General features: G+C 35.9%; 5 protein-coding genes and 2 long non-coding RNA genes across 7 annotated transcripts; all 7 read left to right on the top strand.

Annotated features, from left to right (window-relative positions):
- Positions 1-18003: 18003 nt before the first annotated feature.
- LOC133528704 (uncharacterized) lies at positions 18004-18889 on the top strand. The gene is made up of 2 exons (XR_009801040.1): positions 18004-18281; positions 18533-18889. It is a non-coding gene; the product is annotated as an uncharacterized LOC133528704 (long non-coding RNA).
- A 2120-nt stretch (positions 18890-21009) lies between these two features.
- On the top strand, positions 21010-22432 carry LOC133528703 (zinc carboxypeptidase A 1-like). Its single transcript, XM_061866174.1, has 2 exons — positions 21010-21352; positions 21509-22432. The coding sequence occupies exons 1-2, from the start codon at positions 21311-21313 to the stop codon at positions 21866-21868; spliced, it is 402 nt and encodes a 133-aa protein (XP_061722158.1). The 5' UTR covers positions 21010-21310; the 3' UTR covers positions 21869-22432.
- LOC133528502 (carboxypeptidase O-like) lies at positions 22014-25136 on the top strand. Its single transcript, XM_061865890.1, has 6 exons — positions 22014-22046; positions 22162-22237; positions 22426-22628; positions 23827-23911; positions 24260-24314; positions 24902-25136. The coding sequence occupies exons 1-6, from the start codon at positions 22014-22016 to the stop codon at positions 25116-25118; spliced, it is 669 nt and encodes a 222-aa protein (XP_061721874.1). The 3' UTR covers positions 25119-25136.
- A 763-nt stretch (positions 25137-25899) lies between these two features.
- Positions 25900-41545, top strand: LOC133528500 (uncharacterized). The gene is made up of 17 exons (XM_061865888.1): positions 25900-26247; positions 26822-27034; positions 28486-28681; positions 29112-29143; positions 30012-30055; positions 30822-31033; positions 31118-31202; positions 31588-31642; positions 31922-32165; positions 33241-33518; positions 34689-34901; positions 35276-35471; positions 35594-35669; positions 35911-36122; positions 36199-36283; positions 39640-39694; positions 41249-41545. The coding sequence occupies exons 1-17, from the start codon at positions 25970-25972 to the stop codon at positions 41502-41504; spliced, it is 2730 nt and encodes a 909-aa protein (XP_061721872.1). The 5' UTR covers positions 25900-25969; the 3' UTR covers positions 41505-41545.
- Positions 41546-41638: 93 nt separating this feature from the next.
- On the top strand, positions 41639-47915 carry LOC133528702 (zinc carboxypeptidase-like). Its single transcript, XM_061866173.1, has 8 exons — positions 41639-42701; positions 43149-43370; positions 43857-44055; positions 44986-45061; positions 46193-46395; positions 46926-47010; positions 47096-47150; positions 47574-47915. The coding sequence occupies exons 1-8, from the start codon at positions 42427-42429 to the stop codon at positions 47869-47871; spliced, it is 1413 nt and encodes a 470-aa protein (XP_061722157.1). The 5' UTR covers positions 41639-42426; the 3' UTR covers positions 47872-47915.
- A 1402-nt stretch (positions 47916-49317) lies between these two features.
- On the top strand, positions 49318-50093 carry LOC133528499 (zinc carboxypeptidase A 1-like). Its single transcript, XM_061865887.1, has 2 exons — positions 49318-49601; positions 49871-50093. Exons 1-2 carry the CDS (start codon positions 49318-49320, stop codon positions 50091-50093), a joined length of 507 nt encoding a protein of 168 aa, XP_061721871.1.
- Positions 50094-50783: 690 nt separating this feature from the next.
- Positions 50784-54219, top strand: LOC133528701 (uncharacterized). Its single transcript, XR_009801039.1, has 3 exons — positions 50784-51232; positions 51800-52577; positions 53980-54219. It is a non-coding gene; the product is annotated as an uncharacterized LOC133528701 (long non-coding RNA).
- Positions 54220-62515: the final 8296 nt, after the last annotated feature.

Raw genomic sequence — 62515 nt, 5'->3', positions numbered from 1 at the left:
GATGTCTAAATAATAGTAATATTGTAATCATATTTAAAAACATACACACCACATTGACACTTATAAAAATAAGAAAATATTGAAATTATCTATAGGTACTTAAGTTAACTTAAGCGAAAACTTATATGTGGACAGTGTGGTTGTTAACTTTTAACTTACGTTAACTATGCTTAGGAGCAGATCTGCTCCATATATATTCAATCTGAATTTGGTTGAATTTGGCGCATCTTAAACATGAAGATGTCATGGTTGCTGAATAAATGGCAATTTTTTTACAGGCGCATACGAAAGGTTAAGATTTTCCTCACGAACTTTAGGCATGTGAACAGATAAAACCTAGCCTCACATTTGCCTCAACATTTCTAGCTAAAATATATCATAACGGGTCATAATGTCTGTCTGTTCCTCAAAACGAAAAAATCGGAATCACCCAGTTTACTGTGGAAAGACACCCTACTGTTTTTATGTTCACGGGTTAAAAAAAAAACTAATGTTTGTCTCATTAACAAGGCCGCACCTCGTTTGGTAAAAAAAAACGCTTTGACAGTTTCGTGAATTGACACTGCTGATAGGAACTTTCATCGCGTGACCACTGTGCGGGAAAGTTTAAAATGTGTTTATGTTTTAGGTCCTTTATATCATACTAAATGTATCGTTCGGATTCAGACCACCAGCATTACTGTTGCAGTATTGCAGCGCGACAATACTGTTGACTAGAATGCTACCGCAAAAGTCAAAACAGATTTTGCTGTCCGGATATTTTTACATTTGCGGCAACTATGCAGTTAGCAGTATTGTCGCGCTGCAATACTGGAGCAGTTAATAGGGAATAGCTTTTCGAATCTAACGAAATAACGGTAATTTTTCTATGAAATTCCATTTCGGGAGGAAACGGTTTCCACTAACGAAATCTTAACAAATCACTTTGATTTTGATGTCGACCGCTTCAGCATATAGTCTAGATTTATAGGTTTCATTTTTGAAAAAAAATGTTACGCGAATAAAAAAAAGAACAACATATTAACCTAGTTTTGCGTTGTATCAATAACATATCAAAAATCATGGAGAATGGAAAATATTTCGAAGTGGAAAAATATTTTCTCTTATTGAATGGACGATCACGTACTCCCTCTTAATGCTGGGTGTCCTCTGTATCTGAACGGTACTCTTATTGTGTATTTTTATATAGTATGTATCTGGACGTAAAGCAATTACTTAAAACCTTAATGTTTAGGTCATACTGAGCAACTTTTACTATCGGAAAAACCGTAAATCGCGAAAAAAATTTGGCTGTTTAATTTTCATACATTTTGGTCGGATGTTGAAATTTCCTATGAGGAGGGACCAACTCCGAAATCGCGAAAAAAAAATGACTCTCACGCAGTGGCTTATGTGAGTGAATAACTCGCGGCGCGGCGCGGGTGAATTCAATCCTTTGATACCTATGGAAGTATCCTACGTGGGCGATCTCGTTGTGAACGCGAATGCCGTTGGGCCGCTGCGCCTCGCCGCGTCGCATCGCGAGTTATTCGCTCACGTAAGCCACTGCGTGAGAATCAATTTTTTTTCGTGATTTCGGGGTTGGTCCCTTAGTAAAAGTTGCTCAGTATGACTTAAACGTTAACGAGTTTACACGTTCAGATACATACCTACCCGGAGAATTAAGAAAACCGGCACGTTATATATGAGAGTCTAGAGGCCGCCTTTTTATCGACAAGATCTGGCAAGACGTGGCTAAGAATGACATGCGTGCCAATGGTCTCAATAATGAGGATAGGATATGTACGCTAATATAATACGGAAGCAAAAAATAAAGAATGTACGCATTAGGGATAATATTTGCGTTCTCTCTCTCTCTCTCTATTTCTAGTGATAGTGGGAATACTATCCCGGCTAATATAATGAATACGTAACTCTCAAGCTCACAATCGAACATAGCGGTCGAGTTGCCCTAATATATCTGAACACGCACTCTAAGGCCTCGATAATAGAGGCGTGTTCAGATATTTGTGGCCACCTTGGCCGCTCCGATATATCTGATGACGACAGTACACTGATCTTAGAATGATATTTGAATGTTTTAGTTTTAGTTTGTCTCGTTTGAGCTAATACATGTACGGACAAGTACGAGCGAAATGCACGATGACCGAATGATATTGTTTAGATGTCATTCTGATGTCCGTGTACGTTCAAAATTGCCCGTTTGTCAGTCTATTCTGTCTAGTACTTTTTTACGCTTAAACCATTTACTGATTTAGATGAAATTTGGCATGAAATGAGTTTGTGTCGCAGTAACACACAACTATAATAGTGCTAATCACGGAAATCATAACTCCACACCGAAGAAGTTGCAAGCAGAGTAATTCATCTTTTTTCTTTTTTACAGTACAGTTGTAGTACGTTATTTTTTTTTTTCAAGATAATCGCAAGAAGCGCTGGCTGGACGTCGTGACAGTGGACCTGGAAGAAGAAGAAGAACAATCTCACAGCTGAGGATGCCAAAGACCGGGCAAAGTGGAGAAGAAAAGATACATAAGTAGGAAAGCAGACCCTGGTGCTAGGCCGGGAAAACGCTAGGTGGAAGAAGAAGAAGAAGATTCGTAAAGGAGGTTAATGTTAATTAGACATTACACTATAGAGTACCTTGATAGTTTGCCCGATGAATAGTCTTAATACCCTCTTACTTCTTCTTAGTCTTACTTCTTCTTCTTCTTACTTCTTAGTCTTAATAGCTATAGCCGATTCCAGTTTTCTATCAATCTATATTTATTTGTACTTATACTCTACACCTCAACATTGTAAATACCAAATAAAACGACAAAGTAACAACAGCCAAGTATCAAGTTCCCAACACCGAACAATAACTTAGTAGAAGACACCCTTCACATGAAGCTCAAGTTTTCGTTGAATCGTCGAGTTCTCAACTCGGCACAAGGCCTGGGGTGGATTCTAAAAGGTTCCATGCCCATTGCCTATCAAAAACCAGTATAAATATAACGTTTATATGTTTAAAAAATATGCGCAAACAAATATCATACTTATAATGGTTGGCTTAAGGCAATGTGTTCACTAAGCGATAGGTATAACATCTCTACAAGTCCCCTTATGCTTGAATTAACGGTGGCATGCAGTAATGAGAAAGTGGTTAAATAATTAATTTACTGACCAGAAGTTCTGGCAGTTGCTTTTAAGTGGCGGCGTTGGTACGTGACTTTACGTTGTAGCTACAATTTCGTTAAATATTAAAACGTTTAGGAATTACATTTTCAGATATTATCCTTTGTTCCAAGTTTTGTGACGAAGACTGAATGTCAATATTTCTAAATCGTTGTTTTCATTTCAAAATGTCGTGTTCGTCTCGATATTTATATTCTAATTTTACTTTTGCTTTTTACTTATTTTCAGCCAACAGAAAGATATTGTGGTATTTTTTACAGCACTTGGCGGCGGTTGAAATTGTATTCTTAACCAATCACCGCCTATATGTACATAGTCAGCAACAGAGATAACTGACTGCTAGTCCCCTGTATAGAAATTTGTTTGCAGGGGGGTCAACTATCTCTGCAGTACATCGATTTTAAGAACATTTTTCATTAAACTTCGGTCACGCAGCCCACAGTAGCAAAAACGCAAAAATTCTTGTAGCGGTTGCATTTATAACCAAATATTAAATAATACTGGCTATTTAAAATAATATTATTAAACTTAAACTTTATTGCACATAAAAAAGAGTACAACAGGCGGACAATATCTTGGCTATAGTCGCATAAAGCTGGCCCCAGTAAACAAAGATGTCACCCAAGTTACTGTTTCTTTATAATATATATTAATAATCTCGTCGAAAATTAATTATATAACAAAAAGGCACTTGATGCTTTTATCTTATTTTCCTCAAACAATGTTGACTGAGTTTCGAAGTTTCCTTAAGTGGCAATTAATTACATTTCAGAGTTGTAACATAAATTTCGCTCGGAATCCAACAACGCAAAATATGGCTGCTTTTGTTCCGGGGTGCAATGTTAACGGAAAGTTGCGAATTTTCGAGTTATGAAGTATAAAATGTTGTCTCATGAAATGTTAAGTGAGGCGAACGAAAGGGAGGCTGCGCTATGATCATTAGATAATTAACACGGATTTAGCTTAAGAGATAAATGTTTACATGCCTTATGCGAACATTATATTTATTATCATTAACGGGTGCGATTACATTATTTTACCTTTTATCCGACGTTTCAGCTATATAGGTTACACTAGCTGTGGTCACGACAGACTGACGTCCCATCAAAATGTCATTCATTCTTTTAAAATTATGGCTTCAGTCCAGTGGGGCTTTTTCGCCAGTATTAGGGCCTACGCTAGCTGACGCGGGTGCACGGAGCGGACGAGCGGGTTAACGAAAAATAGTATGAGCAACGCTAACTGAAGCGGACGCGTGCGGCGGATTTCACCTACAAACAGCACCCGCGTGCGTGCGCACGCGGCGGGCGTCCGCGTCAGCTAGCGCAGGCCCTCAAGGTATTACGAGCTTTAAACATGCCTAAAATTGTACGGTTAGTACAAGATAGTGTAAGGTGATTTAATTAGCTCTTGTAAAGTGATAGCTGGACTTTACAAGGAGCACGTGGACTACCAGCCGTTGACTCCAAGATGGTGGTTAAACGCATTTCAAGATTAATTCCCCATTCACTGCATACTACCACATTAGTTTACTGTATAATAAGCTATCGATATTACACTTTAAATAATATTAATGAGCAAAAAACAAAGGAATTAATCGCGAGGTTAACTATAAAGATAGCGCTCGAACTGGAAGTCCCAGAAAAATGTCAATAGAGATATTGGTAAGTACACTAAACTACCCGTTTATTAGTTAAATGTTCGGGCTAGACAAATAAATTGATCGACCACAGCTAGTGCAACCTGGCTGAAATGTCGGATAAAAGGTAATATTTAGACCCGCGTTAGACCTGTTAATGTCACAAAATAAGTACGTGTACAAAACGCGAGAGTTTAATGTGTTTATGCGAACATTTTTTGTAGGTGAGATGTGAAGTCCTGGAATTTTGTCAATACGTTTTTAGCTTATTAGGGAAAGTTCACGTTTTTCCTATAGTAGACGCAAATCAAACAGAAGACCGGGGTCGTAAAACTTCACATTCACACTCGCGTAGTCGTAAGTAGACTGAGAAAGTAATATGACTCCAGAGGGCCTACTGCGAACCACGTTCGACGTGTTGCCTCTCTGTCGCACTTGTAAATTCGTGTGACAGGGAGGCAACACGTCGAACGTGGTTCGCGGTAGGACCTCAGTTGTCAGTTTGATTTGCGTCTACTATAGTGTTTCACGGTGAGCCATAAGTTAGCTATAGAAAATAAATGTCGTCAGATGACAGCCAAAACTCACTAATTACGACCATATTTTACCGACCGTAGTATTATCAAAACAAGGTTGTTTTTTGTTTATTTTTTTGTAATTTAATTAGTAAGTTTTGGTTGTCGCTTGACGATATGCAATTTTTTTCAACGATACGACTAATACTTGATATTTAGCTTCTACTTAAAAATCAAGATTTGTAAAACTAAGATTGAAGCTAAGTTTGCATGAATATGTCGTGATCTGGCAACCATTTTACAATTTCTGAATATTTATTTATTGTGACAACCTTTGTATTTGATCATGAATAAAATATTTAAATTTATAAACTTAGTCATATTATCGCGTAAAGTCTTATCAAGAATATTGCCTTTCACAAAATACCTAAACTAAAAGACAGAAATTCATCTCTTCCCGAATTTAAGGTCCAAATCCAAACAAACTCAAAACCTTTAAGAACTCCAATAAGATATCCGTACGAAACATCGTAACAGTAAATTCGACGGATTAAAATATTACATTATCATATTTCGGCAGTCTAGCGGCCATTTTGGATTTTAATAATAACCGGAAGTAGTTTATGGGTTCATTTGTGGCTATCTAGGGTTCCGGCAGTTAAATAATATGAAATATTGGTATTGTCACCTGGCGTTGTTTAGATAAGGATCTCACACACCCTTATTTTAGTTGGGTTTTGATTAACTTTGCTTGAATACATTATGTATTTTTTATTATACGAGGATATTACTCGTGTAATGTAATGGGTTTTGTGAGGATACTTCCCGTAGGAATAGGTGACGAGTGAAAGTATAAAATATTATATATATACTTTTACTCGTCACTATAAGATATATTATTGTATATAGTAAGTATACGAGATGTTTGGTACCTAGGTAAAGTTTTAAGGGGTGATTATTATTAGCCATATACATCTAAAGAGGACCACTGATTACCAGTTCGCCGAACGATATCGGCCTGTCGCAGTTATTCGCGATTGTCAGCTTTTGCGAATAGCTGACAGGCCGATATCGTCCGGCGAACTGGTAATCAGTGGGCCCCTTAAGACAATATTTGATAAGTTTTTTCGGATATAGGTAATCTTTTTACTTAATTAATCCGAATTTTAGAAATCATCAGGGGTTTTTAAATACAATTGCAGTGGTTAGCAATTAAACTTATTTTCACAGTCGCACACTTTTCTGCGGGAGGGAAGAAGATTCTGCTTCATAAAATATCGTTAAATGACAATGACATACTTGGGCTACTCCAGATGCTGGTTTATTAAATATCTACCAACTACTGAATACGATAAAACGATAATGTTCCCCTGCCATCTGTTACCCTTAAAAGCTCCTAAAACGCTAAATTTTCTTGTATTTAACTTTAACTTTAAACACCTTGCAATAAAGTATTCTCTGCAACAACGCAACGTAATATGATAAGATATTTTAATAGATATTTGCGAATACAATTTTCCTTTTCCAGAATTAAACGGGACTGGTAACTATCACCACACTTGGAGAGTGTTATATGTTCCCCTCAATTTTAGACTGTATTTTCAAGGCATAAGATATATTTTTGCGCTGGCACGATAGAATACGAATCTAGTTACGATGACAATACGCATGTATATGAAGACCGCCATTATTTGGATGTCCCTTCACACATGGCCAAGGCGTTAGCCAACAACGTTACGCACGCATCTATTAAGTACCTTATCTCTTTGAGTTAAAGTATAATATTACTTGAATAGACGCTTAATCGTTAATAATGTGTTTACATGACAGCTAACACAGAGGCAAATGGAGGTAATTTAGTAATGGTCTGATCTTACCATTTACTTATGCCTATAATCTGATAATATTATCACTTTAGTGTTATGAGCTAATTTTCCTCGTAGCAAACAATGTTGTAAAAGTCAAAAATTGGATGTCGCTATCTATAGTGAAAAATGTGTATTTTACTTTATCAAGAGAAAAGTGGACCATCGCGCGCGACCGCAGCTTCATTTTTCAATTAAAACGTACCTACGGCCTGATTCTAATTTTAATATCCTACATCGAAAATTAGATCTAGATACGTTATAGATTGGATGTGTTTGTGTCAAAAGTGACGTTTCTTCAAAACACAAATAAATGCCACTTTTGACACTGACAGATCTGATTCATATCCTATTATGTAGATCTAATTCTTGGCGTATATTGAAATAAGAATCAAGCTGGTAGTCCCTATTTTCTATACCGAGAGAGAAAAATGAGGACTACGTATGTATGGAGAAGCGGTCGTCCACTATCCTCTTTATAATGTAAATTTGACTGCCAGTATACATGTTGGGCCTGTTATTGCCACTTGGTTGACGACGGTGGAGAAAAGCCTGAGACCACTAAACCGCACTAAACCATGCAAAATGAATGAAAAGGACAGGGAGCGCCAAGTAAATGGGATAAGGTCTGGGTAGAAGAAGACTGTCAGTAATTGTTGGAATGAAAATGGACAATTATCTAGAGAAAAAAAAAACAATATAATTTACATCACGTATAAAAGAAACCCGCTATAAAATGGCGACAAGGGTTACTCTTGTCCTGCAATAACCCCTGTAATTCCCACATAATATTAAATCACATTTTCAACCGGGTCTAAAGCAAATTTATTTTATTAACTTTATTTACCGACGTTTCGACACAGGTTTCTATCTTAGGATGTGTCCAGGGGTTATTGTGAGTGTTGTGTGTCGGACTATTGACGATAATTTAACTGTGTAGTGGGTGGCTTGAAAATGTGATGTGTACCCCAAGCTTTTTAAGCAAGCATAGACTTTTCGTCGGGTAGCTGCACAAATTTCTATTTTGACATTTGGCTGGGACATCAGTTAGCCTCAATTATGACCAGTGAAACCTGTGTCGAAACGTCGGTAAATAAAGTAAATAAAATAAATTCGCTATAGGCCCGGTTTATAAATATGATTTAATGTGTGTTCAAAACGCGAAAATTGTAAATGTTATATTGCCATATAATGTTTATGAATGGAAGGTGTACTACGTATTTTTAAAAAGAAGGAAGAATAGCGTTGCGGTCCTAGCGTAATAACGGTATTTTTGTATGAAATTCCATCGCGGGACACGTTTTCCACTAAGTGACTAAATCTTAACAAATCACTTTGACATTGATGTCGATCGCTTCAGCATAATATATTTTGGGCTTATTTATAGGTTTCTTTATTTTATTTTTTAAGTTTTGCAATTAAAAAAAAGGGAAACCCATACCTAGTTTTTCATTATGTCAATAACATACTAAAAAATCATGGAGAATGGAAAATATTTAGAAGTGGTAAAACGTTTTATGTTGTATGGACGATCACGTGGGACTTCTCTCTTAATTATGGCGCTAGTTAACATAATCAGTTTCAGATCCAGTCGATCGGAACGATGATTAATCAATGGATAATGATGCAGTATTTTGTAGACAGGCTAATGTAACGTGGGCTGTCACACTAAACCGCCAGTTTTAGTGAGACGCCAACAAAATTGTATTACAGTGACTAAGCAGCGACGGTATTTGTATTAGGGTCATTCTTAATTCTTCTTGAACTTTAGTCGTAAGGCTTGGGGCTCATTTAGACGGCATTTGAACTCGTATTATGTAACTAAAAGGACATGCGAGTAGAGTATGAATTGGACTATTGAGGCTGCATCCAATTTAGTCGACCGATCAAACACCGCAATGTAATAAAACTCGTAGATGTGCGAGTTCTCGCTCCGTCTAAATGAGACCTTACTCATACTCTCCTCTGTTTTTCTTAGCTATATAGAAGAAAAAAAAAGCGATGATAACTCTGCTTGTGTATCTTGGAAACTTTCTTCAAACAAAAACATCACTTTTGACACTGACATATCCTATACGTACCTATCTAGAGACCAAATATTTGACGTATCTTAAAGTTCAAATCGGGCCGATATTCGTAGGTTTATCTACTTTTAATTCATACGTAAAACGATGCACAATTACCTAAGCTACTTTCACTTCAAGCCCCTAAAAACACCCGATGTCCTGATTTGAAATTTGTTTAGTTTATTATTTTCTAAAGTTGCACATAAAGGGAAATAATAAGCGACAAATCGTTTGTAAATAGTCTATTTTGTGTATTGGTAGACTCCGGCACCACCCAAAACGTCACATTTTTTGTAAGGGCGCGTACACTGACGTATCGGCTTATCCATCATCTCTGAGTGATATATGCCTTTGTTTTAGTTGATTACCCGTGTGGACACGCCCTTAGCTGAATAATGAGTGTTAATTAATTTGTGACTAGACTTAATTGATGTTTGTTGGGGCTTTCACTTTGTAATTTTTAAACGTGACGAAGCTTTTTCAAAGTTAAATGAAATATATTGGGAACAATTTATGTGCCTCAATATGTCAATGTATCACCCATATCATGGATATGACACTTTATATGTCACTTTTTTGCACTGAGTATAAATTTAAAAGTAGTGCTTTAAAAAAATCGTCTTTTTTTCGTAAAATACAAACTTTAAGGCATATTTATTTCTCGATTGCGTCCTGTTGGAGCCAAATGTCAACTTTATCATTTCGAGATTTAATTTGTGCGTTTTTTAAGTATATGCCTAATATAATGTTGACAATCATTCAGGTGGCCTTTTTGATGGTAAAGAGACATCGGCTTAACATATGACCGTTTTAAACGTATACAAGACTCGCTAAGTTGATTGTTGTCGTTGAGAAATTACATCAAAAATTACACATAGAAGGTTGTTTGGCATCGTTAAAGAGAGCAACAGAAAATATCATCTCAAGAACTAAATCCAGCGTCTGTAGGTATAATCGTTAGATTTACCTATAGCTTATACTTTGCCTATTGTTAACTAAAACCGCGCGAAAGACCTGCAAAAAAAGGGCACGGTCACTTTTACCGGTTATTGATTTACAACTCCTATGGTAATTGAAATAAGATTCAAAATGAACAAATGGACAAATAATTTGCGATTTCTTGTGTGGTCCCTATACGGTTACTGAGTGCCGGCGAGTGTAACGCTACCGAATCAGCCTAAAATGTGTCCTCGATATGTGGAACAAAGGCGCGTTATCGGAGAGCGCACCTACACTGGTTTTTTGAGCGTGTTGGACTAGCCCGCGCTGAGGTGCCAATTAGAATTATACGACCTTTTTTTGCAGGTAGTGGCACGCGCGGTTTTAGTTAACAATAGACAAAAGATTAGCCGCTCGGGGCCAGCTTCAAATCGAACACTTATACATGTACTTACCCAAATGTCATTTAGACGACACGCAAACTAGCATGCGAATGTAGTTACATTGATGCGGACTATTGAGGTTACATCCAATTCAGCCGACCGATCCAATACCTTAACGTAATGAAACTCGCATGCGAATTCTCACACCGTATAAATAAGCCCTTACTGTCTATTTCAAGCAACAAATAATCTGAAACTTTCTATATTACTTAAGAATTCAAGAAGGTACCTTTTTATTTAAACTTTGTAATCTCCTGTCTCATTGTCAACTGACAGCTCCATGACTGCGCCAGAGCCAACACCTCCAGTTTTTAAAAGAAACTGACGCTGTAAGGAGTTCATGGATCCCAAGGGACAAAAACATCGAAAACTTTAGTCATTTAACAGGCAATCCCAAGAAATTAAAAAGCCATCCGCTATCTTTGGACAGATTTTTATCCGTTTTAGTCTGGAAGGGGATGACAATGACAATCTCGTTATAAAGTTTGTTGTGTACTGTTTAAGGTGTGCAAAGGAGATAATATATCCTTTAGTACAGAATCATCAGAGAAGTTATTTTTTAAATCATTGATGGCCTAGCGGTAAGGCGTGCGACTTTTAAACCGATGGTCGTGGGTTCAAATCCCGGCTCGCACTAATGAGTTTCTTCAAACTTATGCGTGAAACATTTTTTAACATTTTTCTATAGCTTTTCTGTTAAAAAAAAACATAGTGAGGAAACTGGACTAGTCTCAATAAGGCCTAGTTTTCCTTCTAAGGGATTCGTAATAACTAATGACTATGCCAATTCGTAGGATTAGGTTACTGAGCGGACCCCAGTGTATGATAATGTCAGTTAGTATCGGGGATTCGGTTAAATTTATTCCAATTTCATTTTTACCCCGACTATCAACACATCAAAGTATTTTTTTATATTTATTTACTTGAACAAATTTTAGCACTAAATTATTTGCATTCTCAATTATTTCTTATATATATATATTGCCTTTAATTTGAGCGAAATTTCCTGAAACTCTCAAAGCGAGTACAGTCAATTTCACTAAAGTATCTGCATTAAGACTGTATGTAAATATAAACATATAGCCGAGTTCAGGGGTGCAAAATGCTCGATAGTTATGATGACAGCCAGGTCACTTTGTTTTAAAACAGCTGAGACACTTTGACAGAGTAACCTATTGTTTCAGCTCGTTCAATTTTTTTGTATATACCTAATATGGATTAAATTATGCTAGTTGAATAGAGAGTACAGTCATCAGGAGGTTAACATATTATATTCAATGTTTCTAATCATTAATAATCTTCATCCCATTTGGCGGCAAAAGCCTGATTGTTCCCATTAGCCTCACTGATAAGGGATGTTGACTGTATTTGAAATAAATTATTTCACACCATGCATGAAATAAAGCACAAGAAAATATAAGAAAAACGTAGACAATATATATTTTTAGACCCAATTACTATTTTATAAATCGCATAGAACTATAAAGAGTAGGTAACTTAACCGTGACGTCATTTTCTAGTATTTCATATAAATTTCATAGTGTAAAATCGTTTTGATAGTTCGAAAAAAGAAACTGATTTGACTAGTAGTCAAATTTGATCCACACTTACAAATCAATATACATACTAGCTGGGCAAGTTAATAAAAGCTTGTAAAAACACAAACAAACAATATCATAGATGTAAATTACTAGTAGTTTCCAGAGGCAAGCTATATAAGTTATTTTATTAAAATGAACTTTCTTCAATAGTAAGCTGTGCTTAGTTGGCGAACGTATCGCGATGTTAAACGTTACAAGGAAAGTTTGGAGGAGGTTCGAAACTACTGCTTATTTAACGATACTGCTATGAAAACGCTGTGAACATTATTATTACTTTACAGTGCTGGAGCGCAAAGGAAGGCAAAATTTTGTTTACACTGTATAAACTACGTTGAAAATTATTGTACGTGTATACTTAAAGTGTTTACTGCTTTTCTTATTTTTTAGGTTTTCGCACACCAAAACATCACAGACGTATACACAGTGCTGCCTCAACATGATCCTTTATAAGTATATTCTTTGTCGGAAACTCCATAACTACACTTATCGGCATCGGAACAGAGGGCCTACCGCGAATGCCGAAGTTCGCAAATTGCGGGCATATTTATCTTTTATTCCAATTATAGCATAATTAGAGTGACAGAGATGCCCGCAATTTGCGAACTTCGGTGTTCGCGGTAGGCCTTCAGCATCACCACCCCTCGGCTAAGCGGTGCAGTAACAACTGCATGGCTTCCAATTCCAACTTGTTATCACTGCGCTTGAGTCTCGCCGTCAGCCCGGGGACAGCGCGCTTACCGCCCGTGGTTACCTCCTAGGGACCGGCTGTCACACAGGAGTTGCTAAGCGCACTATACCCAGCCGCAAGAGCCGCAAGTTCGATGTCAACCAGCCGTAGCCATGCCTACAATTCCAACTAGTTTTCACCACACTTGCGTCTCGCCGTCAACGCGGGGACAGCGCGCTTACCACCCGTGGTTTCCTCCAAGGAGCCGGCTGTCACACAGGAGCTGCTAAGCGCGCTATGCCCAGCCGCAAGAGCCGCAAGTTCGATGTCAATCAGCCGTAGCCATGCCTACAATTCTAACTAGTTATCACTGCGCTTGCATCTCGCCGTCAGCGCGGGGACAGTACGCTACTCGCCTGTGGTTTCCCCCTAGGCGCCGCTGTCACACAGCTCCTGGAGCTCTTAAGAGCGTCATGCCTAGCCGCAAACTCGATGTCAACCAGCCATAGCCATGCCTACCTCTCCGAGCCGTTAAGTCGCTTCTGTTACGTGCTTACGTATGGTTGACTACTACTTAACGGTGAGCAGATAAGCTAGGGTGACGTTGGTCTGGTGCCGAATCTTTTTGTGTGGTCAACCTTTAGGCAGCTGTACAACCGGAAGCGGAAAAGCGACTTCCATAAACTGAAATAGATGTCATATACTAATAAAGAAAAATTGACCACCGGTGGCTGAGGTATCCTTCCCAAATTCTCTAAATGAATAACAATACACTGAAAGAAATGTTTGCATAACTGTAACAAAATTTTGGTTACTGTTTACACAAAAATTGGGACTTGCGAACTATGTGTTATATGTTACAAAACCGTGTTTGGCTATCAGTGTTCAGGTACTGGGTATACACTACAAAATAAGTTTGTAAATTTATGCAAAGTTTATTTTCTTATAACCGTAGTTTAGTTATTTAGTAAAGTTACAAAACCAGTTCGGCTATCTATTTTTTTCAGTGTATTTAAATATTACAGTTTTTTTTAAATAGCCTGAGAAATACATGAGTTAAAATAGTATTATTTTATAAATATTATTGGCTATTGCCAATAACTGACCAAAAATGTTTAATATTGTACAGTTGAAAAGCTCTGCTCACTGAAGAAAAACTTACTTCAAAAGAAACTAACATTGATATTGTTTTGTTCTTCTTTTTTTGTTTCTTAATATGTTAATGTCTTAGATATAAATAACATATATGTAAAACTGTAAACGTTTTGGTGTTACACTGTAAGTTTATATTGAAATAAATGAAATGAAATATACCGTTTCAACTCAACACTATAACAATCGATTCCACATGACTGTCAACCATACGTTAACGTTGACGAAACACCAATCCGAGCTAAGTGCCCCGCCTTGTATCCCAATTCCTTGGATTTATTATCCTACAATAAATTTCCCGGGCCCTTTTCGGGGCCATTAAATATCCCGAAAATCATCTTACCACACCGCGAAATATAGTCATTTGTCGGGTTTTATTTTCATTTTATTGTTTCGAAATAAGAGAATGAGGTTAGGTAATGGACCGTGTCGATTCAGTTTTACGAGTGGCCAGGAAACTCAACTAAATGCCCTTGAGCACTAAAGTTTTGAGTGCTAAGGTATGTCGTCATTTAGACACGCGCTCGCGAATTTGTAGTTGTGGTACGTCGTCGCAAGTTACGTGGTATTTTTAGAGCATTTCTTAAAATAAAATGCCACTTTCATTAATTTTGTATTTTTCATAAATTGTTTATTTTTTCTACTCAGAATCACGAGCTCTGTCCCAAAAAAATATCCCAGAGTTGTTTCTCTTGTGTTACCATTTCCCCATATACTTTGTAGGGCGGTAACAAAAAGGAAAGTTTGAAAAACGTATGAACATTTTTCCTATGAGGATGAAAAGGGTTCGCGATCCTGGCTAGAAATAACACAAGTAGCAAAAAAAGAAACGCTCTATAAATAGTTAATTTAATTCTCATTGACATAGAACATTTATAAGGATTAAATCCTAATCCTTAAAAAATAAAGCCAGTCATATTAGTCTGACCAGGCAGGGTTCTATACCTTTATAACTTGTTATGTTTATCGTCAGTTTCTTCGTGTACCCTATTTTCAATTTTTTTAGTCAGAAATCGTACAATTAACATAATTATTATCATTTTTTTCAAGAGATGGACACTATGTTACTCACGTTTATTTAGTCACTATACGCGCCATGTTTCGAAGAACTTGGTTTTCAATTTCACGTTTTGAGACCGGAGTCCGTGGACTACGCGCTATGGAAAAAACGTAAATTTATAGTCGGTGTTAGTTTGTCTCACATAAGTTTAAACACTTATACATACCTACTTAATAATGCATAATTAGAAATGACTATACAAATTAACCGTAAACCGTATCGGACGGTTACACTTTACGGTTCAATTTGTAATGATTAATGGTCAATTCTAATTATCGTTCGGCCAACAGTGGTATATAGTATATAGTGTAACAAATATTACTAGATCGAGAAAAACAGAAGTTTACAGTCACTCTTAAAGAGCTTGCCATCTATATCATCTGGTAATTAATTAATAGACTAAAAAAACGTTCGCGATGTCGCCAGCTAGACCAACTTCGCACATTATTCAAAACTTATTCCTTTGCCATTGAAGTTGGCGCCCGTTTTCATTAAATAATAACTTTTAATTAGCTGGATTTTGTACTCTTTTAAGAATATGAGATAACAAATGCAGAATACTGATGCTAACAGCTTTTAAAGTAGTTTTGTAATTAAGTTTATTAAATATCTACTTTTTCTTTCTTAGCCACTTTTCCAGTAATGAGCTAAGTGGAAGACAGTGTTATGTACTGTCGTCTTATCTTTACTTTGGTCTCTCGTTAAAATTTTAATAAGTCTACAGCACGTTATATCCTTTTCAATAGACATTTAAATGTGGTTTTGTACTATTTGGCGTTGAAACTTTAGGTCCATGGGGTCCCAGCGCGCACAAGTTTTTTGAAGAAATTGCGAAACGTCTGGTTGACGTAACTGGTGACCGAAGAGCTGGCGGCTTCCTCGCACAACGTATCAGTATTGCGATACAACGAGGAAATGCCGCCAGCATCCTTGGTACAATGCCTCAAGGGCCTATTTAAGATATAAGCTAGTTATAGTAATCATCTGTATAGGTATATCCATTATGTATATTGTTATTGTAAATAAATAAAAAAATAACTTATGTAGTTTGGCATTCAACACCATTCAAAAGTAGACTTTTAGACACAATTGTAACTTCAAGTCTGTATCAATCAGTTTATTTCCTATGTCATTTAAATACCAACCCAAATGTTTGCCTTAATTTTGCACTAAATCACTATTATTTTATACTACGTCGATGGCAAAAAAGCATACGGCCCACCTGATGGTAAGCAGTCTTCGTAGCCTATGTATGCCTGCAACTCCAGAGAAGATACATGCGCGTTGCAGCTAAGTAGTGTTATTTGGCTGCGGTTTTCTGTAAGGTGGAGTTACTTCTCCAGTTGGGCTCTGCTCTAGATCTGGAAGGACTTCTGCTGTGCTGTGCCCTACAACAGAAAGCAAGATTAGAGATGACATTCACAGTGCTCACATCTCTCTTTTGGACGTAGTTTAAGAACAATACCCGGGCAACGAGATCAATTTACTCGTATATCAAGCCCCCAGTCATACCCATAAGGTTCAAAAACCACCTTCCAAAATCCCTTTTCTCAAGCATAAAACATACCCAAAATGAACAATAGGCTTGTCCCACACAATCGCAGTGTGGTCACCGAGTCCTGAGTCCCTAATAGTCAGTGGATTTACGGTCACCCTATAAATCTGAAAGGGATTGTTAGCCCTAGCGTAAAAAGCTTATGTGGATGGACAGACGTTATTTTATTATTCATTAATGGTAATTTTATGAAATTCGTAAAAAGAAAAATGAATATTATATTTTATAGCTGCGGTAAAAATGGTCTAAGGCGGTTTTTATTTCGTAAAAAGATCCATGTAACTCCTCCGGAGTTGCAGGCGTACATAGGCTAAGGAGACTGTTTACCATCAGGCGTGTCGTACGATTGTTTGTCACCGACGTAGTATAAAAAACCGGCCAAGTGCGAGTCGGAGTCGCACACGAAGGGTTACGTACCATTATTGTATTGCCTCTCTGTCGCACTTGTTAATTCGTACGTAAGTGTGTCAGGGAGGCAACACGTCGAACGTGGTTCGCGGTAGGCCCTCTGTTATTGGTCTTTTTACTTATTGCAGAACGGATGGCAAAAAGTTTACAAATTTTGTCTATATTTAAGAGAAATCTTGTCACTGATAAGACTTCACAGACGTTGCAACAAACGGCATGCAATGCTGCCTAAGTAGGAGCAATTGATTCAATCGATCGATCAAATGCGATGATTTGTGAAATTTGGAGAAGCCATTAGAATATGGAAGGTAGAGGCAAGGAACAGAAACTCCTTAGGCAGAATTGTTGCAAAAGTGTCCAGCTGTCAGCTATAAATAGTTCTAAATCTCTCCAAAGTAGCGCTAGAGTAGCTAAGAACCTCGGCGTTATTGACGGAGTGAAGTGCGCTGTCTATGATTCGATTTTTTTCTCAAGTATTCTAGGTATTGTAGCGCCACCTATTTATGGTTTTTTGTCGGACACTTTTTGATATATGGAGATTTTGTTCCTTGCCTCTACCTTCCATGCATTAGAAAAGCTTGCTCTTGCTCTTGTTTGCAAATCATCTTTATAAAGAAGAAGAGACTGAATATCAAGGCCTGTCGACTTCCTTAGAAAGATATGACGCTTCATAATTGCGCATGTGTGGTCTGACGCTCTGGAAATAGATACCAGTTATTAATATAAAAATATTTTGCTACAGCAACATTGCTCCTATCTGACTTTGTCTATTCAACTTTGGGACAAATAAAATCATTTTTATCAAATATTTTGATTTATGTCACACTACCATATGTAAATTATTATTTTTTTATATAAATTATTACCTATTTCAGTTTGTCTTTGTCTATGTTCATAAAATCTATGGAGTTCAGAGGCACATATACCCTCCATAAAGCCTTGCACTTGGGTCTGGCCGGTTAGAACATAGACAAAAGTCTGCAATGTCAATGCTGTCAAAGTCATTGACGCAAAACTATTTTCATTTTCAAAACTATCAGTTTTCATATAAAATGATTAAATAACGATTTATGTTGTTGAAATAGATTTATTGATTAATTTTTAAAATTAAAAATCCACCGCACAATATCTCCGCTCAGACTCGGTTAAAGTTTAATCCATTGTACTAAACTAAGAAACAACAATTATTTCAAGGTAAGAAATATTTTAATCTATAAATAAAATAAGTGTACTATTGCCAAATTCAAATATATAAATTTAATCTTACCACCCTCTTAAGTCGCACGGCCGCCCTATCGCGTCCAAAATTACAATCTAAATTCATCATAGATGTAAATTCTAACATTGTTTTAGCTGGCAATTTAGAACTCTGGTAGCTATTAGCAAGGTTAGTAATTAGGGACATAGGTTATAGTATTGTTTAAAATGTGACTGTTTTGTTTTAGAGGGTGAACGTGAGCAAAAAATCCTTGGGCGTCATATCATTTCCTTGGAAAGGCTCAAAATCAAAAGGCACGGATCCGCCACATAATTGTGACTAGTTGTAGTTTCCCGGTGACCATCAACAAGACCGCTGCACTGAGCTGTGGAGCAGAAAGTGTCCGACAATCGGATAGATGTAATAACAACTTTGTCTGTCATATATTCATGTAATTTTTAGTTTTTTGGGCTGATATATGTGATATGATTACAAGTTACACTAATTGCAATTGTGGAGTAAAATCAGATGTGCCAAAGATCATGTTTTAGATATATAAAAATCTATATTAAATGCAATAAATAGTATATGTATATATATAAAATTGTTTTTATCATGAAAATTTTAATAACTTCTATTTATTGTTATGAAGGTGATCTGGGAATTAAAACATGCGCTAAAAATAGACAACCTAAACAAAAATAACTCCTTAAAAAAATCAAAAGATAATCACACGCACAGGATAGGTTAACTATTTGGTACCCACATCAATAATGAACCGAAATTACCGACCTGTGGTCTCATTGAATAAAATTCATATAGGTATGTAGATATTATATGGAAGTGTCACAGTTAGTTCAACAAGCCCCGTCCGATACATAAATTTGTATAAAAAATGACTTTTTTCCTGCCTATTGTATGTTTTTCGAACGAATTAAGCTCTTTTGATCCTAATATATAGGAATAAAAATATTTATAACTTGATAATAAACTGTATTGTTACCTTTTATATTGAATAAACTTTAAAATATAGATATCATTATCTCTTAGGACAAAAGATGCCTGTGATTTTGATTAATATGTAACATAATATTTTTTTATTTGATAAATACTAATTTAAAAACCTCACCCAAACAAAAACAAAAAATGAAAAAATACAAAAAGAAATTCCGTCGCCGGGATTCGAACCCAGAACCACTAGCTAGAACTGGATCACTACCTACCAAAACCCGCCAGGCTAAACCGGTTGTCAATTTTAGTACTGAGATACAAAGAGAGCGCCACTAGTATAAACGAACTTTTGAAGGGGGCATTTTTTTGTATGGAGTTAGCGTTCTTCTCCTAGTGAGTATTATATTCTTTGCTGAATATCGACAACTCTGACATCATGCATTTTAATACTTTGTATTGTGAAGTGTTTTCATTGTAATCTATGCTTACTGTGTTTTGGCGGTTTTGGCAAAGGTTCGTGAAGCCACTTCATCCAATAAATAAATATCAATCAATTTTTAGTGTAATGTTATGGTTCCATCAAGGTATTCATGATTCTGCCAATGTCGATAAATAAATATAAAGAAGAAAAGACCTTGACAGTTTTTGACAGCTTTCAACATCAAATTATTCTGTATCCGTGTGTATTTTCGTTGCATGTTATAATTTTCATGCAATAAAATGAACGCAAAAGTGATTGGTGTAGTCATATATTTTGTTATAAATTTAAAATGGTGTGTAGGAAGAAAGTATACCAATTATAGCTTGATTACTATAAATACAGCGACTAGAAGTCAGCTGAAATATCTTCGTCTTCTGGAAACTCAAAAATACATGGATATCATCTTTTGTGAGAAACCGTATAAGGTAACAATATTATTTACTTTACCGGAACTTAATTGTGTATACATAAGCTTAAACTTTAAAAATTACCTTCTACGTTTCGGAGAAAGACTGCCTAAAGTTGACATCACCGTCTTCTAGCTGCGCAAGATTTTTATTATTTAACTTATTATTATTCATTTAATTTGCAGACATATCTGCTTGGTTTTCAACTTTCATTTGCCTTTGCACTATTATAAAAACCTAAATTGCCGCCGTCTGTCCGCGGTATGGTAATTAATTCAATATGAAGCTATGGTAGCAATGGAATAAAATGGTAGATTAAGCTATCTTCTTGTGATTTAACATACATTTCTTTCAGTTGGGACAATCTGTTGAAGTGGTGGTTAGCCCAGTAGACTTAGAAATGTTTAAGAACAGAGCGGAACACTATAATTTAAATTATACGATACTGATTAATGACATTCAAAGGTAAGCTTATATAATTCTGAAGGGTTGGATCGTATTATACTTGGCCTCACTAGTTTTGGAACGACGTTCCTTATCGCACGGTATGGACTTGGCGGATGAGGCGAAAAAAAGTTAACATCACGAGCCCTTCTTAAATTTGGTCCAACTGAGTATTCCATGAACATGAAGATGACAAATTTCCGTCAAATCAATTATGAATTTTTCATCTTATCAGGTTCTGCAATCTACATGGGTCGAACGAAAGCTCGTGATAGAAAGTCATCATAAGGTCTTTAGTTCGTGTCATCCACGATGACGTGCAGATTTGTCAAATCTAACCTTTAAAAACATGACAATACGAATTAAGGCACGTGTCGTCGTGAATGACACGATCTATCAATTTGACCCCCTTTATTTTTGTGTTTATTTCGAAGCATTAATTTTTGCTAAACATGTATGAGTAGTTCTTCAAGTCCTCTAAAATGACTGAAAGCGACACCGTGTAATATTTTCTTTATTTTTATATCAGTCGTTGTTTAAATATTTTCGACTACCTAATTTCAGGGCATTTGATAATCAATCCGTATCCAGCTACCAACTGCTCCAACCAGATACCTTTTCCTTTGATCACTACCATCAACTAGAAGACATTTACCAGTGGCTGACGGATTTGAACCAAAACAAATCCCTCCCCGTACGTCACCTTTCAATAGGAAAATCAGCAGATGGCAGGGACATTTCAATGTTCAATATTAACTTGAATTCAAGTCCTCGCAAGCCAAAGGTAATTGTATTAATAGTCCTACCTACAAGTAAGGATAATAAACACAGTGTAACTTTTATGTTACCAGTCGAAGTGAGAATGATTTTTTTGATGGGCGTCTTCTCTCCTTTCGTTAATCAACAACTTTAAATATTCTTTACACTTTACTCTTTCAAGGTAATAGTAGAAGGAGGAATTCATGGACATGAATGGGCTCCAGTGGTGTTTGTGACCTACTTAATCAACGAGTTGGCTCAAGCTGACACGTCGGAAGACTATGAATGGAAAAAATTTGCGCATAGCTTCGATTGGTATTTGATACCAGTACTCAACCCTGATGGATATGATTATACGCATAAACAGGCAAGTATACCATCCTCATTATTTCCTTTAACCGTGAAGCGCCAGCCTCTACACACTCTCTACCATCCCTCAGACCGCGTTAGGGCGTCCGCTAACTGGCGCGGTTGCACGCAGTGGGTGAGCGGGTCAGCGAAAAATAATATAAGCGTCGCTAACTGGCGCGGACGCGTGTGACGGATTTTACCTACACCGACACGCAAGTGCGTGTGCTCCCTACACCTGCGGCGGACTGACGCCTTACCCTTCATAACATAACGACTGTCATATTTGGCCAATATTTGCCTTTTTGATACTGTAAGAGTTTCGTGTTACGTTCTTCATGGATAAGAAGCTTGCCACAGCTTCGGAGAGTGTACTTGTACTGTGTTAATAGCCAAGGATATAAATTACCCACGTGATAAGACTACGATGTTACCATTAAAAGGTTCTTTTATAAAGAATTTAACTAATCGTACAAACATTTCCAGGATCGCCTATGGAAAAAGAATAGGAACCAAAACGGTTCAGTCGATTTGAATCGAAATTTCGACGAAAGTTTTGGAAGTAAGTTTTTCATGCGAGTTATTACTATATTTATTTAAGAAGAAATTAAAGGAAAAAGAGAAAGATTAAGAGAGAATTAAGATAAAGATTTTGATATAGAAGTAAGAAGTCTGAACTAATATGGCAGTGTTGTTTGCCCTTTATTTCAGGCATTAGAGTGTAAAAAAAATAATAGTCATCTTTTTTAGAGTATGGATCCAGTCCAGAGCCAAACAGTGACAGTTACTGCGGGCCATACCCTTTTTCGGAACCAGAGACTAAGGCACTATCATCTTTCATCTTGCCTATTCGCAAAGAAGTGAAATATTACTTCGCTATTCACGCCTATGGACAGAGGATTATTATTCCGTATGAGGACAGAATACAGCATTTGGAAAATTTTGGAGAAATGGTAATGCTAATGTAATGCCTTTCGAATATAATCACCTTCAAATCATCAAGAAAAGCGCGTATTCGTATCTTAAAGGCTGGCAACGCACTTGCGACACCTCTGGAGTTGCAGGTGTCTATGAGCGGCGGTTAATCAGGCGATTCATCGATCTGTTTCCTATATCATAAAAATAAATAACTATAGGGAAGATGAATACTTGTTCTTTCCAATAGAATTTTGTAGTTCCTAGTATAAAGTTTAAGTAGTATCATTTTAGCATGATTCCCTTTCTGACAATTTATATTCCGCATTCTTCGGTATCCTATGGTTGTAATTTGTAAGACCGTTCAAACTCAAACATTTCCTTGAGCGTTGTCATCTTTTCAAGTGTTACCATCAGATTACTCGCTCGCACTCTTCCCGCTTGCGTTATTTTTCTTTCGACTTTATTGTCCCACAGGACAGATTAGTTCAACTTAGGTATAACAATCATTTGACGTATTAATTTTCAGAAAAGTTTCTGTTTTTTTTTTTTTATGAAACCGTTTTTACAAGCTTTTAATTAACTTGCCCTGTTACTCGTAGTATGTATTTAGGTATGTAACTTTATTAGTGTTAAATCTTAAAAGCTAAATTTGACCCACTTCTCGATTTCCGATTGAGCTGATGCATACACATACAAGTCAGGTGACAATGCAATATTATGATACCATTGAGCTGATTTGTTGATGGAGACAGGAGGTGGCCATAGGAACTCTGTGATGAAACAACGCAAACTAATTGTGTTTGGGGTTTTTAGAATTGTCTTGATGATAATTAATTGCCTGTGGTAAGAAAAGTACAGTCAGCGACAAAAGCTTGTACCAAAAATGATTTTTTTGCCAAAAACTTGTTTCCTCTTATAGCCACTAACGTTAGTAAGTGTGCTTTACTGATTTGCCTTCGGAAACGTTTAAAAATTTCTAGTTAAAAAATTTCGTTATCTTCTCAAAATTTTCCGTTTCCAAAAGTAAAGGTTATTTAATTTTCCTAAATATCCGAGAGTATTACAAACTTTTTCGAAATTTTCCGCAATTTGCACATCGTAACAGACCAATTCGAGTTTTAGTTATTCTACCTGTTTCCGATATAATAATGATCTGTTAGTGTGAAAAGATTTTTTTTAACCAAACACGTCACTTTTGGCGGCCTGAATACCTCAACCTCATCCACTTTACAGGAGAATTACAGCCGACAAGCGATACGGAAAATGTACTTACGAACCCACGTAAAATTTTGCACTGGAACTGTGTATGATACTATGGGTGAGTTAAAATTCTAAAAACACTTTATGAGTGTTCATACCGTGTTCTAATAATCCAAGGTCAAAGTTGATCAACCAAAATATAAACACATTAAGTACATCGAATTCATTCACACGGAAAGTGTCTATGCAATTCTTAGCTGGGTATACCTATTGTACCCAGGTATTTGCCTGTTGTAATTAAAAATATTGATTTATATTTTTCATGCCACTTTAAGATGTCACTGTAAATCATTTAAGTAATTGACTTGTGAAAGCGCCCTTGAGGCCTTCTTGCATAATTAATTGTAAAATTAAGAAAAAAAAATCGTCTAACAACGGTTTGATTGTTTTTTTTTTTCATTTCCAGGTATAAGAATGTCAGGAACTAGCGCAAGTTGGATTAAAAAACAAATGAAAATTAAGTAAGTAAAATATGTTTTATTCTGCCATATTAATTTTAAGTTCGCTAGCAATATTAAATTTTTTGCCGCCACGGCCATCGTAAATAGAGTACATCATAATAAGTTACAAGAAAGTTTGAAATTAAACTTTTTTATGTGCTATTCTGCAAAACGCTCAAAACTTAAACCGGAAAGTACAGCTTTTATTTAACTTGCCCTGTAGGGCTATAACGGTCGGCTCTTTATCATGTGTCACCATGCCTGTTACGTTCTAACAAGTATGTAAGTGTGAAAGTGACGGGCATAGTGACAAACGATAAAAATGCAACAATGCTGCTACTGCTGTTAGTATGTTAGTTAGTGTGGGTCAAATCTTGGAAGCTGAATTTGACCCACTTCCTGATTTCCGATTGAGTTGAAATTTTGCATACATGTAAATTGGATGGCAATGCAATATTATTATTATCGACATGGAGCAACCTCAAATACAAGCTAATTGTGTTTGAGGTTGTTAAAATTGACTCGATCAGTATTAGTTGCATTTGGAAAGAAAAGTACCGATAAAATTTTATACCAAAAATGTCATTTTTACCAAAAACTTATTTTAGATACGCTTACACCGTTCAAGTCCGTGACAACGGGTCGTATGGCTACGCGCTGCCGAACGACCAGCTCCGACCGATGTGTGAGGAGACCAAGATAATGATACAAGAGCTCATGACGGCTAAACCGAGATACGTCAGGGCGCTTTACGCGGATGAAGCAAAAATGAATGCAATATTCCTCCCTCTTATGTTGTTGAGTGTTACTGTAACATTGAAATAAATTATTTGGATAATGAAATTATATCAATAAAGGAAAAACTCACAGTTTCCGCGGCAAAATTCTAATTCGCGGTACCGGGATGCCAGCCCGCCACTCCACCATCTGAACTACCGGGACTTCAAATATTTCCACAATTCTTCATATATGCGCCTTAGGACGGCAGCGGGCTGATATTCAGGAATCGCGAGTTGGAAGTCACCCCTAGACAGTGAGTTTTTCTTTCTACTTCTTATTTATTTCTAAGCATCGTGCTATGGTTGCAAACGAAACGAAAGTGTATACGAATATAATTCTGTAGATACTTTTTTTTTTACTTATGTACATCAAATTTTATAATGCAAGCAGGATACCTGGTTTTTTACAGTTACAAATATTATTAAAATGCCAGAAATTATATTGGATTTTTTAATCGTATGTAAATAGTGCCAGGATAAAAGTTTTGCGATGACCGTAGGTACTAAATGAAGTATTATGGCACTTAAATTTGATCCTTGTACGGAAAATATGTGACATGGTATTATATCCACGATAAAATTGTATAGTGTATGTGAAGTCTCCAACCTGCTTTGGACCAGCGTTGGGACTATAGCCCAATCCCTCTCTCTGTAGGGGGCACGCAGGCAGGGCAGGCTTCCTCGGAAGCTCATGACATGTGCGAACTGTACCCAGATACTCGTATGTTATGTTTATTCTCTTATACCTAACCTACAGTAATTAGAAAATACTGGTTGAAATGAAGATTAATTTTGTGTTATAAACATTCAAACATAAGTCTTAATCTATTGAGCCACGGTTTTATGATGTACGGTCTTTTGACAATAACACTGATGTAATATTTTTTAAACCTAACAATGATTTTTAATTTAATTATTACGCTTTTTGCACTGAGTTTGTGTGAAAGTAAAAGGTACGATGGATTCATGCTGTTGCGGGGAATGCCTGCTAGCGAGGAACATTTAGAATTTTTCAAAAACGTAACGAAGAGCTATGATGTGAACGTGTGGCAGCCTCCAGGTTTGGTCAACAGGGCCGTTGATTTCATCATAAGTCCTGACCATGCCGAAATTGTGAAGTCCGCAGCCAGGAATCGGAATATTTCGTTGCAAACACTACATAGTGACATACAGAGGTGAGTATTTTTGGTTATTGAGTTCTTACGCTTTTAGCCGATTGAGGTTTTCCACTTTGTAGCGAAAAGCGCCAGCGAACAGAGAATACGCCTAGCGGGTCGTTAGCAGTAGATATTTAATGCTCTTTAAAATGGACTTATAAATTGTGAGATATTTGGGGAAATCCAATTATTCGGAACATCGAGTTCATCCGTTAAGCATCTATAATTCCATCATATTAAAGTCTATTTTCGAAATCGAATCGAAATCACCCGTCAATTTCAAGATTCGGAATTAAGGCAATACACTTTAATGCTTCTAAGGTCATTATTCCATTTCATTATTAATATATTTGTCAATTATTCTAATAAACACAGTGAAACGCCACTATTTTTATCAAGAAAAACGGCAGCCAATAATGATAAAGAAATGATTCTTCTGAGCGTCGTAAATCTCAACGATATGTCTTATTATTATATTCATGTAGCTTTAGCATTTAATATTTTATAATAATTTAATAAAGATTTATGTTATGTACAATAACTTGCATATTAAAAATATTTTTTTTTTACTTTATTGCTATTTATTTCACAGCGCGCTCGACAATCAAACTGTGAACACGTACAGTAGGCGCAACACCAAATCATTTAACTGGGAGAGCTATTATCGCGCACATGATATAGTCAACTGGATGATGGACCTAAAAACACAGTACCCAGAAGAAATCAGCTTGTTTAGTATCGGGAAATCACTCGAAGGCAGGGATATTATGTGCATGAAGATGATCTTCAAAGGATCCAAACGAAGGTTTGAAAGAGATTAAATGGGGTGAATCAAGTTTCTAGTGATACTTGTTGACTTGGTTAAGTTCCCTAGGTAACTCTTAACCCCAATTGTGCTACCTACTTATTTAAATTTACCAAACAATCGTTTCTGTAGTAGATCCATAATCGGCCATCTGCTAAGCATGTTTACCACATTTATTACCTCTATTGCCCCTCCGACAACGGAAAATAGTAACCACGCATACAAGTTGATCCACCCAAAAACATACCTACTTACCAAATGTCCTTTTTTTAAATAAGGTTTTTGAACTAAGAAATAATAAAGTTTTTGAACTATTTTAATGTTCCTTCGTATCATGCCTTTGCTTTGCTTTGTTTGTATTCTTTATGTTAAATCTATAGGTAATTTTTCATTGACCTGCAAGTTTTTACGGTGTGAATATATAGGTCATACTGAGCAACTTTTACTAAGGGACCAACCCCAAAATCGAAAAAAAAAATGTTGACGTTGTGATGTGCTGCTTGAGCAGGAGTCACATATCCTCCTGGCCTTAAGGGCTGGGGAGGTTCACCGAGCTAGTCTCAGATTTGGGAGAAAGGGGTTGAATACAAACTCTCAAAGAAAGGTATTATAGACGGGGCTTTATGCCGTTTATTGCAAACACTTATCCTAGAACTTATAACTAAATATGCCCGCCGGTCGGGATTATTCAATAGCGGCTAGAGACGCGGATTGCCTAGATCGCGCGGCGCGGACCTAGAACCGGGCTAGGTTGACGGATCGAGTTTATGGGAAGGTCAGGGAGTCACTGGCGGGCGGTGACCGCTCCAAGCTGGTGACGATGGGCAGGGAGTACGTCGGCCGGCGGTGTCCGCTCCGGGCCTACATACGGAAAGGGAAGGAAGTCACTGGCGGGCGGTGTCCGCTCCAAGCTGGTGACGGGTTACCACTGGCGGGCGGTGGCCGCTCCAGCCTGTGGGGGGAGGATAGCCTGGCCTAGGCGCACGAACTCACCCCGGCCGCGACTAAAGGAGAGGAGTGTTGCCGTGAAGCGGCGGGGACGGGAAAAGGATCGAATGCGCGCTGCACGCGGTTATATAGGTGCGGTCGGTGTTCCCCTCCGTCGCGCCCCGCGCCGCGGTGTGGCCGGATTCCGTTCAGGGCGCGTCGCTGCGGTGACATGGCGCGCTGGTGACATGGCTATGTCACAACGTTTCATACATTTTGACTATTTTTGACTGGTCTGACATTTTCTATGGGAGATTCAATGTTTTTTTCGCAATTTCAGGGTTGGTCCCATAGTAAAAGTTGCTAACTATGACCCTATATATTCACATCGTAAAACATTGCAGGTCATTAATAAAACACCTTGTTTAATGAAAATAATAGTGCACTCTCTGATTCTGATGTTGCTTTTTGTGTCTTTTGCACTTTTCAGCATTTATTTCTTAGACTATATACTACTTTCTCAGGTCAAAAGTTGTGATTGAAGGCGGTATACATGCGCGGGAGTGGATAGGGACAGCCATGGTCACGTATATCATCAATGAGCTGATCCATGCCCGTAACGGTTTGAGGGATAAACAACTGCAAGACATCGCTTATAACTACGAGTGGTTCGTCATTCCAATATTTAATATAGATGGCTACGAATATTCACACACAACGGTAAGCATGTTCAAGTTTTACATTGTCATAGTATCATAGTGGCCCACTAAGCTGGGCTAGCGTGTAGAGAGGGTAGTGGTGTCGGATGGCTTATGGCGCGGCGCCAGTCCAAAGGACGCATTGATGCGTCAGATGGAGTGATATTGCTATCTCATTCCACCGCATAGCTGCATCTCTTAGACTGGCCTACGCTGGGCTATCGTGTAGAGGAGCCCTTACAAAATAAATTTTAATATCTAGGTCACACTGAGTATCTTATTTATGCTACAGAATCAATCTAAATATGTGAAAAGAATGTTGTTTTTTTTTTGCATTTGAATATTTTGACTAAATCATGAACAGTATGAATTACAGTCATAATCGGCAGCAGAAAATGTAACTCCTTCCATCGCGCTTAATATCATTTATATATCATCTTCCCTTAATACAGGATCGGATGTGGAGGAAAAATCGCCGTGGCGGCAGAGTTGGGCGTAATCAATTACTTTTGGATTTAAATTACACATTACATTACAGTAATTATGATTCCTTAGTAATCGATTCCTCTGGTAATTTAAATTACTGTAATCAATCCCACCGATTACATGCGTAATTGATTCCTTCGGAATTGAATATATCTAACTACAAGTGTAATCGTGATTCCTCGGTAGGTAATCAATTACTCGAGTAATCTGATTACGTAATATTATCCAGACTAAATTAAATTACTTAATGTCAAAATAATTTCCTTCGTTCTTATCCCAGAAGACAAATACATTTTATGTGTGAAACTGTATAATTACTGTAAAATAATGATTATTTTGGAATCCAAGATGGCGGCCGTGCACTACGTGATAAAAATCGTCATGGATATCGTTTTATAGGTTTTAGGGAGTGCAGATTTCGAAAATTTTCAAATGGGCATAATTTTCGAAATCTGCACTCCCTAAAACCTACTAGTACTAGACATAGTGCATGGCCGCCATGTTGGGTCATCATTTTTGAAATCTGCACACCGGATACAAATAAGATGCATCTTTATAGTAAATCGAAATGTACTTTTACGTCGGTACTCAGACATATAGCTGTATTTATAACAAAGTATATTTTGAAGTAATCTGAAAGGAATCAAGTAATCCATTCCTGTAATAAGGAATCGACACTGATTCCCAATTACTAGTAATTGTAATATTCCAACAGATGATTCCTGATTCCTCAAACGTAATTGTACTTAGTAATCACCTAGTCAGATTACAAAGTAATCTGGGAATCGGTAATCAGATTCCAAAAGCAATTTCGAGTAATCATGGAATCAGGAATCAAGTACGAAATGCCCATCTCTGCGTGGCGGTCATGGTGTCGATCTGAACCGAAACTTTGATGCGGCTTTTGGAAGTAAGATCTTAATAAATCGTATTAAATTATTATTTTTTGACTGAAAATATTGTAAAATTTACCAGAAATACAGTCAAACGAGAAATGTCCAGCTCACACTATAAGGTTTTAACAACGCCTTGTCTGTAATTTTCTGTACAAAATAGTCTGCCGATTTTTGCGGAGGATAGGCACGTCAAATGTATGGCTATTTGTACGTTAAGTACGAGTAGCCATAGCAGTCTGCCAGCAATGTCAGATAAACGTCAGTCCATACAATACATACGAGTATGACCATTGGCTGAGGTTTTCGACGAAGCTCTTAATGGCGACTCCGCTTGTCAAATCTTCCAAGAGCCCACTTCTCAACCACTGATTTAATATTTGTATTATTATTACTTGTATTACTGATTTATTATATGTGTGTATTTGTTTGTGTTGTATTTATATATTTATTAATTAGGACCTGTCTGGCCTAGTGGGTAGTGACTGCCTATGAAGCCGACGGTCCCGGGTTCAAATCCTGGTAAGGGCATTTATTCGTGTGATGAGCATGGATATTTGTTCCTAAGTCATGGATGATTTCTATGTATTTAAGTTTTTATAAATATGTATACATTAAATATATCGTTGTCTAAGTACCCACAACACAAGCCTTATTGAGCTTACCGCGGGACTTAGTCAATTTGTGTAAGAATGTCCTATAATATTTATTCATTTATTATTATTTAATAATAATTCTTGATTCTATCAAGGAGTCTTATACATTACTTAATTCTATTTTTAGCCGTTGGAGTTACATTAACCGATAAAGATTCAGAAGAATATTGCGGCCCTAAAGCATTCTCTGAACCAGAAACCCAACATATAAGAAGATTTATGCAATCCACCAGCAAGCATTTGCCAATTAGCCATTACATATCATTCCATGCATATGGGCAGCTCTTCATCATACCGTACGCGTATACTAAGAAACACCTTGAAAATTTTAATGAAATGGTAAGCCATGTAACTGCATACAAATTAAAAACAAAGTAACTTTGCTATTGTAATTTTATTGATGTATTTTTTTTTCATCTTTAGAAAAATATAGGAGACAGAGCAGCAGCAGAAATAAAGAAGAGATATGGGACGGAATACACTGTAGGGACAGCATTTGACACCGTAGGTAAGTTACACATACAGCTTTTTCCACACCCGAAGTATTACAGGTTGGATCAAATATTCCTTGTATACGATATTGTTGTCCAGGGGACAATGGTGGTTTAATTTTCCAGAAAAGATATTATATTACATTTCTACTAACATGCTACATGAAATCAGAGTTTTAATAGCTGTCCCGGGGGTCGTAACCATGGCAATAAATGAAAAATTTTCGCTCTTAATTCAAATTTTATGTACAAATATTTTCCAAAATTTCAATATCCAGGAAGAAAATAGGGACTACGTTTGTTTGGAGAAACGGCTGTCCTTTTTCCTTTTAAGAGTATAGGTATTATTCGTAGTTTTTTTAATTAGTGTGAGGTATGATATCTTGTTTTGTTATATTTTAGGTTATATGGCAGCTGGTGTAAGTGCATGCTGGGCCAAGAAGACATTTAATATTCCGTGAGTTAACAACAAAATTATATAGCTGTTGGATTTTTCCTGTAATTGATCGGTAGTCCTTATAAATTCATTCTTAATTTTTATATGACCTCTACGTAGAATTCTTTGGTTCCCATGCGCATAAACAGCGGTGCCAAAAACGCTTATAAAATGGTCGCTGTCAAAGTAATCTATAGGCTTTTATGTAAGGTTTATGTTTGCTTAACTATTTGGTTACGGCATTCATAAAGTTTGCTCCTTTTATAACTTTTAGTTGCTTAGCTGAAGAAATATTTTTAGGTTCGTGAACGTATTTGAGCTTCGTGACACTGGCAAACACGGCTTTGCCTTGCCGGCTAACCAGATCAAACATACATGCCTGGAAACCATGGATGGACTGATGGAGGTCCTTAAACCACGGCAGCGAACCAAGTTATCAGGACAAGATACCGACTACGATGACCAACCCAATGGCCAGGCTATTACTACTTTGAATGGATTAGTCTTTTCGATAAATGTTTTTTTTTTCTGGCTTTTCGGTTTTTAAATTAAAATATTGTAATAAAATTATAAACAATTAAACATGCACGATTACATTAATTTTATTCACGTATGTTCAAACTTTATCGAATTTTGGAAGGTAACTTATTTTACAAGTACATACAGTAGCGGCAAAAATATATCATATTGCTATTTTTTGCAGGCATTCATTCAAAACTTCGTGAAATTAGACTTTATGTCATAAAGATAATAATTATATCATGGTCCCGACCATATAAATACACTTACGTCCCACTGCATGTGGCAACAGGCAGGTACGTTAGCACAACGCGGATTGGGGATTTCACACATCAATTTTATGTTATCATTAGAATGTTAAAAATATTGAATTTCTTATTTGAAAATACTCAAAAGCGAATCTTACCAATAATAAAACCTAGATGGATCGATGTTTCGCCCTCGTTAGGTTTGAAAATTAAATTGAATCATTACAATTTTATATCCACGGGGCCACCGCAAAAACTCGGGCAAACTATGTATTTTAAAAATGTACTCAGTTAGATTCAATTGTCGTTTTCATACGTCCCTATATTGTAAATTTCAGCGAAATCGCCAAAGCCGTTTTTGAGAAATTGCCAAATTAATTATACAAATGAACCTGAAAAAATATGATAGATTATTTGCCGCTACTGTACAAAGGGCTTTTACCGAAACAGTCAGTTTTAACCAGGACAGTACAATCTAATAGATATTTTTTTTCTGGATAAATTGGATTTAGATGTAAAGCTTTGATTGGAAATAATAGTTGGTGAGGTAGTCCATGACAATGTTGAACAATAGCGGGCTAAGAGCAGATCTTTGGTGTACGCCATCTTTGCCCTCTAAGTTTCAAAAAACTGACACCCAAAATCTCTACGAAAACTAGGGACACTTTTTTCTTTATTTTAATCAATAATTCTCGCTATTTAGAGTCGAAATCACACAAGAGTTGTCAGTTCGAATTTACCCAAGTTTGTTGTGTACATTTTTAAAAATAATCCTTAATCTACTGAGCTACGGTTTTATGACGCGCGATCTGATAATGACATACATGTAATATTTTTTTAAACTAAGTAATAATGATTGTTAATTTTTTTATTACACTTCTTGCAGTCACTTTATGTGAAAGTAAAAGATACGATGGGTTTATGCTGTTGCGAGGTATGCCTGCTAGCGAGGAACATTTAGATTTTTTCAAAAACGTAACGAAAAACTACGATGTAAATGTGTGGCAGCCTCCAGGTTTGGTCAACAAGCCTGTTGATTTCATAATAAGTCCTGATCATGCTGAAATTGTTAAATCTGCAGCCAAGAATAGTAACATTTCCTTACTAACGCTACATAGTGATATACAGAGGTGAGTGTTTTTGATTATTGAGTTCTTAACGCATTTATAGCAAGTGCGAGCTACTTGCTACGCTTGCTTGAGGCCGATTGTCGTTTATCCGCTTTGTTGCGAAATGCGCCAACGAACAGAGAACCCGCCTCGCATGTCGCTTGCAGTGTCATATGTAATGGTCTTTAAATTTTACTTTAAAAATTGTAATATATTTAAGAAAAACCAAATAGTTTGCAATGTCGAGTTAATCGGTACAATATTTCCACTATTTAGGGTTCATTTTTTAAATCACCCGTCAATCTGAATGAATCAGAATTGCCGGAATACACCTTAATGCTTGGAAGTCAATTATCCAATTCTATTTTTGATGTAACGTGTTTTACTAATGTTAGAATACGTGCCGGTACAGTACACCTAGTGTAAATTTGATCGACATCATAACGTGACGAACGCGTTTGCGTTAAGTCTCATTTTGTATAGGATTTTGAGTTTCCAAAACGTCCCGCTTGGCGCGCTCTTTCTAAATCCAATACAAAATGAGACTAAACGCAAACGCGTACGTCACGTTTCGAAATCGAATTTATTTACACTAGGGGTGCTGATGTGCAAATTGCGGAAAGTTTACAAAAAGTAAGAAAAGATCTCGGATATTTCAGGAAAATTTCACAGGAGCTAAAAGTTTGATTGTAATAGCGAAATTTTTTGATTCCTATACTATGAGAAATTTTCATAAGTTTTCCAGGTGGAAATTTTACAATTTGGTTACAAGTTCGAAAACCATTACCTGTCAGATTAAGTAAATGGATACAAATAAATATCAAATTAAGTATTCGCACAATTCTAGCATCAACGAGCACCAAACTAACCAAATCCACAATCTACTTTACAATTTTCAACTGCCTACTAACCCCCAACAACCGACGGACCTCTTGGGCTCCCCTACTGTTAAAATAAATTTAAATTTGTTTCGTTATATAATAGTAAAAGCAAAGGAAACTCTTTTCTTAAAATATAAAAAAATATGCGCCTTTGTTGCGCCTGATAGAACAAGAAAACTACAAAATTATGTATCTTATTGCCTAGAAAAGGGTTAACAATATTTTTCTAGTATTAGAACTGTGGGATATAACGGTTAAAAAAAAATCATGTTTAATTATTAATATTATTATATTGCGATTTATTTCCCAGCGCGTTCGACAATCAAACTGTGAACACGTACAGCAGACGCAATACCAAATCATTTAACTGGAATAGCTATTATCGCGCAAAGGATATAGTCAACTGGATGAAAGACATAAAATCACTGTATCCAAAAGAAATCAGCTTGTTCAGCATCGGGAAATCGTTAGAAGGCAGTGATATTGTGTGTATGAAGATCATCTTCAAAGGATCTAAACGAAGGTTTGAAGCAAATTAAATGGGTGTATCAAGATTTTAGTGTCGCTTGTTGCCATAGTTAAGTTCCCCTGGACAACTTTTTATAACTACCACATTTGTTCTAACGAACTATCACTATTTTCCCTTGGATAACGAAACAGAATAACGACACAAAGAAGTTGATACACCGCCAAAAATGTTAATTTCCTTTTTTTAATAAATTGTAACAGAAAGTATACAAAATTAAGTCGTTGGTACTTAAAGGTACCTACTATGCATCCTAGGAACACAAAGATTCTTTCAGCCAAATAGGAAACCTTTGTTCAGAGAAAGCCGTATTTTTATGCCTTTCAATTTTATGATCAAAAGCTGATCCTTTGCTACATATGCTTTCTCAGGTCCAAAGTTGTGATTGAAGGCGGCATACATGCGCGGGAGTGGATATCGCCAGCCGTAGTCACGTATATCATCAATGAGTTGATTCAAGCGCGTAAAGGCTTGAGGAATAAAGAACTGCAAATAATTGCTTATAACTACGAGTGGTTTATCATTCCTTTATTTAATATAGATGGCTACGAATATTCGCACACAACGGTAAGCGTATTCAGGATTTACATGGCCTCGTTTCTAGTTTCTACGACACTTAACAAGATGAATCGAATGTCTACTGAATAACCTTAACACAATTTATTATCTTCCTTTATGATATAATATAGGATCGGATGTGGAGAAAAAATCGCCGTGGCGGTTATGGGGTTGATCTAAACCGAAACTTTGATGTCGCTTTTGGAAGTAAGATCTTAATTATACGTATTTAATACGTATGTACTGTATTTTATTTAATACTTAAATTTTTACCCCCGAATAGAGATAAATGACAAAATGTCTAGCCCAATTGTCTTGAGACAACTCTCGACTGATTTACTACTTGTTCTTAGATATGTACTTAGGTATTTGTTTGGTATTTATTTAGGTTTTTAGGTATTTACTCTGTAGTGGAGTCTAATAAATTACTTGATTCTATTTTTATAAGCTGTTGGAGTTACATTAACGGATAAAAAAGATGATATCTATTGCGGACCTAAAGCATTCTCTGAACCAGAAACCCAACATATGAGAAAATTTATGCAATCCATCAGCAAGAATTTGCTAATTAGCCATTATATATCATTCCATGCATATGGGCAACTTTTTATCCTACCGTACGCCTATACTAAGAAACACCTTGAAAATTTTAATGAAATGGTAAGCCTTTTATTTAAGTACAAACAAATTAAAAATCATAGTAACATTACTTTTGTAATTTTTTATTATTTTTCAGAAAAAAATAGGAGAAAATACAGCGGCACGTATAAAGAAGAGATACGGGGCAAAATACACTGTAGGGACAGCATTTGATACTCTAGGTAATTTACAAACAGCTTTTTCCACACTGGAAGTGAATCAGGGCGGATCAATTATTATTTGTTGTTAATCGGTCCTGTTGTCCGAGGGACAAATCCCTTCCCATTTTCAAAAATCTTTTGAAAACACATTAGCTTTCGCTGCCTTAACTTGTCTTTATTTATGATTGTATAATATATGTATGTATTTATTATATTAATATATAGTATGTATGATGTATGTATTACATTGTTTGCGTCTACATTTTGTTGAATTATATGTATATCGGCACTACCCGTTGACGTTCGATCCAGTGACCGCAAAACATATGGCGCAGTAGAGCATCATCTGTTTGGAATGTCAAACTAAGGGGCACATTTTTTTCTTAGTATTTACCTCTCTATTACAATCAATTCTCTTTACTGTCGCTAAGTCGCAGTCGGATCGTATAAATTATTTATGGCTTGCCGTCGAATTGAATGCGTCTGAATGAAAATCTGCCGGAATGTATTCGGCGGCAAACGTTCTTCAACACGGCTAGCCGTAATGTAATACAGCGAGTCATTAGCCGCCTCTTTGACAGTTTTTAGTTCCTATTTTAAACACTCGTGACGCTGCCTGACATAACAAGATTTTTTTATTTAGTATATATTAACTATGATAATTCTTCATTGGCAAGGAATATCGTTGGTAGAAATCTGTTATCATTTTCTTATTAAAATCGATTATCATTTAAACATTGTTTTATTTTGTAAGTATGGTCATCCTACAATCTAAACAGTAGTACCGTGGATTGGGGTTACTTTGATCAATTTCAAAATTATTACGTTAGTTATCTCCCCGAATATGGAATCTAAAATAAAAAAATGACAATATCGGTTCTTGTTACTGTATCGATTTCACTAATAATATATATTTTTTATTTTTAATGTATCTCCTGAAACAAAATATACAAGTGGTGATCAACTTTAAACTGAACTTGGGGTTACTGTGATACCCTACTTTGACAAAGAAAAAAAAGGATATTTAAATATAAATCAACTTTATTTCAAAACAGTCTCATATTTTAGTTATTTATGTTTAGAAGCTTAATTGAACAATAAAAAGCTATCAAACTTTACAAACAATACCATGGTATTCAGATGCTTGACGAATCGACAGTCTGCCTTCGACCACTTCTGTCACAGTGATTTAAGGTCTTCGCACACTATGCCAATTCCACACCAACTCAACTCACTTTTGGTTCACCTTAGTGGACGACGAGTGGACGACGCGTAGACCACCCGATAGTTCTAAATTTTAAACATTGTACTATAGGACATACAAGATAAGGCTTTAATTTCAATATTTAATTTTGAGTCGAGTGGCTGTTGCGTTGTAACAATGTGCTAAGACCTTTAAACTTTTTCAGAGTAGTTCCCATATGCTCGGAAACAGAGGCGTATTTAAATATTTGGCGCCCCGGGCCAATCAGATTCGCCGCCCCATTAAGTGATCACAATGTTTTAATTATACTAATTATACTTAACCCTTTTCCAGGCCGCACCAATCTACAAGGTTTTCCCAAAAAATCCAAATATATTCCAATTAATCCAGCTTTGATGATTCATTTGAAGACAAGTAACATTTCCTGAAAGTGTAATCTAATTTGAACCTTAAATCGGAATGCTAAAGTTGAAATTCTAATGGCGCGTATGTGGTCGATAAATCGTCCTATGCCTGGAAAAGGGTTAACCTTAGTTTAAGTTATATGAATATTATGTACCTACATTAAGAATGAGCCGGTTCTCCTGATATAGGTATACAAATACTTACAAGGAGAACTCAGATCCAATTATTTTCAAATTGTAATAAACTTTTTTCATTTTTCATTTTCAACTTGTAGGAAAGCGGAACCTGGCGCTAGGCCGGGAAAACGCTAGGTTGAAGAAGAAGAATGTATTTGACTACCAGTCTTGCCTAGTGGGGATTTTCTTTCGGAGGGATTTCTTCCGAAAATATTCACTTTATCATGTCACAATCGCATACGTTCATGGTTATCTTTATCATATCACATAAAATATATGATTGATTGAGATCCTTATTCATTTTAAAAAAACCTGTATAACGACACACCACACCATAGGGTTAATAAAAAAACTACATGAAGGGGATGTAGGTATCCTTTTTGTAGTTTTTATTTTACCATTTGTTGCAATAGTTGATTTATGTGTCTTTGCCATATAAAATCTTATACCTTTAAACGAGCAATTCTTGTATATATATATATATATTTCTGTGATCTCGGAAACGGCTCTAACGATTTCGCTGAAATTTGGTATATGGGGGTTTTTGGGGGTATACAATCGATCTAGATTAGTCTTATGTTTGGGAAAACGCGTGTTTTCGAGTTTTCATGCATTTTTCGTTCGACGCAGAATATGGTCGCTAATTTCGTGTCGCCGGCCACTGTCTGTTTGGTCCAGCGGGTTAAGACGCGGACGGCTAGAAACGAGTGCTACGGGTTCGAATCTCGCCCGGTGACTAACTTTTGTTTTTTTTTTATATGTTCAAGTTTATATATATATATTTTTAAATTTTTATTGTTTTAGACAAGTTTAATTTAGTAAAGAAATGTATTTAATGTTTGAGATAAAATAGTACATTACGATACAAGTGCGAAAAATAGGAAATTCGAAACGAGTGGCGATAAATTAAAACTTAAAACACGACCGAAGGGAGTGTTTCAAATCGACACGAGTTGCGAATTACCTATTCGCACATGTATCGTACAACGTTTTACAGTACATATGGCCCTTTAAATGTTCGACCCAGTAACGTAATATGCTACTTCTCGCACTAGTGCTATAAAGTAGCCCCATATGTACTGTAAATATATATTTCTCATAAATATGCCTAGCATTTACCTTTACTGATTACGTGAATAAGATTTATGCTTTCGAGTTTTTATTTTATTGAGACATAAAAAAAAGGAAAGGAAAGCCTTCATGTGATCATATCAGTTTTTAGGATCACTGAAATCAAACACCTGATCTACACAGAAATCGATTGTAAATAATAATAACTGTCAGTTCACATTTTACTTTTTAAGTTTATGTAGATTATCACCTATAATACACCACCATATCACAATAATTAGTTATAACCGAGCAAAGCTCGGTCGCCCAGGTACTATATTCTTTATTTACGCATTAAATATGACAAGTACAAAACGGAGCGAAGACGCAGACGAGTAGGCAGACGGACATAGTGAAACCACAAGGATTAGTTCACTACGGAACCCTAAAAATGAAAAAAAAAAAACAGATACGACTCTTTTTTTCAAAGTATTGACGAGATGTAACATAATAATGTAATTCAAAGTTTTGTTATGTTTTAGGATACATGGCATCTGGTTCCAGCGTATGTTGGGCAAAGAAATCATTTAAAATTCCGTGAGTTTACAATCAATTTATATAGCTGTTGTCTTCTTCTTACATCTTATTTTATTAGAGGGAAACCACCTCAATAACTTAGATGCCAAACGCCACCCACGTAAAGTGAGACCGAAGCCCTCTTACGCTTAAGTAGCGGCTTACGTGAGCGAATAACGCGCGAACACGAAGCGGCGCGGGTGAAATCAATCCTTTGATACCTATGGATGTGTCCTACGTGGGCGATCTCGTTGTGAACGCAAATGCTGTTGGGCGGCCGCGCCGCGCCGCGCCGCGTCGCATTCGCGAGTTATTCGCTCACGTAAGCCACTGCATTATACGTGCAACGCATCTGGCTAACTCTATTGTAAATTGTAATGTAAAATCTGCAAAAGAGTATTTAAAGCAAGTATGGCCTGGCCAGCTACATTAGGGCCCATAATAGGCATAATATAATAAGTAAAAGATGAGGGGACTATATTTTTTTTTTTATTCGTTTTTTCTTCACAAGTGTGATGAAATCTTTGTGTATAACTCCGGGGGTAAGAATATTGCATACTTGGGTATTTAATTCCCTCCAGCCTGCGGGTGTCGGGAATTACCACACTCGTATCCAGAATTTCATTATTACAGAAGTACCCCCTTCGTTGCACAATGTACTATTGTCGAAAGTTTGACCACCCCATACTGTCATGTTTGTACAAACTCTTGTGTACTGTGTTATTTATGTAACGTGCTTTTTTATGTAAAATAAAGTTATATTAAAAGTAAATATTAAAAGTAAATAGATAAAACGCGACTAAAATACATTCTTATAGCAGATTTCTTTCAAAATCAGTGCTACGTAGAACAAACCAACAAATCTGTCTGAACTGTGATGTCACGTGACGTTTCGACCAATGGCATTGAATTTCGCTCTACCTACATAGTTTCGCTCATTAGCATTTCGCGCGCGATTTTTGTACTTTTTATTTATAATTTTAAGCAATTAAATGATAATTTATTTTTTATAATTTTTTTATTTTAGTAAATAGTAGACACTTTTGACGTGTAGTCTGATCCGTTACTTTTCATGCTGACTACACGACTATGCTACCTATACAGGGTGACTTCTGGGTCGTGATCCAGAACCACTTTTTCTGAATCTATAAATGATTTACATTATCATACGGTAGTATTTGATTGAAAGATAATTAGTTTAATTTTTATTATTTTTCAAGTAAAATTAATCTTATATGAAGTAATCATGTTCACCCTATGACTTTTGACATACGCTGTATGGAAAGCGACAAGACGTCACATTGAGTAGGGTGACCAAACTGTACGCAAACATGTTTTTTTCTACTTGTCATCTGAAAAATAATCATAATTATTGGTGATACTTGTAATAAATAATGAGCGACATCATTAGACTCATCTTTGAATTTTGTGTGATGTCTTGTTCTCTTGCTCCACGACCCCGAAATCATCCTGTATGGTTTCATATACGATTTATATTTGCGACCATTTGGATAGGGCATTCAAAATGTTTTTTTTTTTTTACTTTTAATCACTTAACTGAAGAAATATTTATAGGTACGTGAACGTATTCGAGCTTCGCGACTCTGGAAAATACGGCTTTGCCTTGCCGGCCAACCAGATCAAACACACATGCCTGGAAACCATGGATGGACTGATGGAGCTCCTCAAACCACGGCAGCGAACCAAGCTATCAGGACAAGATGACGACTGCGAAGAGTACGAAGACCAACTCGACGGCCAGGCTATGACTACTTTGAATGGATTGGTCATTTCGATAAATGTTTTTCTTATCTGGCTTTTCTGTATATAATTTTTTTTGTTGTTTAATTATAAACATACATGTTACATTAATTCATTCTTTACACTTCACTACTGCAGTGCTATGTAAGTTAACTTATTTTACATAGGTACTTACAAGAAGGCTATTCGATAAAACTGTCAATTTTTATTCAATCCATCAATTCCATTTTTATCACTTGTCACTATGCCCGTCACTTTCGCACTTACATACTTATTAGAACGGGACAGGTATGGTGACAAATGATAAAGAGCCGACCATCTTAGCCCTACAGCGCAAATCAAGATGTAAGTACGTATGCTGGCAACGAATAAAATATCCAAACTATAAAAAAATACTTTCTAGTTATCATAAGTAGATTTAGACCAAGCTAAGTTGGCAGCGATTTTGATAGTCCTGGCTGTGCATTATACAAGTACATTTTAAACGTTAAACTTCTATGAAATTATGGCGTTTAAAGAACGGGCTACCAAAATCGCTGCCAACTTAGATTGATCTAACTGTAACTTTAATTCTCCTTCTATATTCCCTGGCCTTCTTTTTTTTAAAAAGCGATTGTCTTAGAAACTTTAAGGTTCTAAAGACTTGCACTTTTCGCGAAAGTACAAATTAGAAACTTGGTTCTGAAGTCTAAGGTTAAAATTCTATTGATACATCATATTGCCGACCTCTTTACCATCCTACATTTTTACAATCTTTTTGTGAAAACGCGTAAATGGAACTTTCTCCACTTTCCAAAGAGAAATATTGACTTGTATGTAATCACCTTTTGCTACTTTATATTATTATCTTTGCATTTGACATAAGTTTAAATCATTTACTCTGTGGTAATTAGGTTCTTTCAAAAAATTGTATGTCAACAGTTCCAATCTTTTTGTAGTAAGTTTACAGATGTAATGACCAAGTACGTAGAAATGCCGTTTCCAGGGTAAAGATGTATTACATAACCACAATTTTAGCAATTGCATCTGTGTGTCATGGATTAACATACAGGAATTATGCTCTGCTCCATGGTATGCCTCGAAATGACCGCGAGTTGAAATTCTTTAATGACATGGTGAAGCTCTACAATGTTACCTATTGGAGGAGACCTGGCAAGGTCATGGGGCCTGTTGAATTCACCATTAGCCCTTATAATTATGGTGAACTTATGATAGATACATATAACACGAAGATTCGCTTTAGAACTATTATGGAAGATGTGCAAAGGTAACCTAAATTTAAAAGGTTCCTGTAAGGTTTTTCAGCTGTGTGTGTGTATGGTTTAATACTAGATCTTTCGATTTTTTCGAAGACCTTTCGTCACTGCAGCGATAATTGCTTACGAAATATTTTATTTTTAATGTTTTTTAACCTTTGAGCACCAAGATCACCTAAACTTGTCGTTACTAGTCGTGCCCACAGCGCCAAGGACAACTATAGGTGTTATGGCGGACGCTGTCAAAGTAACCTTCACACTTTCGAGTAGGGTTTACATTAGCTCCCTTGCGCCCGAGGACTTGGCGTTTGAGTGATGTTTGTGTTTATGACATAAACCGTTAAAAGTGTTAACTTTAACTTTTCTTTACAATCTAAAAGCTAATATTCTTAGAATAACTCTTTAACTTATTTCTACAAACTAAAAACGTATAATTTTCCTGTAAACTTATTTTCCAGTGCATTCGATGACCAAACGATTAAACGCTATTTTAGGCATCATTTGGATTCATTCAACTGGGATCATTATCATAGTCTGGATGACATTTACAACTGGCTGAAAGATCTTAGCGGTGCGCACCCTGGAGAGCTTCAGATGTTACATATAGGAAAGAGTTTTGAAAATAGGGATATATTCGCTGTGAAACTAAAGTTGAATAAAGTTAAAATTTGCAAGAAAAGGTGAATATTTACAAACATACGTATCCACTGTCAATATTTTTATCATATATATGTCACCGTAAAATTATATATACTCGTCAGTTTATAATCTGGCTAGTTACATTATAAACTGAAGGTAAGTAGTTAGATTACAAACTAACCCAACCTACGTTAGATATCAACTAACGGGTGTACAGTCTTACGATCTCATATAAATACCATCATTTTATTTAAACGAGATCTGAAGACATTCTTTTGGTTTCATCCTGATGAGTCAACCCTTACTTACGTAAAGGCAATTTCTAAAAATGGATTTATCTTATTCAATTACAATTAATCATCACAAAATCAGATCCTAATCAAGACTTACAGAATAAACTCTCTTACTATTGAATAAGTTTAAGCCTCTATTCATTTTTCGGTCGCGGTAACTCAAAACACTTACCACTTAACATCCTAATTCAGCGTGTAGAGATCAACGAGTATTCTTGTTTTGTTTAACTTCAGACACAGACCGAAGGTCATAATAGAAGGAGGAAGCCATGGCAGGGAGTGGATATCTCCAGCGGTAGTGACCTATATGATACACGCATTACTAAATGCTAACAATTCCAACAGCGAAGAATTGAAGCTGGTAGCACCCATGTACGATTGGTATTTCGTTCCTGTCATGAACCCAGATGGATATGTGTATTCACAAACACACGTATGTATTTTTCATTTCTCATCTTCTGAAAGTGGGTCATTGTTGTTATATGAAGTGCGCAGAAATGGATACGTTTCGGCACTGGATCATTTTACATTTCAAGTGCGTTTTTTTACGATAAGCAAGTAAAAATGATTTTAAATACCTAGATCTGTTGGACATTTTCCATTCTGATATTTAACTCCCCATTCCATAAATACTCGTAACGATACCTATTTTTACCGAAATTGTTAATCGAAATTACCCTTAAGAATGTAAGTTTATACTTACGGCCCAAATCGAAGACTGATTAAGACACGTTTAAGATCTTGGAAAGATCTTTAAAAGATCTATAACTAAAGGACATGTCAAAATTGACGTTTGTTTCGATTTCACTGTGATCCCAATAAGATCTATCTACGATATTTCTAACGTCAAAATGACATTGGTTGCCTGAATCGAGCTGCTTCTGTCAATTATACGACTTATAAACGATATCTAAATGAGAACTTATCAAAACCAGAACTGATCGTTATCGTATCTCATTCTTCGAATGGGGCTATTAGTCATGTTTTTTATAAGTACACGTGTATTTTACATTCCTCGTATTCGAAACAAAAAGTAGAGTGTTTTCGGGTGAAAGGCATCATTTCAGTCTCGGACCCGGCCGGGCTGGGGCTAACTAGCTTAACAGTAATGAGTGCCTTTAATGCCTTGGTTAACAATCTATCAGCTCCAGCTCCAGCTGCATTTACAGATATTGAATATATTTTGACACTGTTCTGCTCAGTCCGATTAGCGCAACAATAAGTAGTACTACTGTACTATGCTATACACGTATACTACGTATAGCAGTACTTACTAGTACTAAAAGACTACTGAAACTATTATAGTTTACCATTAAGACATTTTCTTATAGAAGTTAAAAATTATACACAATTTCTATTTTAGGATCGATTGTGGAAGAAAAATCGTCGTGGTGGTTATGGAGTCGACTTAAACCGTAATTTCGGAATTTTATTTGGAAGTAAGTATCAAGCCAATTAGAACTTGCACCAGACATTAAACCGATATTTTAATCATATTTAGTGTAGTTTTATGTATGAGATGAAATTTAGTTTTTAATTTTTCTCATGGTTAACCCTTTACCAGGCCAAGGGATATATTCCACCCACATCTTATATCGGTTACCGTAGTCAGGTTTTAACTCCAAACCACCTACAAAATATTTTGTCAATCCCTGAAATATTATTTTATGATCTTCATTCAGAACACGCTTCTAAATTGCGTAATATATCTTCGGCAGCCGTTTAAATTCACTTGAACGCTAATTTCAGTAAACTACGGAGAAATTCGAACACTTTCCATAATTTCTATGAAACAGAAGTACATAGGTCGAACAATTTTTTGATATATTGTAGATTTTGAGTGTTGAAAGCTAATGTAATCGTAAACATTGCTAAATATTCATGCATTATTGTGTATGACCAGAATTAGGATGTGGGTTGACATTATCCCATGGCCTTATTAGAGTTTAACTGTGTGGGAGCTATTTTTCCCATGGCCCGGTAAATTGTCTTGTCATGTCATAAAAACTCACGTAAGTAAGTAGTGATTGATATAATGTTTCGTAGGAGATTTGGAGTTAAACCTTGACTATTATAACCGATATAAGATGTGGGTGGAATATATCCCTTGGCCTGATCAAGAATATAATAAGACAAAATCTAGTATGACAGTTCATTACTTAGACAGGCGATGGGATAACCGTAACCCACATTTTTATTTCTGGTTTAAAGGAAGATCTCCGACTTTCATAAATACATTTTTTACAAGGCGTTCAATACGGTTGCAACAGCATATAAAGTACGTATTAAGACACGCTGGTTCTTCGGGGCCTGGTAAAGGGTTAATGTAATCTACAGCAAAAATACATGCAATACACAAGTCTTTCTTTATTTGATAAAATACAGAAATACAAGCGTGACAGAGTGGTACAAAAAAGGACAACCAAAAGAACTTCGACCCAGCTATCATTCGCGCGTTCAGTATGCTCAAACTTGTCCGAACACGTATTAGTGTGAGCGAGATGCCTGCGCGAATGACATTAACAGCTCACTGATGATTCCATTATTATTATAAGTATATTTGTCAACAGAACAAGGAGCCAACACAGATAAAAGAAATGACGAATACTGCGGTAAAGAACCGTTTTCTGAACCAGAATCAGCAGCTATGGCCACGCTCGCGAGAGACAATAGTTTTAGCCTGGAATACTATCTGTCTTTTCATGCTTATGGACAATATATAATTCTCCCTTACTCCTTTTCTAAGATGTACGAAGATAATTACAATAGTACGGTAAGAATAGTACTTATACCTAAGTTCAATACTTCGAAAAGTATAAACAAACTATCAACAATTCAAGTGTATTTTGGTAATCGGATACTGGGTAATACCGAAAATCACTCATATTCCGGGAATCTCCCATTTTGAAATTATTCGCCACTTTTTAGTGTTTTTCTTTCGGTTTTACCAGAATACGCCTTAAACTATTCAGTAGGTCAGTTAAAATATCTGATATTACTTCATATTGCTTTCGTAACTAGTGCAATCTTTTTTTCTAAATAGTTGGTTATAATATCACAGCTTATAAAATTTATTCCTATATTAGGTACACTTGTTTACTTTTTCTACTAATGTATTGCCATTATATATCAGATTTTCCTTAATAGTTATCATATCCTTATATGCGTACATTATTTGTGATTATTTTCAATTGTGTAAACATTTTTTCTTTCGTTTAGTTTTTATATTATCTTGAAACTTGACTTACTAACCGACTTTTTCCAGCTATATGTTGATTAATAATTAATTATTTTTACTTTTAGAAAAAGTTAGCTGAAACGATGGCTACAAAAATATTTACAAAATATCAAATTCAGTATAAAGTTGGTACTAATTTTGATACACAAGGTAAGCCACTAAGTAATACATTATTTATTTAAACACAAATTGTTTACTTTCTACTCTTGTATCACAAATAAGTACATATTTTCAGGATACTTAGCGTCAGGTGTAAGTGCAGACTGGGTAAAAAGAGCAATTAACGTGACGTAAGTAATTTAATAGCCCTTACTAGACTTCCTTTTAGTTAGTGGCTAAAATTTTAGTTTTCTCTGTAGCGTTGGATTTTAACCAACCGGAACAGGTATTTTTGCTGCTGCTTTTCTTAGATGTTGATAAACAGTATACCAATTGCCCTTTGGCAATTTCCCTGTTTTTACTATGAAACTATGATATCCTCAGTGAAAGTAGAAGGAGCTATCTGAACTTGCCTAAATTAACGTGCAACTAGATAGGTATAAAATTTGTCCCAAAATGTTTTTAATTTCCGGTAATAATCCAAAAAATTGGAAAGTTCTCACCAATCAAAGAAATATTATACAAAATAATTTTTCCTCATTTTTGGAGTCTTTGCATAACTGGTACATTAGTTCAAGTACCTACACCTAATATATGAAAAATACTACTTTCAGCCACGTGGCAACCATCATGTTACCAGACACGGGAGTGTTTGGCTTCGCTTTGCCAACTAATCAGATTCTGCCCACTTGCCAAGCTCTCATGGATGGGTTGCTAGCATTCCTAGATCCTCCAAACCCCGAAGATCTGCTAAACCGTGAAGTCAACAGGTTAGAAGATGTACCAAAAGAAGATTCCCTATTTGACCTTTTGCATTATGATGATGATAGTGCTACTGTAGAGAACTATGCCTCTTCAAGAATTTTAATTGTTTGTAATGTGATTGTTCATATATTTAGCAGATTCCAATAAATGTTCCAAATGCAGAAACTACAGAATTACATTGTTTTGTTGAAATTACATTCGTTTTTTTTTTATGTGTGTAATGATTAGAGTTTTGACTGTAACGTATGAAACGTATCGATAATAATATAAATTTGTAAGCTAGCGACAGACTGGAGTTAAAAAGATTCATATGATAACGTTGAAAGCTGTAGGTAAGCCTGCTTAAAGCTCAACGTAAATGGTGCCGACGTGGATATGGCACATATCAACAAATAAGATGACACTGATGAAAACCCAATGGGCTGTAATGTCCATGCTAAAGCCACGACAAGGCTGCGTTTCCATCAGAGATGTGCGAAGATGCGTTGCGAGAGATGTTTGTTAAGAACCAACAGAATCACTCAATTTACCTATCCTCATTGAGCGCAACTCTAGTGGACAATAATTATTAATACTTGGTGAATACAGTATTCATCTCCGAGGTATTGCGTGGCTTCCGTGCTTACGTATGGTTGACGTTGCTGATTACTCACAATGAATTTGTGATCACAAAATTAGACCTCTCGCTATTTGCCTCGTCATTCACCTCACCACTCTTATACCTTCATCTTATACCTTTAAACGAGCAATTCTTGTATATATATATATTTCTGTGATCTCGGAAACGGCTCTAACGATTTCGCTGAAATTTGGTATATGGGGGTTTTTGGGGGTATACAATCTATCTAGATTAGTCTTATGTTTGGGAAAACGCGTGTTTTCGAGTTTTCATGCGTTTTTCTTTCGACGCAGAATATGGTCGCTAATTTCGTGTTGCCGGCCACTGTCCGTCTGGTCCAGCGGGTTAAGACGCGGACTGCTAAACGAGTGTTACGGGTTCGAATCTCGCCCGGTGACTAACTTTTGTTTTTTTTTATATGTTCAAGTTTATATATAATTTTTAAATTTTTATTGTTTTAGACAAGTTTAATTTAGTAAAAAAATGTAGTTAAGATTATCACCTATACACCACCATATTACAATAAATAGTTATAAGTTATAACCGAGCAAAGCTCGGTCGCCCAGGTACTAGATATTAATATATATATAAAAAATTATGCTGCGGATGTTATTATAATGTTTCTTTTTGTTGACCTTAAAGAGGATAAAACCTATATGTTCATGATTTTTATGGTGACCTCTTCTGTCAAAATAATAGTCTAAAGTATGTCTCAAGCATCACTCACGTTACTTCTTGTTACATTTGTCAATTTGACTTTATAGACTATTTGTGATGATTGTTATCTTATATCCATAAATTACTTAGCAGCTCAGTAAATTGTGACCACTAGGATCTTTCCTTGTTAAACTAATTCATAATTACATCAGAAGAGCTTTTATGGAAACTCAAATCTTAAGTTATGTCTTAAATTTTGGTGCATTCTTGCTAAAATAGCCTATATATAGGTCAGCATATTACAGTGTGAAGAGACAATGCACTTGGCGAATATTACGTTTGTCGTCCTTCTGTTACTATCAAAATGTAACGCCAAATCTTACAGAGACTATTTATTGATACATGGCATTCCAAAATCTGAACCTGAATTAGAATTTTTCAAGGAGCTGGATACGTTTTACAATGTCACATTCTGGAGGAAGCCGAGCTTGGTTGAAAAACCAGTTGAGTTCAGTTTAAGTCGTTTAAATTTTGCAGATCTTATAAGAGATACTAAAGATATGGACATCGAATTCGTAACTGTGATCCGTGATCTGCAAAGGTAAGTTTATCTCACTTTAGTAAGCACTGACCTAGCTCACTAGTTAGCGTAAATAGTCACTTCAGAGGGTCAACAAAAGAATTATCATTCAGAACAGAAAAGCGACATTCTTTCCTGCTCTCAATTACCTGGTCAGATAATAAGACTACAGTCAATTATTTCAAGATCTCCTTATTTTTAACCTGTCCTTCTTTAATCATCTTAATTTGTCTGAGCCAGAAGTGTCACGCAGTTTATGGAGAATTTAATCTTGTTATTGATGTTTTCAGTGCCTTCGATAACCAAACTATTAAGCCATATATTAGGCGTCGAATGGAATCTTTCGATTGGCAGAACTACTATAGTGTAGAAGATATTTATAATTGGCTCAGAGATCTTAGTGATGCACATCCACATGAAGTAAAAATAGATAGCATTGGACAAAGCGTTCAAAACAGGCATATACTTGCTGTCAGGATTGAATTAGGGGTGCCTAAACGAACTAGCAGGTAAGGTAGTGTCGATTATACAAGTCGAAAAACTTTAGTATATTTTAGTAGCAGTTGCAACCGGAGCAGAAGATTAGTTCAATATTAATGAGGTAAATTTGTTTTTATGGATATTTGATAAGTTAGAATTAAATCGACCAGGATATGGACCGTGATTACCCTTGGTGGATTAAAGTCTAATGGAACTAACCATGAATCATTCAAATTCAATCTTGTACTGTTCATTTGATAAGTTGTTTGATACAATTCCTTATTTTTAAGCAATAATTTACTATATTCCGACTAATTGACAATTGTTATTTAAAAACCATTATCGTTAAAAAAATATGAATATCTACAAAATAATATTGTATGACCGAGGTTGCAATAAAACAATAAACCGCTTGATTAATATTTGCTTGAGGAGTTGCTTTTTTTCAGATCCGTAGTTATGGTCGAAGGAGGTTGCCATGCCAGGGAATGGATATCACCCGCATTCGTAACCTTCATGATAAATACGATTGTAAAGTCTAAAAATTCTACTAACAAAAAATTGAAGCAAATCGCTCATTCGTATAAATGGATTTTTATTCCTTTATTAAATCCAGATGGATACGCATATTCACAAACGACTGTGAGCATTCATTAATTTTTTACTATAGTAATGTGTAATAACGTCACGAATAACGTCTGAAGTATTCTGTTCTAGGATCGTTTATGGAGAAAGAATTACCGTGGAAGCTATGGTGTTGATTTGAATCGAAATTTTGGTGTCGCATTCGGAAGTAAGTTTCATTTACGATTGACTGAAAGACTTAAGCCTATAGTAAAATTACTTTGTAATCCCATGTGATCCTCTAAGCTCAATAGTGCAATCCCAGTGAAGTGTAAATATTAAGTTTTTTTTTTAAATATAGGTATTGTATCTTGATTCGCTATTTTATAAATGTCTAATCAGAGTTTGGCGCAACCAAAGAAAATAAACAAGATGAAGAGTTTTGTGGTGAAGTACCTTTCTCTGAACCAGAATCATCGGCACTGGCAGCATTTGTAAGGGACCATAGCGATTTGCTGGAGTATTATATATCTTTTCATTCATACGGACAGTATATTGTCATCCCTTACGCATTTGAAAAAGAACATATGGATAATTATGACACAGTGGTAAGCAATAAAGCTATCAAAGTATGCGTTGTAAGTCTAGAAATTCATTTATGCTATATAACATCATATATAAATTAATTTCTAAACTATAAGTAAGTAGGTCATTAGGTACCTATCAATAGTGAGTGTTATTGCAATGTTCTGCCGCCAGAGAGCAGCACTATCACATCACTTAAATCATAGAGTAACTTATACATACTATGCCTTACGCAGTTTTTTGAGAAGTTTTCACATAATGCATAAGGCGGTTTTTTACAAGGGCCTATCGCGAATATATTCTTTATCGCTCGAATACGCCATCACTCTTGAGAGGCAGATAACAAAACTTCGATTTTTGTGTTTCGCGGTAGGCCCTCAGTATGTCCTAGATAAGAGGCGAGGCGACATATCTTCAACCAAAAACGTCACTTTTGACACTGATAGATATGTATCGTATCGCTGTGACATCTTATAAGCATTTTCTTATAATTGGACCGTGAGTCCCATGACAATTGACAATATCGATTACCAATGCATTTTTTAAATTAATATATATAAAATATTTACCAACCCTACTAAATGTTTCAGAAAATGTATGCTGATATGATAGCAAAACGATCATCACAAAAACATAATATTCATTATCACGTAGGAACTGCTTATGATACAGTGGGCAAGTATTTTTACAATATTTTTCCTGGTGTTTGTGCAAGATAAATTTGACCCACTTTTCGGTATCCTATTGATCTTAAATTTGGTATATCTACGTACGTTTAGTTTGTTAAGCAAGCTAGCAAATTTTTTGACCATTAAACTCATCTGAAGGTGCAAACCGAAGGAGGGTCCATCGAATCTAGACTCGATATAATAATCTCTTGTAAATAGTAGAAACTAAAGAAAAGTATATAATTGGTGAGGTAATTACTATCTTTTTATATACTTACCTACATAATAAATAAAAGTGAATTTTTGTAAGCTAAATATTAGAACAGGTATATACACTTAAATGTGTGGGCAAAAATGAGTCAAGGTATAAAAAATAACACTGATTGAAATAGGTATTAGGATGTACCTACTGCTATATTCGAAGTATTTTTATTTAAAAAATACTTACATATACTTATCATACCTGCCTCTCAATAAATTACATTTACATAATAATTTCTCAAAAACTACCCACAAAAATTGTATCATTTAAAATCTACTATTATTTTCAATTGCATGATACAATTTGTGTTGGGTAGTTTAAAAAAAAATATCGGGATTATGTCAGAAACGCCTGGTAACTCTATAATATCGTTTTTTTTTCAGGCTACTTAGCCTCAGGCACAAGTTCTGACTGGGTGAAAAAATCCATAAATGTCCCGTGAGTATTTCAAGTGGGGAGAGTGGGGTACAGTGGATCAAGGGTAACAGTGAATGTTTTGCAAACTAATGCCTAATATTACTTGTACATAGGAAAACGCTCATGACGTTACCGCTTTTACATCCCTCTGTGTGCCTAACTAGTTACCATCTCAGCTTCAGAACAATATTTCGCAGTGGGGAACACATTGGCCATTAAGTTGCTGTAAAACTAATTTTATACATGATTTTATAAACTCATTGAGAAATGATTACTATTTATAGAACTATTACACAGAACATCTTGCGCTTGCCGGCCGAAATGAGCTTTGCCGGCCGATAATAAACTATGGAAGCGGAGTGTGAATCTCGCGATTTAAACGCGTAAGCGCCATGAATTTCGCGTCGTTTACTACGTTTTGGTCGCGGGGTCACGCCCCGCTTCCCTCGCCTAAAAGTTGTGATTGCGACAATTTCATTGTTTGGCTTCTCTATATGAAGTAATAATAACTCAAAGTATGAACTTTTAAACCTGTCTCCTTCTAATTGTGGAATAACAACTTGATTCTATATACAGAGTACTAGCTTTTGCCCTCGATGTCGTTAGTGTCGAATAATAGGAATACATAGAATAAAAATATAAATAAGTTTGAAACTTTCCGGTGGCGAATGCACTAGTCCCAAAACGCCCTATTACTCAATACACTCTAATTTCGAAAGCCCCTCTTCTCATGAGAATATAGGCCCCAAAACACCATATTTCCAAAAGGGCCCATTCTCGATTTACACCAGAACCATTGCTAACTAGTCCCAAAATTAACCTTTCCCAAAATACCCCAAATTGTGTTCACCTGTAGGCGGCGAAATACTTTTCATAATGCATAGTTCTCAAAACACTAGTCCCAAAATACCCTTTTTTTCCGCATGTCTCTTTGTAATTGTAGTGAATTCACCACCGGAAAGGTTTAAAAGCATAACAAAAGAGAAATTATTCCAAAACAGAAAAACATAATGAAGAAAGTTAATTAAATAATGATGGTTGATACAAACTATCCTAAGTCCTTCCCCGGGCTTAATATTATCTCCATACAGAATTTCATCGTAATCGATTAAGCGGTTTAAGCGTGAAGGGGTAACAGACACAGAGTTACTTTCGCATTTATAATATTATTATTAATAAATAAATAAAATAAGATAAGTGGTAGTAGCCAGGAGGTCAAACAAAGTCTATAGACAGGTATAGTCGAATTGATAAATGGATCACCATATAAATAAATAACTAGTAAATAACATAAATAATAAAATAGTAACAACTTATTATAATATTCTACAAATTAGGTACAAGGTATGGTATGCTTTTTGTTTATTTTTATTTAGGTACACACCTGCCATCCTGACTCTCACCCCAGACCTTTTATTTTCAGTTACACAATAACTATCGAGCTTCCCGATCAGGGTTACTACGGGTTCACGTTACCCAAAGAGCATATCTTGCCCACGTGTGAGGCGACAATGGACGCTTTACTTCCTTTCCTGGCCCCGAAAAATGACTCCAAGCTCCGAATCCGATGGAACCCGGTCCAAAGTGGAGCTAAACGACACAAGAGCTTTAAGACCGTGTTTTTTATAGCCTTGTCTGTATTATTTTGGTAGATTTTTTGAAATATATTTAATGAGAATCAATTTAAGGTTATGATTGCCACAATGTAGCCAAGCTTAGAAATAAAATAAATTTAAATTGGAAAAAATACTGTCTTGGCTGGGCCTTGAACCCAAGACAACTGGATCACTAGGCCAGTGCTCTGCCATCTGAAGTACCAAGACGCCACCCGACACAGCAAATATCTCCACCATATGGGCTTTTAGACACTACACATATGACATAAACAGTATTTTTTTCCACTATTAATTTATTTCTAAGCTTAATAGCAACGTTCGCGGTGTTGCTGCTGCTTGACACAAAATTCATTTAGCCAACGCATGTTGAGAAAAGAAAACCAGAATCCCTTCACGGGTAGGAAAATTGTATGACATTTCCAAATGTCCCTCTTGCCTCAGTCTGCCTTTAACTTACAGGCGTATTAACACGTTTAGGGACACTGCGCCATTCTCGAAGTTGCCTGCTATGGAAAATCCCATACAAGATGTTTTCCCATCTATGGATGGACTGCCACGTTGCATTATTTATAAAAGTTGTGCCACATATTGACAGCTCAAGGTGAATATATCTTTATACATTGCAGAGGCTCGTGATACGGCTACGGCATCTCGTGTCGTGCGGCAACATGCGTCATGGCCTTACGCAACGGCTTACGTGAGCGAATGACTCCCGAATGCGACGCGGCGCGCCACGGCCTTCGCGGCGCGGCAGCCCAACGGCATTCGCGTTCACAACGAGATCGCCCACGTAGGACACTACAGTAGGTATCAAAGGATTGAATTCACCCGCGCCGCGCCGCTGCGCGTTCGCGAGTTATTCGCTCACGTAAGCCACTGCGTTATACAGGTGATGCATTAACGTCGGTAAGTAACTAGATTTAACTGTGACACTAGAAAGCCTGTTGATGTGCCTAAAACGGCACAAGATACTTGTCTTCATTATACTCCTATGAAAACTCGCCGTCTGTGGACGGGATAGCGATTTTGTTAAAGTAAAAATCATCGGCTACAGACGTGGTGCCATATCATGAGACTCTCCATTTACGACTCTCGACGTGACTCGAACTCTCCGTGAACGTGTTAATAACAGGTTAAGAATTAAATTTGGAGATGGATCTGATTTGTCAGTGTCAAAAGTGACCTTTGAGTGAGTGAGCTTTTTTGTGATCTAATTCTTAACGTATTATTAAAATTAGAATACGCCTGTTAGTTACTTAGAGAACACTACGTAAGTAACTAAGTGTAAGTTAAATGGATATTATACAAGGTGTAACAAAAATAGTTGGGATTCGTTTAAAGCAAAGAGAATATGAAATACGGATGGAAAGTAAACTTTGTAGACACAGTAAATTTACTGCCCTCGAAAGGATGTCGCTATACGTTTGGCATATGATCTAGCTAGTAGATGGCGCCACTTTTTGATATTTAACAAAAACACATATTAGTGAAAGAATAAGAATCAAAGTCAAATGGCTTTCTAAAAGTTTTAATCATGTGTTGAAAGATGGTAGTAAACTCACTGTGGCTACAAAATGTACTTTGACAATTTGGTTTAATAATATATTCGGTATTGTATTCTGATTAGGAAAAAGTAGAACAAAAACTTTCTGACACGCACACTATTCTTTACACCTTGTATAAACACTTGTTCATATGGTTAAAATCAGTAAGATAAAGAGTTCCGATCCTTTTTCTTTGGAATAATTGAGCCACAAATAATAATCCAATAAAAGGAATAAGCGATTAATTCACACACAAAAGAAAAAGCAACGCCCTGAAAACTGGACAATTACTACTCATCAAGCTAAATTGAAACATAATGCAAAGCCATACAGCTCCAATTCATTCGTATTTATCCAAAACGATACTCATGCCATTAATGATGGAAGCTATTGTCCAATACAACAAGGTCTCTCGGGCCGCGTATGCTCTCAACCAAATTGTCCCGTGGATAGAAATGCGGCAGGTCTAGGTAAAATGGCTGATGTTACCAAAATAAATGGCACTAGATCACGTGATATGACGATTTGTCGTGACGCCTAAACGATTACACGGGTCATTACTCATATTACCACCTTTGATAACATCATTTTTGCTTCCATTACAGAATTTATTGACTACCAAGACAGCAGATGTGGTTCAACGCTAATAATTGCTGATTAAATGAGCTTCATCAGGATAATTTGGAAATGTTTTATGAAATATCGTGATATAAATTACTTTGTGATTCGAACGATAAACTAAAAATGCGTAAAGTAAATTAATATTCTAAAAATTGATTTATTGTTTTGATATCTAACACGCACTGTGTAAAAACTAAATGATTTATACTGGTAACAATCCAAGAGAGACGATTGATTATAAAGATATGATGTTATGAATTGTATTTTCTGACATTAAATTTAAAAAAAAATACAAAAATATTAATTGTAATACAAAAAAAACAAAAGTTACAACCTACTAAAACAAATAAATCATAATTTCCTGATTTACCTTGCACACAAGCACATATTTCTCTTGCTCTGAAAGTGGGTAGTTGTTGTTCTAAAAAGTGCGCAGAAAATGATACGTTTCTGCGTACTTTCTAAGTACGATTTTCTTTTTTTACGATAAGTAATTAAAATTTTGGATTTAAATGGATTTGTTGTACACTTTCCATTCTGATAATTAACTCCCCATTTACCTAAATTGTTAAATAAAAGTACCCTCAAGAAATACTACTTAAGTTTATACTTAGTCGTGTTTTTTAAATGCACGAGTATTTTACTTTCCTAGTACTTGAAAAGTAGATTGTTAACGAAGAGTTGAAAATCACCATTTCCGTCGCGGACTATTGAAACTACCTCGACAGGAATGGGTGCCTTACATCCCTTCGTTAATAATCTACTATTGTCGTCTTAAGCCGTACCAAATATGCAATGCCGGATTTAGAGGTCTGGAGGCCTCGGGCAATAAAGGAGTGGAGGCCCCCTGGCCCCAAATTTTTTCCAAAATTTAAAATGGTAAGTTTTCCGAATTCTCTATTGTGGGGGCCCCTCTTTTGTGGAGGCCCGGGGCAGTAGCCCCGGTTGCCCTCCCCTAAATCCGGCCCTGCCATATTTGAAATATGCATAGATTGAGTAACATGTGTAAAATCTAAGACAATTTCGTGCTTCGAATTTGACAGGTAAACGAAATGGCGCTCTCTTGCTCCATACATTATGCGGTTAGGTTTTTGAATTTCGAGCGCGCGATTTCGTCACTCAAAAATCTGTGGAAAACGGCGAAATGCTATTTTTTTAATACGATTGTTAGAAATTGGGAATCGAGTAGTATTGACCACTCGTTTTCAATTCTATTAGGAGAATTTAAATGTCTAGTAATGGAAATATTATTAAACAATATACACGAAATCGAGTGGTAGAAATTCAAAAATCGGCCCCATGACGTTTGACAATTCAGTGACCGCATAACATACGGCTTAGTACAGCACCACCTGTTTTGGATGTCAAACTAAGGGGCACGTTTTTTTCTTAGCCTTTACCTCTCTATTACAATCAATTTTCGTTTGACATGCACCATGAAGCCAAATTAAAATCATAACAAGGGAAAATAACAGCAGTTAGTGAATTTAATATTTCAAAACGTCTTTAAAACCTCTCCAAAATCTGGGTTAAAATCATAAATTAAACACACCCCATTGTACCGAGTCCAAGTAGAGAACTGAAGTGGGACACTCGGGCCTTGGCAAGAACACTGCTGTGTCTTTAAATTTCCGGCTTAATTCGTATTCCGCTGTAATCATTAAGCTAACGAGACATGCTGGCTTTGATAAAATTCGTTGCAATAAGATGCAAGAGATACAATCTTGTTTTGAAAAACTGAAATCGCATTTGAATTTTTCAAATGATTTATTTTATCGCTTTTAAAATTCAGATTCAGACAAAAAATAACGTGCCCCTAAGTTTAATAATCCCTCCAGCCCCGTACAATACAAAACTAACAAATAAATAAATAATCACTTTATGTTTTAGAGTAGAATTCCCTTAACCGTAAAGAACGCCTTATCAATTTAATTAGCAATTTAATTACCTACGCTGTAAAAATGAATTTGTCTATTACCAGCGTTTTTTGCTTTTTTAACCACTTAATATTTCTGTATATTTAAAATTCCATGATTCATTATTACTTTTGTAACATAACACCACTTCCAATACGGAAAGTTTACCCAATTGCTTGCTAGATGGCGCAAGCGTCGAGTTAGATCGCGCAAGCGTTAGTCTTTCACAGTTTCATGGCATCTATTAGACATTAGTATGCAAACCGTTCGCTAGATGGCGGTGGCGTCGAGATAGAACGCGTAAGCGTTTGTCTTCCTTATAATACATATTTAAGAGGCAACAGAAATGGTCATTTTCCCATACAAATGTATTCGACTGTTCCCTCCGTGATTTTGAAGCTAGAGGAATGATTTTAATAATTTCAACACAGATTTTTATTATTAATTTATTTAATATCTTTGTCGGCCTGTTCGGCTACTTTTAACATTGCTTTAAATATTATATATAATATAAATATAATGCAAAGAGAAGCATGGTATTCAAAACTGACATCAATTAGCCTAAAAAGCAAAACAGTCTGAAACAGATAATTTCACTATCATTTAGATCTCAACATTTCGTAACATTTGGTAAAGTTTTGGAGGAGGAAACAGTCGAGTACGAAGCATCGTTTTTTGAGATTTTTCGCCTAACCTGGCGTTGTCCTTATCGCACTAGTTTTAGGAGCCGCTTCCGTTAGCGAGACGGGTATAATCACCTAAATTATTTAAATCTCAACTTCCAGTATCCAGTTAAGTTCTAAGTTTGATTTTTGGTCAGTTGATAGATTCGATAGGTGGATGGTGACACGGATTATGCTATGCTATGCTCTTCTCTGTGTACTTACTTTACTTAGAGGTACTGGAGACTGATTACTAAGTATTGTAACCGGCGGTTTAGTTCGAGCTGAGGGTGTTTGCATACTCTTGACGGTCTACACGTGTACAGGAACGTTTTTTTTTTGCACTGATTACCAAGTTTGAAATTAAACTACTTGTCGGTAACTAGTCTTTCGCTGATTGAAGCACCCCGTCGATCCCGCCACTAACACTTCTAATTTTACTATTGCATAATCTTCATCATACTTTAATAAGACTTGTCTATACGTTCGTCGTCTTCTGAGTAAACAATTCATTTAAAATATCTTATTATATCTATGGCTTATCTATGGTTCTATTTAACAAATAATGTTTTATCTAATGCAAAATTTTACGGTTTACTTTTACTTGTATATCATCAACTTTTATTTAGAAGTTGTTAATATATGGAAAATCTTTTTACTTTACTCGTGTTTGCTAGATTCAAGAGATTTCTCTAAATTAGCCCAGTTTTAATACATAATGCGCTCTGCTGGAGATGTTTCCCGAGCTACCACCGCAAACTTTTCTGGCCCCTTTCCAATTGGCTCATTACCTAACGAATATTATCTTATACTCCGTTATAGAATTCACCCTCTCTTACAGATTCAAGTAATTGGATAAGGATGGCCGATTTTCCTTTCGATAGGTCAGTTCTGAATGTGCCCGTGGGATTAATTGAATAGAACACGGGGACTTCTCCGTTCTAACCTTTTCTATTTAATAAAAGACGCTTGGTTGGTTGCTTTTTTGCTGAATGCACTTATTTGCCTTAATCGATTTGGAGTCTAAGCTCTTTAGATGATTAATAGGTAGTCGATGGTCGCAAAAAAATCTGAAAACTGTTATGAACGATATAACGTTATGAAATGTTGTAAAACAATAGTTATTTGATTTACAGAAGGATCACGTTGTTTTCTTAACTCCTCGTTTTAATTGATAACTGAGAAAGATCCCAAAGTTGAACCACGAGCATAGCGAGTGATTCGAAAAGTGGAAACTTGAGTTTACAAGTGTTTTAACTTTTAATGCGCGCGCTACACCAACGCAAAGAAATTACTAACTGTTAAACAATGCAAATCAAATCCAAACGAAATCTTTTATATATATAATTTAAGTCAATTCCACCAGCCAACATGAGGAAACGACTCAAATTTTGTATCTATAGTAGATTGTTAACCAAGGGATGAAAGTCACTCATTCCTGTCGAGTTAGTTTGGCACTCAAAAGCAGTGAGAGCGAAACGGTGCGGTTTCACCCGAGTTAAATACTCTAGTTTTCATTTCGAATATGAGGAGAGTAAAATACATATGTATTTAAAAAGAACATGACTAAGTATACCTAATCTTTTATAGTATTTCTTGAGGGACCTCTTTTAATTAACAATTTAGGTAAAAGTATCATAATTTATGGAATGGGGAGTTAATTAAATATCAAAATGGAAATTTTATAATAATCCATTTAAAACCAATATTTTAACTGTTTATCGCACAGTTAAGTGCAAAAAAATGTATCGAAAGAATCGTCTCATAAATATGGTACTACGCTTTTATTACACTGGAATAAGATGCTATGGGACATATTTTTGAGTAAGATGTGTACACCCATATTTTTACACTTGACTGTACTAGTAAATTAAAATGCAGAAACGTATTACTTTCTGCACGCTTTTTAGAACAACAATGACCCACTTTCAGAGCACAGGAAATAAAAAGTTAATAGGCTTCTCTTGTGGATAAAACGCATCTATTTAATCAGTTTAAAAAAAAAAAGAGTCTACGAACCGGTGGCGTGAAAATGTCTATTATTTATAGGATCGGCTTAGCAGCCATGTACTGCATCGTTATACAACTATGTACCTACGTATAAATGGAACACTGAATTCAAATCCATCAAACCGAACTTCAATTTGCGAAGCCCGATACTCAATTACACCAATCAGATCGCGCTTGGATCTGCGCCAGATGTCTAATTGGTGGGATTCTTGTGATACATTGGTAGGTTGTTTTATTTTTACGGAACTCCTGTCCTGTTCGTAAACTTTTTTAAATATTGTCGTAATTAATATAATGTTTTCATCTTTCAATACATATTAGTTATATAAATCTTTGATATTAGCAATGAGAATAAGTTATATAAATCTTTGATATTAGGTATGATAATGATTAAGAGACTGACTCAATTAGATACTTAATGCAGCCAATAAGAAGTAAGCATAGAGTGCTCACTCCATACATCAGTTTTGGTACCAAAAAGCTTATTAATTTTCGTAGTCGAGTAGCATCGAGTAGCGGAATTGTCAGTACCGCTATGTCTGTACATAATACCCAATATATTACATTATAATGTCTAATGAACTGAGTGAATAAAAAGCTTTAAGTATTAAAATTAACCACAAAACATTACATTTAACTTATTAAAAAAATACATATATGAAAGTAAATTATAAAAAGACAAAAACAATACAAGATACAAATATATGAATACAGTTTAGCTATCAACTGAATTATAAATAAAACAATATAAAATTAGCTATAAAAACCTACTTAAGTCAGCAATTATAATCTACTGATAGCTCATTCTATTATAATAACATTTAAACCGTAAACCGTAGGTTTAGCTTTAAAATGCAATAGTTAATAATACCGCATATTGTAAACGACCGTTTGTTTCTTAATAAAAGAAAAAAAAAAAAAACAGCTCGAATAAGCACAAAAGTCATAACATTAAATGACAACTTAAGACTTAAGTTTATAAATACAAACAATTCCATAACGTAACCTATAATCGAACCTAAGATCCCTTTAATAATACTTAACTTTTCCACAAAGGCAATCGCAATATAAATTTACCATATACAGCCTGTTAATATTAAATGATGAAACAGTTGTGTATTCTAAAAGGAACGCATCCATACTTACAGTTTGATTGACTTAGGTCGTTTTATAATTGCGTAACGGCTTTGGGAGCAAATATAAAATGCGCGTAGCTTAGTAACCTAGTATAATCATCACTTACAAAGCTCACCGCTTTATAGAAACCAGTATACGTATGTTCTTTGCTGAAATATAAAGTATAATGGACTTCGAGGTCACACATTAATGGTATTACTAGAGCCATGCTCTCGGGTGAACATTCGGAGCCCCGGCAGGCTTGAGAAGTTTGTTTATGTCAGGTATAAAACTTTAGAAACATGCTTTTTCTTTTAGGTCAGTTTAGTGTCCTGGTTTAACAGTGAGGACAAAAGTTATAAAATAAAAATAAATAAATAAATATTATAGGACATTATTACACAAATTGACTAAGTCCCACAGTAAGCTCAATAAGGCTTGTGTTGAGGGTACTTAGGCAACGATATATATAAT

This window comes from Cydia pomonella, chromosome 19 (genome assembly GCF_033807575.1).
Source record: "Cydia pomonella isolate Wapato2018A chromosome 19, ilCydPomo1, whole genome shotgun sequence".
NCBI classification, from domain to species: domain Eukaryota; kingdom Metazoa; phylum Arthropoda; class Insecta; order Lepidoptera; family Tortricidae; genus Cydia; species Cydia pomonella.
This window is presented reverse-complemented; position numbering and strand designations above follow the sequence as displayed.

What these genes read in the sequence shown, in the direction of transcription:
- LOC133528500 (XM_061865888.1), top strand. Translation starts at nt 25,970, where the DNA reads ATGATTTTTAATTTAATTATTACGCTTTTTGCACTGAGTTTGTGTGAA. An exon ending in CTTTGATGTCGCTTTTGGAA is followed by an intron (nt 35,670 to 35,910) that starts GTAAGATCTTAA and finishes TATTTTTATAAG; the next exon opens with CTGTTGGAGTTACATTAACG. An exon ending in TTGAAAATTTTAATGAAATG is followed by an intron (nt 36,123 to 36,198) that starts GTAAGCCTTTTA and finishes ATTATTTTTCAG; the next exon opens with AAAAAAATAGGAGAAAATAC.
- LOC133528703 (XM_061866174.1), top strand. Translation starts at nt 21,311, where the DNA reads ATGTTCAATATTAACTTGAATTCAAGTCCTCGCAAGCCAAAG. An exon ending in CAAGTCCTCGCAAGCCAAAG is followed by an intron (nt 21,353 to 21,508) that starts GTAATTGTATTA and finishes TACTCTTTCAAG; the next exon opens with GTAATAGTAGAAGGAGGAAT.
- LOC133528702 (XM_061866173.1), top strand. Translation starts at nt 42,427, where the DNA reads ATGTATTACATAACCACAATTTTAGCAATTGCATCTGTGTGTCATGGA. An exon ending in AAGATAATTACAATAGTACG is followed by an intron (nt 46,396 to 46,925) that starts GTAAGAATAGTA and finishes TTTTACTTTTAG; the next exon opens with AAAAAGTTAGCTGAAACGAT. An exon ending in TACTAATTTTGATACACAAG is followed by an intron (nt 47,011 to 47,095) that starts GTAAGCCACTAA and finishes ACATATTTTCAG; the next exon opens with GATACTTAGCGTCAGGTGTA.
- LOC133528499 (XM_061865887.1), top strand. Translation starts at nt 49,318, where the DNA reads ATGCACTTGGCGAATATTACGTTTGTCGTCCTTCTGTTACTATCAAAA. An exon ending in GTGATCCGTGATCTGCAAAG is followed by an intron (nt 49,602 to 49,870) that starts GTAAGTTTATCT and finishes TGATGTTTTCAG; the next exon opens with TGCCTTCGATAACCAAACTA.
- LOC133528502 (XM_061865890.1), top strand. Translation starts at nt 22,014, where the DNA reads ATGGATAAGAAGCTTGCCACAGCTTCGGAGAGT. An exon ending in AACTGTGTATGATACTATGG is followed by an intron (nt 23,912 to 24,259) that starts GTGAGTTAAAAT and finishes TTTCATTTCCAG; the next exon opens with GTATAAGAATGTCAGGAACT. An exon ending in AAAAAACAAATGAAAATTAA is followed by an intron (nt 24,315 to 24,901) that starts GTAAGTAAAATA and finishes AACTTATTTTAG; the next exon opens with ATACGCTTACACCGTTCAAG.